The sequence below is a fragment of the Esox lucius genome, chromosome 22, assembly GCF_011004845.1.
Source record: "Esox lucius isolate fEsoLuc1 chromosome 22, fEsoLuc1.pri, whole genome shotgun sequence".
NCBI classification, from domain to species: Eukaryota; Metazoa; Chordata; class Actinopteri; order Esociformes; family Esocidae; genus Esox; species Esox lucius.
In genome coordinates this window covers 14,717,501-14,771,490 of record NC_047590.1, presented here as the reverse complement: position 1 = coordinate 14,771,490, position 53,990 = coordinate 14,717,501, and the positions used below count along the sequence as shown (strand labels likewise).

At 42.4% G+C, this 53,990-nt stretch overlaps 2 protein-coding genes across 6 annotated transcripts; one reads left to right on the top strand and one right to left on the bottom strand.

Moving 5' to 3' along the window:
• Nucleotides 1-16,055: 16,055 nt before the first annotated feature.
• On the top strand, nucleotides 16,056-35,919 carry LOC105023164 (voltage-dependent L-type calcium channel subunit beta-4). Of its 2 annotated transcripts, XM_034289831.1 has the most exons (14): nucleotides 16,056-16,330; nucleotides 17,837-17,920; nucleotides 22,898-23,080; nucleotides 23,415-23,537; nucleotides 23,924-24,051; nucleotides 24,636-24,712; nucleotides 25,660-25,679; nucleotides 26,402-26,482; nucleotides 27,473-27,531; nucleotides 27,702-27,811; nucleotides 30,273-30,424; nucleotides 31,892-31,987; nucleotides 32,180-32,365; nucleotides 32,463-35,919. In XM_034289831.1, exons 1-14 carry the CDS (start codon nucleotides 16,265-16,267, stop codon nucleotides 32,739-32,741), a joined length of 1,644 nt encoding a protein of 547 aa, XP_034145722.1. In that variant the 5' UTR covers nucleotides 16,056-16,264; the 3' UTR covers nucleotides 32,742-35,919. The 2 variants fall into 2 exon arrangements, with proteins under 2 accessions (XP_034145722.1, XP_034145723.1); XM_034289832.1 differs by lacking the exons at nucleotides 16,056-16,330; nucleotides 17,837-17,920 and adding an exon at nucleotides 19,941-20,530.
• A 3,772-nt stretch (nucleotides 35,920-39,691) lies between these two features.
• On the bottom strand, nucleotides 39,692-47,622 carry LOC105023162 (ETS translocation variant 5-like). Of its 4 annotated transcripts, none has more exons than XM_010892126.3 (11): nucleotides 47,473-47,622; nucleotides 46,280-46,425; nucleotides 45,933-46,068; nucleotides 45,617-45,667; nucleotides 43,386-43,512; nucleotides 42,964-43,236; nucleotides 42,524-42,822; nucleotides 41,485-41,613; nucleotides 40,994-41,163; nucleotides 40,766-40,873; nucleotides 39,692-40,494 (listed from the first exon to the last, which is right to left on the bottom strand). In XM_010892126.3, the coding sequence occupies exons 2-11, from the start codon at nucleotides 46,325-46,327 to the stop codon at nucleotides 40,252-40,254; spliced, it is 1,584 nt and encodes a 527-aa protein (XP_010890428.2). In that variant the 5' UTR covers nucleotides 46,328-46,425; nucleotides 47,473-47,622; the 3' UTR covers nucleotides 39,692-40,251. The 4 variants fall into 4 exon arrangements, with proteins under 4 accessions (XP_010890428.2, XP_010890429.2, XP_010890430.2 ...); XM_010892127.3 differs by having other exon boundaries at nucleotides 40,772-40,873; nucleotides 47,473-47,621; XM_010892128.4 differs by having other exon boundaries at nucleotides 42,964-43,221; nucleotides 47,473-47,621.
• Nucleotides 47,623-53,990: the final 6,368 nt, after the last annotated feature.

The window sequence follows — 53,990 nt, the reverse complement described above, 5'->3', positions numbered from 1 at the left end:
CATAGGGTCTCAACCCGGGTGTCATCAATAACCCGTCGGTCAAAGCCAAGCCATTAGAGCTCGCGCTGCACAAGACAAATTCCCTCATTATTACTGTCTTCGCCTAATCACCTCTGTTAAACAGAACGGAGGACCCATTTCTAGTCCCGTTCCCTCGCGTTTCCCGTCCCCGTTCTAGAGTGAATCATCGGACACGGCTTCCTGTGAATACGCCACGTGCGGCAGTTTGCAAATCCCCCTTTCTGCTGACTCGACACAGCAGTGGTAATTGTGTATTCTGCTGGACAGGAAAGGACCCGGGTTGGGCTGTTAGGTGGGAGACCTTACAAGCCCAGCGAGAGCCACAGCTTCAGACTCCTCTGTCAACCCAGGAGACAAAAAACAGACAGGTTGCCAGTTTTGCCACCACTTTGAGAATAAATGAGGATCAGAAAGGGCGGTCTGCCAGATTGTTCTTGTTGCGTTAGCTTACTGCATCTGCTATGTGGGTCTGAGCTGAGGATCACTCTAAGGTACTGCAATCAAGATAGGTTTAATGATAATTGATGTTGGCTTCACCAAAAGCTGGAGAGGCCATTGCAAATGGTAACTAGTAACGTGGTTGCTGTAGCTTAAATGTTCTTAGGTCTGAAATAAAGATGATTGAGTTGGCTACCTTGAGGCTTTTCATCACTGGATATCTCAATTAGGCAAAGCCTAGGGGCCTTGTGCTATATACAGCGCAGAATCTGAGGAAGGAGAAATATTAATATTCTCTCTGTTCATAATGAAGAATATATCAGAGCCATATATTTAGAAAGTTTAGACTCTGAGTTTTCTATGATACATTATTTATATGACTTTATATCAAAAATGTCCTGGTCCTGCTTGATCCTAGAGATCCTAACAGCAGTTACAGGTAAGGTTCCTGATCTTCTTTCATTTTGTTTCATCATCTTGTTGTGCCTCTGTCTTCCTGTCTGTCTTACATCCCATGTTGCAAATAAATTGGTAAATGCAACCGGAGAAACACTTTAGAAACCTACTGTACTTCGCAGAGGAACCTGCTGAAACGCATGTGGACACACAACATACAGACACACCATGTTCAATTCACTGATTGATACTTCTTTTAATCTAACACTCCGGCTTGGCAGCTGAAACGCTGAGATTCGATAACGGGAGACAGTGGTATTGGCGAAACAAAGTAAACGGCTCTATATCAGAGTAAAGAGTAAAACAAATCGATTTGAGCTGATTAGGGTATGGATTAGAAAAACACACAGGCCATCGCTAATAGCCAGAACTCTTTAAGTGCACACTAAACATTATTTACTGTTGGGAGAGATCCCGGGCTCATGAGTCGGCAGAATCACCCGTTTAAGTCATTGGCACAGATTACTCCCGCAGCAGACAGCAAATAATGTAGGCCCAATATATGGGGCTAAGTAGGGGACTGATCAGCCTTAGGACAACATTTAGACACTTATAACAGTGTTATTATCCTGCCTAAAAGACGATAATGCTGTTCCATTTTGGACTGTAATGGATTATTGTTTTCCTCATTAGTTAAATTTTGCCCCAGTATAGAATTCAAATGTGAAAATAATTGCTTAATTTTAGGCACTATCCAATGACAGAAATGCAATTAAAGTTTGTTTGTCATGATCCACGGGTAGATTGCTGACACAAAGCTGTGCCATTGAGCATACTAAATCTGCAGACTGCATGCTACAGGAGCCTCCTAGATGTGTTTGTTCGGTGTGAGCATGGGAACTGCCATATCACCTCCTTGCGAGTGCATGTCTGTGTGTGTGTGTGTTAGGGTTGGGCACGGATAGTCGAATATTCGATTACCCGAACTCTATTTAGTATTCAAATACTTGTGGTTGTATTCAATTAACCCAAAAAAAAAAATGTTTATGCATTTTTTTGGTTGAAATAAATAGACTTGATCTTTTTCTAAATACTTTTAAAATGTCAATCTATGAATTGCGCGTCTCCGTTGTGTGTGTGATCATCTTACGCGCAAATGTGGACGCGCATAACCAGTTTAGTGACGGAGAACAATGATAGGCAATAGGCCTACCTGGTGTTCTATCTTTTTCAAGTTTCAAGGTTTATTTGTCAAATGCACCGAACAACACAGAGTTGCAATGAAGAACATTTACAGGAATTGTTTAATAGATTAGGCAACTATTTGTTAGATAGCTGTAAAATGGCACTGCCTTCAAGATAAAACATTATATGGAATTTACCATGACATTTGAGGAGAAAAGATGTGTTGGGAAGCACTCAGCCAAAGGATGATTATTTGCATTTGACGCGGCCACATCAACTCCGTCCATACAGGTAGGCCATGGGATTCTGCTTGCTTTGCATCTCTAAAAAAATGTGTTCATTGTTTATCATTGGCTGCTGACCTCATTTACTTTAAGCTAAGAGTGCAGGTTTATAATCACAGTTTATTTATTTAATTTGCATTTTGAAAATCCATCACAGGTGGCCATAATAATCGCAGGCTACATTCACATGGGTAAATCTTATTTCTATGCAGTGTTCACGATTGCAAACGTGCATTCGCGTGCTGGGGGTTTCTGCAACATTTTGACAATGTTGGTTGTGGAGCAAATCATCAGACTACTGCAGATTTAGTTTATGTGCAAAAAGATACGGATATCTTAATTTCTATATACAACAATGTCAATACCCTTTTCGAGTAATTGCCATTTATTTTCAACAATGTTTTGAAGCAATTAAAAACATGAATAAAACACAGATAACAGAACAGGCTTAAGCATCATTAGATTTTGGGTTATGTTCAGATAAAAAGTCAGATTCTGGAAGATTGAGGTTTATTGAATTAAATGGAAAGACTGCATATCTGACAGACCTTTAGCGTGTAATGTAGATATGTAGCCCAATAATACTGAAGTAAAAGCAATGGTTTAGAAACCCATTTCCAAAGGCACTGTAGCCTACACAACCCATAAGGTGAAATGCAAATTCCATTTTTGGCCAGCTATGTAAACTTAAACATTGATTGATCCCGCAAAAGGTGTTCAGTTGGTTATATACAGTGGGGAGAAGTATTTGATACACACTGCCGGTTTTGCAGGTTTTCCCACTTACAAAGCATGTAGAAGTCTATAATTTGTATCATAGGTACTCTTCAACTGTGAGTAATGGAATCTAAAACAAAAATCCAGAAAATCACATTGTATGATTTTTAAGTAAGTTCATTTGCATTTTATTGCATGACATAAGTATTTGATACATCAGAAAAGCAGAACTTAATATTTGGTACAGAAACCTTTGTTTGCAATTACAGAGATCATATGTTTCCTGTAGTTCTTGATCACGTTTGCACACACTGCAGCAGGGATTTTGGCCCACTCCTCCATACAGACCATCTCCAGATCCTTCAGGTTTCGGGGCTGTCGCTGGGCAATACAGACTTTCAGCTCCCTCCAAATATTTTCTATTGGGTTCAGGTCTAGAGACTGGCTAGGCCACTCCAGGACCTTAAGATGCTTCTTACGGAGCCACTCCTTAGTTGCCTTGGTTGTGTGTTTTGGGTCGTTGTCATGCTGGAAGACCCAGCCACGATCCATCTTCAATGCTCTTACTGAGGGAAGGAGGTTGTTGGCCAAGATCTCGCGATACATGGCCCCATCCATCCTCAATACGGTGCAGTCGTCCAGTCCCCTTTGCAGAAAAGCATCCCCAAAGAATGATGTTTCCACCTCCATGCTTCACGGTTGGGATGGTTTAAAAGCTCTATTTTTGTCTCATCAGATCACATGACCTTCTCCCATTCCTTCTCTAGATCATCCAGATGGTCATTGGCAAACTTCAGACGGGCCTGGACATGCGCTGGCTTGAGCAGGGGGACCTTGTGTGCGCTGCAGGATTTTAATCCATGACGGCATAGTGTGTTACTAATGGTTTTCTTTGAGACTGTGGTCCCGGCTCTCTTCAGGTCATTGACCAGGTCCTGCCATGTAGTTCTGGGCTGATCCCTCTCCTTCCTCATGATCATTGATGCCCCACAAGGTGAGTTACCGTAGTATAGAGGCTACCCTTGCTCCTAGTACCTGTGATCTCTGGCTCATGAAAATTTGGTAACCTAGCTGACATTACCTCTAGCTAATTACCTCCCGTAACATATGAATGAGGTAGATATTTAGCTTATCAGATTGTTTTTCTAAAACCGGCAACCATGTATGGTGTAGTTAGGCTAATGTTATACAGGTGCTGGTCATAAAATTAGAATATCATAAAAAAGTTGATTTATTTCAGTAATTCCATTCAAAAAGTGAAACTTGTATAATGTATACATTCATTCCACACAGATTGATATATTTCAAGTGTTTTTTTCTTCCGCTCATGTGGTATCGTTAGTTTTTAAAAGCACAGACATCCCAAGTCTCCCGGAAGTTCCGGGAGTCTCCCGCATATTGATAGCGGCTCCCTGATGCCCGCAAATGAGTTAAAATATCCCAGAATTTAGAACGAGTGATCAAGAGCGCGCATGCGAGACAGAGACTGTGCTTCAAACCGTGTAGCGCGCGCACGGCAGAGAGGGAGAGGGAGCGAGAGACCTTGCGTGTGTGTGTGTGTGTGTGTGCTAGTCTGCGTGTGTGCCTCATGAAGCGCATGTAATACAGAGAGCATCCTGATTGGCCTGTTTCGGTAAGTTTCGGTAAGTCAACCAATCAATTGTCAGTGTGGGCGGGCTTTTATCTCTTCTCTCGAGTCCCGAACTGAATACTCAGTCAGTTCAGTATAGAAACAAGAGCGCCATGGCAGAGGGAGAGTGCCCCAAAAAACGCAAATACAAGACACATTTGACGCAAGACTACAAGAAAGTGTACCCCTGTTTTATAAGAGTAAAAAATTATGACAATCTTGCACGCTGTACAGCGACTTCAGCATTGCCTAAGGTGGGTTAAATGATTGTAAAAGCCATATCCTTGTCCTGCTTTTTATTGGGGGGGTGGGGGGTACCTCCCTGAAATGACTTTTTGCAGGGTGGGATTTCTGAAAGCATGTATTTCGGTTTACCGAATATTATTCGAATAACAACACATACTATTCGGATAGTAAAATATGGTCCAATGCACATCCCGTTTGTGTGTGTGTTTGTGTGTGTGTGTATTCGTATGCGTGAAGTACTCTTATGTATTTGGGGTAAATGTGAGATTCATGTGTGTGTGTGTGCCATGCATACGTGTGTACGTTCTCACATGCCTCGGTCCCTCCGTCTCTCCATCCTCATTCACATTTTAACATGTGCCCCAGATTCTGATTGTGGCGCTGATAGTGTTCACTCATCTGAATTGCATTCACAAAGCAATGAGTGGGAGGTCAAAGGTAATCACGCTGCCCTAGTCTGAGTGCGTCACCTCTTTCCTCAGCTTTATGGGTCTTCAATAATTTACACTAAAAGATATGGGGCAGATTCTGAAGTGAGACAAAGACAGATAGCTGAATGAATGGGCACTGGTCCACTGTATTCCACTCTTGAGTTTTTAAAATGTTTGTATTCATATTTTATAAAGATAAGTTATGGATGTTGATTCATGAATTATTTAAATATTTACTCTCAGCACGGGTTTTGTCCACTTACTGTCCACCCAGACGTTTCATTTCATTTGTTAGCATCTTCTGTATTTCAAAAACCACGGGGTCAGATTGTTTCTGCTGTAAGAATGCTTGTTTAGATTCAAGTATCAATGTGTGAACGGAAAGCAGTCTATATGAACCTGAGCTATATAATGATTCATTAATTCTCTGTCCCACAAAATATATTTTGGGTTTTAGATTAATAAAAACAAAACTTCATATATTCTATGCGTTATGTGACATGCATTTTATTGAGATCACAAGTTAAAGAATCCTATTTCCTACATACTTATCTTAGGGGGGGGGGGGGGGGGTAATTAAAGGAAAGCTCCTACGTTAGTAACAACAGATTTACAGTGCCTTGATCACATTCATCCCACTCAGGATGAGAAGTTGCGGAACAGACTTTTCGCTGGCGGCGGGATTAACACCCCCGTGGGATAAAAGGGAACGTCTGGAACGGGTTCATTTCTAAGAACTCAAGCTTTTACTGGATAAAGCCATAATCCACTGTTTGGGTTTCCCATAGACACAGGGCAGGTGGCTTAAAGGTGAAGCCGTGTCAACTGAAATGGTACAGGCTTTCAGTGGGAGACAGGGATAAAGTGGTGTCTCTCACACACTCTCCTTTGGTTGTAAACACTACTACCTGGTTCAACCCGACCCCACACACTCCAGATGAACTAGTATAACCCAACTGGGTACACACACAAACTTGAAAACGTCAACTACAAACACTGTGCAGCACCCAATGCCTTTGAAAAAGTATTAACCAAAAGTATTAACACACCTTCACTAACTTCAATAATCTACATGCAATACCCCATAATAACAAAGCTAAAAAACTAATCTACATAAGTATTCAGACACTTTGCCGTGACACTCCCAACTGACCACAAATGCATCCTGTGAGCTTCAATCATCCTTGAGATGCTTCTAGAACTTGACTGGAGTCCACCTCTGGCAAATTCAATTGATTGAACATGATTAGAAAGGTCAACAGCTGTCTATATACACACACTTCACAGTTTCATAGCAAAAACCAAGCCATGAATGCCAAGCCTGAATGCCAAGCCTGAATGCCAAGCCTGAATGCCAAGCACTGCATCTCACAGAAACAAAGTACTACTCATCACCTGGCCAATAACATCCCCATCCAGGTGTGAAAAGATGGTAGAGGCATACTCAAGAAGACCCAGCGCTGTTGTCATCACCAAAGTCACTTCTACAACATAAGTGATTAAATGTTCCTAAAATGTATATGAGATCTTTGTGTATTTTATATTCATTACATTGTCACACATTTCCCAAACATGTGTTTTCACTTGGTCATTATTGTGTGAACGTGACAAACGAAATGTAATCAATAATAAATTAAGCCCGTAACACACCGTGTAGGTCTATGCACAAAGAGCCGTCTTATAAAGCCAATAAGATAACATTGTTAATATACAGTAAATGACGACAATCACTGAATGGTAACCATTGCCAGTACTCTAAAAACATTTATAGTTCGGCTCTATACTGCTCGTTCACTCATTTGGGCTGCAGAATTTCAAAGTACCGCTACGGGCAGAAGAGTTTTCACGGCACTGGTATGGACTTTCCTTAGCCACAGCACAATCCTCTGTCCACACGAACCGATCGAGTTGATTTTTGGGTTACTGTGGCACTATGCCCAGACCCTACAGACTCCCAGAATATGTCCTAAATAGCCCTTTAATCCCTATTGCACTACTTTTGACCAGAGGCCTATAGGTTGGGAGTGCACTGTGAGGGGACTAGGGTGCCATTCGGAACTCACATCCCTATCTCTGTACTGGGCTTTGATCCTGAAGTATGACATCATCTGACAAGAGGGCCTAAAAAACTGCTCTGAATCATCTATCCGCCATTGTGACAGAGTTCACTGTATTAACTCATTCCAGGCAGACTTCAAATGAACCACCAGCATGAACTCAGGAAGGACCGGGTTTCTTCATTTTCATTGAAATACTTTAGCTACGCTTGACTGAGCTTGCCTGATGCAATTTAACCAACAGACTACTCCTAAAAGTACACACTACAAAACACATCCAGCAGTCCAGTCTTGCACGTTCAAAAAGTCAAACAAACCGAAAGAATTTGAAGTCAAAACTTCAGTTCGAAACTGCAGTTACTGCACTTGAAGGACAGTGAGGTGATACATCTGCAATACATCTAGTGTTTGATGCTAAGTGGGTTTTCTAGTTCCCAGTTCCCATTGTATTGCAGAGGAGATGAAGAGGAAGAGAAAGAACCCGCAGTGTCTGAGTCACGTTAGTGAGGTCCAGGGATGTTGTGAAGGACACAGGTGGAACCCACCCCCAAACACACACCCCCTAAACACACACACCCCCAAACACGCGCACACACACGGTACACAGCAGAAATGAGCGCAGCGTCAACTTAATTAAACCAGCCTCTCTCTGACTAACAATGGACCCACACACACACACACTCACGCACACACAGGATGAACAAATATCCCTCAATTTAAATTTGTCAAATGAAGATAGCTAATTCAGAAAATGAAAATGGATTAAGTGATTGAGATTTAGCTTGGAGAAGTGAAACTACTCTGCCGAAGTAGTGTGCCTATGTGTGTGTGACACCTGGATACCGAACAAACGCAGCTCAGAGTACATCAACATTACAAGGGAGACATTTTCCACCTGTCCATCACCTTGACGACGTCAGCACGCAGGTTCCCGGGCAGAGTGGCCATACTGAGACGAACAGTAGGACACGGTACAACTACAACCATTCACTTCTACCTTTAACCTATTTTTGATCCCCCTGAGCGCTCAGCACCTGAAGTGGAGCATCTCCCCGGACATATTAAAACGGACGGCCGCTGAGTGTTTTCATTCAGCTATTTTTTGTCTTCACTTTCCACCCCTTCCCTCTGAGTAACTTCATTGAGATGGATGGCCCAGCAACACAACGCCCTTGGACGGGACGTGAGTTGTATATCAGTCTTTAAAGCTGAAAGCCTCCAGTGTCAACGCTCTGAATTTTACTGTGTGGTTCAAACGTCCATTTAGCATTTGTCTTCTTTAAAACCCTTGTCAGCACTTCTTTGATGCATACACGCGCCCGCGAACACAAACAGTTAAATGCAGATAGCAGCTTAATAAACCTGTCTAATGTCCCCTGTGGCAAAATATTCCACCACCACAAAGCATCATGTTGATGTAACTTTAATGTCCAAAATGATTAAGGCGGAACTATTAAAAACCTTAGACGTTAACATAATCTTTGATGTACTATGGGTACAACTAGCTTCCTGCAGCCTATGTACCATTGAACGCTATTGTGCCCTTGAGCAAGGCACTTAAACCTGCATAATCGCTTTCCATTCAGGGCACTGCACTGCTACTGATCCCATCTCTCAGTGTGTGTGGGTCTGGGGGGGATGGGAAAAGCAGTAGATACATCTGCTTCTTAACCAATGGGCTACACAGTACCATGCTGTTCTGCATCAGGATTGTCTTTCACTTAACGAAAACATAACCACATCACCCCCATCCTGGCATCTCTGCGCAGGCTTCCTGTCTCATTCCCGTTAGAATTCAAAACCCTCATATTGACCTACCAGTGTATTCACGGTAGTGTCCCTTTATATTGCAAGGAACCGCAGTGCCTCCATAACCCCACCCACCGCCTCAGGTCAGGTGATAGCCTGCCCCTCCACGTCCCCAGGACCAACATCTGCTCCTTGGGGGATTGGGCTAGCCTCTGGAATGCCCATCCGAACCACCTGAAGTCACCACAGACTCTGGGCTCATTTAAAACAGGCCTGAAGACATTTATATATATATATATTTTGTTTATAACTGTGCTTTTCCTGTCCTTACATGCTCATTTTTTAATAAAAATGTTTTTGTTTATTTATTTTGTTTAATGCACTTTGAGATTATTCTAAATAACAAGAAGCGCTCTATAAATGTAATGAATTATTCTTTATTATTTGTATTATTACTTGTCTGCTGTGTATGAAAGCCTCGTGAGCTAAATAATGACTGAGTGAACAACAACGATATCGTTTGAATGGTGTGGCTGAGATTATCACCCTGTGCTCTGACTTTCTAAAGTACAGACTAGTGTAAAAACAGCCGACACTTTGGCTTTTGCATGGGTTAACATCATGACCCAATGACTCCACCCCCCCTTCCAAAAAAGAAAGGAAAAAAAGAGATCTAAACCAACGTAATCCTTCCCTTGAATGTTGGGTAATCCGCAACTCAGCATCCGCTTGTTAGTAGATTTGTGTGATCAAACTTTCTGTTAACATGTGAAGACATAATACTCCTGTACAATAATGTGAATTTTAGAGAATGGGGGCTTTTCCTCTTTGCACAATAATTACGTGCATATTAAACGTATCAGTTGAAGGTTTGTTTTTGAAGGAGATTTCTCAGCAAATCAAATATTCAATGTTATTTTATTACGTGTTTGATTTAAGGTCCTGTTAATGACTTTAAAAGGCATAAATTGGAGGACTAAAATGGTTAACTCTCATTTGTGTTTGCTTCCCAGCAGCTTAGTGATTTGTGGGTTTGATTTAATTAAATGTTCATTTAGATCTGCTACTTTAACCAGTTTTTTCTTGCTTGTTAGTCTCTATCTCCAGAGGGGAATAAGCTATTGATAGGTACCTGGACTGCTGTGTCATGACGCAAAAAAAATCTCACAACAATTACATTTCATAATTTAATAATTTAGCTGACACATGAATGAGAGCTATTTTTAAGGATGTAACATCAGAATTCTGAATTATGCTCATTCTTCCAGTAACTTTTCCCTAGGTCCGTGTGTACATGAGAAGGTTCTGCACTATGTTCATTTTCATAATTATGGTCTGAGGTATTTTGCCTTGTTTTTATTTTGTTCTTAACTGTAATTATTCATTGGGAAACAAATGTAATTGAATGTTCTGAATCCATATCAATTATTAAAATACATCAGAAGAATAAAACAAAAGAACGTACAGGTATGTGTAATTCCCCTTTAACTATGAGGCCTTTAATTGCCATTCTAGCTGAAGAGGAAAGTGCCACTGTTTGATTAATTTAAAGCCTACTACTGTTGCAATTTCATACAAACAACAAATAATAGATACAAACGATATACTTACTCATAATATACTTAAGCCAGGGAAAAACATACAAGCTGTGTTTATCCATACTGGATTAACCATTTCGAAATCACAGCACATTTGTACATACAGCAGTTCCCCAACTGGTTTGCATCGCATACAAACTGCTTTCAGATTGAATCCAGGGTTTATTTTGACTACTCATATTTAAAGGTCACAGTGTAGAATCCTGCCTCAAGTCGGAATTTAAACAATAACACAACTTATTTTCTCCTCTATTTCCTTTCAGCTTCTCCAGGGAGGTTTAGTGTTGGAGGATAGTACTGACTGGTACATTACTAACTAGTCCAGGGAGGTTTATTGTTGGAGATAGTGCTGACTGGTACAGTGGACATTAAAAACTCTACACACACCTGTTAAAATGCCAGGTTTTTGTGATGTAAAAGAATGAGACAAAGATAAATCATGTCAGAACTTTTTCCACTTTTAATGTGACCTATAATGTGAACAATTCAATTGAAAAACAAACTGAAATCTTTGAGGGAGAAGATTTGTTTTTCAATTTAATTGTTCAGGTTATAGGTCACATTAAAGGTGGAAAAAGTTCTGACATGATTTATCTTTGTCTCAATCTTTTACATCACAAGAACCTGGGATTTTAACAGGGGTGTGTAGACTTTTTATATCCATTGTATATTACTAACTAGTTTAGGGAGGTTTATTGTTGGGGGATAGTACTGACTGGTATATTACTAACTTGTCCAGGGAGGTTTAGTGTTGGGGATAGTACTGACTGGTGTATTACTAACTAGTCCAGAGAGGTTTAGTGTTGGGGATAGTACTGACTGGTATATTACTACCTAGTCCAGGGAGGTTTATTGTTGGGGGATAGTACTGACTGGTATATTACTAGCTAGTCCAGGGAGGTTTAGTGTTGGGGATAGTACTGACTGGTATATTACTAGCTAGTCGGGGGAGGTTTAGTGTTGGGGGATAGTACTGACTGGTATATTACTAACTAGTCCAGGGAGGTTTATTGTTGGAGATAGTACTGACTGGTATATTACTAGCTAGTCCAGGGAGGTTTAGTGTTGGGGATAGTACTGACTGGTATATTACTAGCTAGTCCGGGGAGGTTTGTATTGGGGATAGTACTGACTGGTATATTACTAGCTAGTCCGGGGAGGTTTGTATTGGGGATAGTATTGACTGGTATATTACTAGCTAGTCCAGGGAGGTTTAGTGTTGGCGATAGTACTGACTGGTATATTACTAGCTAGCCCGGGGAGGTTTAGTGTTGGGGATAGTACTGACTGGTATATTACTAGCTAGTCCAGGGAGGTTTAGTGTTGGGGATAGTATTGACTGGTATATTACTAACTAGTCCAGGGAGGTTTAGTGTTGGAGATAGTACTGACTGGTATATTACTAGCTAGTCCAGGGAAGTTTAGTGTTAGGGATAGTACTGACTGGTATATTACTAGCTAGTCCAGGGAGGTTTGGTGTTGGTGGATAGTACTGATTGGTATATTACTAGCTAGTCCAGGGAGGTTTAGTGTTGGGGATAGTACTGACTGGTATATTACTAGCTAGTCCAGGGAGGTTTAGTGTTGGGGATAGTATTGACTGGTATATTACTAGCTAGTCCAAGGAGGTTTAGTGTTGGGGATAGTACTGACTGGTATATTACTAGCTAGTCCAGGGAGGTTTAGTGTTGAAGATAGTACTGACTGGTATATTACTAGATGGACCGGCGAGAAATAGGAAATAGGCACTCTAGGAAAAAAACACAACTCAAACATTACCTGTAAATGTCTTCTGGTCATTTATGTTTGTATTTACTGTATGCTAGTAGTTCAATACAAATAGTACATATGGCCCCTTTAAAAGGACGTCATACAACTAAACACACTAAACAGGCCTCTTTCACTTGATAAACTATTACTATTCCAACCTCTTTCCCCTCTGGTTTGTTGATAAACACCATGCACCATCATATAACTAATTAATACAATACAGTCCCAGTGATACCATAGCTAGCTTGGGAAAAAATGTCAGGAAAGGTGTGTATGTTGCAAAATGGTGGGTATGTTGTGTATGTCCATGCTCCTGATAGGTAGAGTGATACAGTCCCCTGAGCAAAGTGGACTACGCGGAGCTTTTGTGTTGCTCCACACAAGCCCTCATTCGAAACCTGTGACTGTGGCAGGGACTGAGGAACTTCTTTCTCTCACTCTGAGATGATCAGACCATTCACACGCAGGCCTTCGGTCACAGGGAAACTCAGATTCCACTGCTGTCCAACTTACCCCTGGAATGCATATCTCGCCACGGCATTGTGGTTCTTATCAGACTACTTGCTCAACCAGAAAGTATTAGCTGCAACCTGTTCTCGGTGGAGAATGCAATCTAAGGCCAACAACCATAATTCAGGTTACATGCAAAGTGTGATTAAATCAGGCAAACCCACCCGACACACATCCACCCTGGACGGTGTGGAGCCAGTTGGCACTGCCTTCTGCCCAACCAACAACACTGCCGGTGTACCGTAACCAGGAACTGATTGGATCTAAAAGCACTATATAAAACGTACGTCTTCTGAGGGAAATTATGATTTTGTTTACCTGGCATTTTATAAAACGCTACACATTCATGGGGTTAAGTAATGGACTGAAGGGAAATGTGGTATTAGAACAGGGGACACTGAAAAACATGTAATATTACATCAGATCTTTGAAGTGAGTGAAAAAGAACAGTTAAAGTAAACATAAAATGGTCTCTGAAGCCCTCAACCACTCAGGTGAGCTCAAAGCCAGCAACCTGGAAGAAATGGGTCCACTATTCACTATAAATCTCTCATGTTAGAGAGAGATGTTTATGGTGAAGATGGAAATCTGAAGTAGTGCAGTATGACTATGTGCGTGACCAACATAATTTTTTCCCCCTAAAAAATAATATTTATTTTCCAAAAATAAGTGGGTGTAGAAAAGAAGGTTGGCAATAAATAGTACACTGTTGCCATGGTCATTTTTACTCTTCTTTTGGAATAGGTGTGCCTTTTCGGAGAGTAAAGATCCCACCCAGGCTACCCAGCTTCTTGCTCCAGTCAAATGCTACGCTCACTGTCAGGGGAATATCTTTTGTCACTTGGTTTGATTAGGAGCAAATTCTGCTTAGGAAAAAGAAATCTACAATATGTCAGGGAAATAAAATAAAGCCAATAATTGACTATTAACAGGGAGAGCAGGGTCAAATACAAATTCTCAGAATTTATTTGAATAATAGTTACAAAACAAAAATGGCGACTCGATGGTATAGACATATAACATGGCTTTTATTGCTAAATACTTTTTATAGTCTGAATCTCTGTGCGGAGTGCGGACATGGCACCCTATGGCCAAGACCATAACAAACCCTTCTCTTCAGTCAGTTAAAGGCCAGATCAAGTTCAGCCTGAGTGCCCCTCTGACAAATACATGACTGTGTGAATATAAATAATACACACTCAATCACCACGCCACTGAATAAGACATGGGGGGGATCTGTCATACCTACTCACCCTGAAACACTCCTTTAAAGGCCCACTCTTTTGGATTCTCCAGCCTGCCTTTCGTCTTACCAAAAATTACAGACAGTAGTTATCTTCACACCTCTGAGAAACGACTTAATTTTATTCTTATTCTGACTCCGGGAGAAAGGAACCTGTCAAATGGGCTACAGTGATAGAGTACCCAATCAAATCCAGATGGAAAGTAGTGTTAGTGCTTCTAGTCTAGCACTTCATAGCTAGTTTTGCTTTGTCAAGAATCCATGCAAGACATTTGAAATTGTGGCCCCAGCTCTCACCTGACACTTCTTCGTTGTTGTCATTCGACACAAACAATAAAAACAGAGAGAGGTACCATCATTTTGGCACTTTTTTATTTTTATATTAGACTACAAAAAAATCTGATAGAGTAAGAGAGACTTTTGCTGACTCTTTATGATGACCTAAGTGATCCCAATGATTTAAAAGTCGCCTGTGGCAGACTCAGCATTAGGCTGGCAGTTCAAGCAGCCAGTCATTTTAGGATGTAATACATTGGCCTATTTTGGGAGTTGTAAAACTGACGAAATTCACTTTATCTTGCCATTTCTCTATAAACTAAAGATAAAACCTTCTACCTAAGGTCTTACTGTTTATAGCAAATAGTGATTTAGTTCATCCCTGGTCTCTTGAGTCATATTAGGTTCCTATACACCAAAACCATATATCGGATACTATACTGCCCTCTACTGAGTCCTGTTCCAATTGACATAGTGGTTAGTCAACGAATCCCTTCTGCAGTATCACAACATGGACGTGCAATTAGCCTTTGTAATACTGCCCTCCGGTGGCTGAAGAGTGCAGATACAGGACACGTTTTGAGTTTCTTGTACCGTAGTCCTTAATGTCCTTAAGCCCCTTATCAAATATTCCAATGAAAACATCCACAGTTAACTGCCAAATTACTAAATAAGAACATTTCTGCCAAGGCTAAAACCAAACAATTTACCTAGGCTATGCCATATTGCATTACAATGGGTCAACATAGGTGGAGAGATAAAACTTATAGAAAACCTTGCAACATTAAACAAAACAATCCAACGTTTGATACTGATGATGAATAAGGTTCATGTTCTAACTGCCCGTATCTAACAAAATCCCCAAATATTCGTCTCTAGGCCTTATGGTTCCCTTGCTTCATTAGTTTTTCGAACAACAACTGTCTTGACCGGGTCTCCATGCTAGGTATATAATGAGTTGCAGCCACATAATTCGCTGTTTGGAATTTTTAAGGCTAGTGAGCAAAGCTTGATTTGTGCCGGAACGGCGTTCCGGTACTTCCAGGTAATTTTAGGTAAACAGCGTTCCGTTTCCTTTTTGAGGCAAGCCTTAACACATGCATTTTCATGCACATAGTCACTTACTTTATCCCAAGTCAAGTGCTGGCGGTGAGTCGTGTGAAAGGTACTGTATTTTATTGTACTTCACAGTTCACCCAACCCTTTAGTAATTTTTTTTGGAATTTAGTAATTAGTAAAACTTTTTAAATGATTTTTTAATCTAACCACAACTTTCAGGCTTAAACAGTCAGTCATTTCGTTGGTTTCATAGTAGGCCTATTTATAGATCATTTCAGCTAGTTGTAAAAATCGACCCAATTATTATTTTTAAAAAATCACTAGAATAAACCAGTTGGCGCACAAAGGGATTAAATCCCCAAAGACGCTGCAAGCCATATTTTGTCGAGTGAAAATTAAAAAAAATACATCTTTACTTCTGTGTGTGGAGCAGCTCGAGTGAGTTGCGGTCTAGCGAAGAGGCGTTTTCAGTGCGCGCGCGCCGTGAGCACCTGTCAGAAGGTGAAGAGCAGAGGAACGGTATTGTTCTAGTGACTAGATTGAGGCTACTTTAGTGGCTTGAAGCTGGAGCAGGTAAACCACACTCCACCACACTTCCACTGGGCTGGGCCAGAGAGGCAGCAACCACCCATTTGGACCGATGTTCTGGCCGAAATGCAGTCTCGACACATCTACATTCGGAATAAGATCGGCGAAGGCATCCAAGCGACCAGCTTTCAGGTAGGTCACTCTAAATTGAGAGGATGCAACTGATCTTATTTTTTCTTTCAAACTAACTTTTTTCTACTACATTCCGAGTCTCATCCTGTTTTAAAATATTTATAGTCTCGAAATATTTGTCTAAGCAACGGAATGTTTTTTTTTAAAAAGTAGGCCTATCAAACATATCCTTTCGTTATTTTTATTTATTATGATAACTAGCCTAGAGAATATGCTGTGTGAGTCAACAACTGGTTGTTATATGTTGAATAGAAGCGTGCCCTGTTTTGGAGGTGTTTTCTAGTATTGTTCTAGTATTTCCGTTTTAGATTGTGTGTTTTCACCAAATTTCATATGGCCACACTATAGCAAGAAGACAAAGGGACACCCAGTGAAATGACCCAGTTAAGATGACCCTATTTGATAAATTCATGGGGGAAAGTAGGTTCTGATATTTTAATACTAAGTGACTTTGTCATTAACTCTGGAGACTTGGCCATAAGTAGAGCAAATCACAGCTAGATAATTAACCTAACCCTTAGAGGTTCAACAAGCTATATTTGGCCATTTTAGACACTTGCTAATGAAAGTGTAAATGAGGAATAGCCTTCACAGTATGGTTAAAATGCAATTGAATTAACCCAAAATCACCTCAACAATATGGAAATATGTAAAACCTAGGATGTTTTGAGTTACCCAAATTTTACAGGGGTCATAGATAATTCCTTTAAATGAAGTGAAATTATCAAATTATTTTAGTCATCAATTGAACACAAGGTCCAATTGACATTCGAAACTGGCTTTTGACGCAACCCCTCCGAATGGCACAGGCGTGCCGGGCTGCCACATTGGGTGCCAAAGGAGCACCTCATCTTTACTGTCTTGCTCAAAGACAAAACATAACATTTTTAAACTTGGGATAACGTAAGGTCCACCTCTCCTATGTTCTGGCTGGTCAGAGATAGTGTGGCCTGAACGTAACACATCACTAGTGGAGGGTCCATGTCACTGTGCTGGTTTGACAGTTGACATTGAAACCCCCCTCACGGACGTGCACACACACACACAATCAAAAGAACAATGCACCCCTGCACAAACACATTTTTCTGAAAAGACTGTTGGTACAAACTCTAATCTTAATTGGAACTTTGACCTAAAAAAAATGCCTTTCCCCAAAAAGTTATTTCCATGATTTTTGGTCCGGACCAGGATAAAAAAAATGCACAGACACACTCACACAGCCTGCTAGAATTACAGGGAACACCACCACAATGACCAAAGCATTGTTAGGTTCTTCTGGCCTTAAATACTGTATTTATTATGTTCATTTTTTCTTTTTTTTGGAATGTAATATAAGATGTAACATAACAATACATTTCATGAGCAATTTTTGAGTTCCAATGTGCACCAATATTTTTTTGTTCACAGTTTTCATTGCATTTAGAATGTACATTTACAGTAGTGATTGTACTGACAGGCTTGAGAATGAGTGGAGGGACTTGGTTGTGCTGATCTAATCCCTCACAGGTAAACCGAGGCACTTATTCCAGACGGAGCCGACTGAAAAGGTCTGATGGCAGCACCACCTCCACTAGCTTTATCCTCAGACAGGTAAGTGCCACCAACTGGCCTATGCCATTTCAGCAAAAGAAAAATCCACTTTGTGCTTTTCAATGAGCGTGAAAAACTGCTTGGATAAACAAAAATCATCAAATTAGGGGATTAACAAAAAGTAATCAATGTAGGGGATTAGCAAAAAGTAATCAGTGTAGGAGATTAGCAAAAAGTCATCAATGTAGGGGATTAGCAAAAAGTCATCGATGTAGGGGATTAGCAAAAAGTCATCAATGTAGGGGATTAGCAAAAAGTCATCAATGTAGGGGATTAGCAAAAAGTCAGCAATGTAGGGGATTAGCAAAAAGTCATCAATGTAGGGGATTAGCAAAAAGTCATCAAGGGGGCAGTTCCTTTTTTTCCTCACCCAACTTCTACCAAAAATCTGATACCATTGTGACATTTTTATTTTATTTCACACTTTGCTTGACAACTCAACCAAATGTAAAGCAAAATATGATGTTGAACTGACATCTTTAAACCAGTAAGCAAGGCTTGGGCTTCAATCCAGAAAAGCCTTTCCCTCATCACCTCTTCTAGCTTCATCCTCAGATAGGACGCCTGGGCTTCAATCCAGAAAAGCTTTTCCCTCATCAACTCCACAAGTTTCATCCTCAGACAGGATCCCTGGGCATCAATCCAGAAAAGATGTTTCCTCTCCTTCTTTGCTCCCTCTCCAGAGATCTGCAATAGCCGAATAGGTGAAAGCAATATGCAGCACAAACTTGGAGTTATTGCTTGCTTACAATGAGCCATGTTTTTTTCTAATTTCTGTGATGGGGACAGAATAAGGTCTGGTGGCAGTGGACCACATACCAGGATGAAACGCAAACTGTCAGGCTCGAAATTCCACAATGACGGAGAGACAGATCCAATCCAATCCATGCACACAAACACAATCAAAGGACCATGCATCTTGAGCTGACAAAGCAGCTGCGTGGTGTAATAATGATCGTATCTTTTATACAGTTCCCAGTCGGTTCTGTTTGCATTTAACCATGAATTTAGCTCGTAAGCATTCTACAGCAGACTGTCAGGGCCGGTTTTGCTGACACAGATTAAGCCAAATTCTGGACTAAATTACCCTAATCCTGGACTAAATAACCCTAATCCTGGACTAAATAACCCTAATCCTGGACTAAATAACCCTAATCCTGGACTAAATAGCGAAGCTCAATGAGCTTGGACTTTTAGCCCAGGACTATGATTCATCTTTGTCCCCTGTTCCGGCCCTGAAGGTCTAATCACGATGATGGGGCAGCTGGAGAACGGTCACTGGAGAACCAGTCAGCCCTCCAGTCACCCATTAGCTCCTGACCTGAGGAAGTAAGTCATGTTCACTGGCCAGCCCCTTCTCCTAAAGGCCGGGAGAGGGGACCGGATGTGCATGTTCCTCCTGCCAGACCCACTCTAACGCAGCCGATTCGGACAACGGAGGTCCTGATGTGCTTGGTAGTAGATCACAAGCATACACTTTACCTACATTGGAACGACCAGGGTTAGCCATCTCTGGGAATCTTTTTTTTTTGTTCACTGTTATTATGCGACACTTTAGATATGTTTACCCATTTTGAAAATGTACAAAATCTCTTTCTCCAGGCCAGTGTGATTTTTTGTGTGTTATTTTTATAATTGTTTTGTTCCATGAGAAGGTCCAGTAGATTTTATAGCCTTGCTCTATGTTAGAAACAGCCAATTGATTAAGCATAAAACATATGATGATCAGAATGACAGCGTTAGTCTTCTGTTATAACCTTGGACAGCTTGTGGTGGTGCACAGTTTGACTGAATACATGAGGTTGTGGATGTATACATGATAAACCTTTTATTTTAATGGAAGAGATGATGGATAGTGGAGGATAGAGAGAAGAAGAGAGAAAGTGGAGGAGAGCGATAACGAGAGAATATGGGAAAGAGATGGAGAGCGATAATATGAGGAGAGAGAGAGAGAGAGAGAGAGGAGGGGGTAGAGAGAGAATGATGCTGCTACCAACACAGTCATCCCCCTCTTCCTCTACTCCCCCCAGTCAAGGAAAGAGTGCGTGTGCATCAGAGCTGAGTGGAGGGCTAGCCAGCCAATCGGCTTGCTTCACACTGGCTCTGTCATCGGGTGCTGATATTGAGGAAGGATTCTAAAAGCTGCTCCGTTTTGGTGTGTTTGGAAGGGCTGATGAAATGCCAGGATTGGGTTGCCTCTAGGGAGAGCCTCTCTGCCTTATAATGTGAGCCGGTAGCATCCAGGCTCGGGGCTCGCTCACCGCCATCGACCCAGCAGGCCTAGGGGGAGACCAAGCACTGGCCTGCTCCGCTACCCCTTCTTTTCTCTTCCTCCGTCGGAAGGGGGGGATTTTTTTTTGCTACCGTGAAGAGAGAGAGAGAGAGAGAGAGAGAGAGAGAGAGAGGGGATCGTCATCCCCCCATCAATCCCTTGTTCTGTGGTGGCTCCCTCCTCCCCCTCTTGCTCCCCCTCCTCCACCACAGTCACCTCCTCCGCTCTCTCTCGCTTTTTTCCCCCTCTTCCTTTTATTCTTCTAGAGGTGCTTTTGGAAATAGCAGACCTCCATGTATGACAATTTGTACCTGCATGGATTTGAAGACTCGGAGGCGGTAAGTGGTCGGAGGCGGTATAGCTCGGGATCGTGCGCGTGTGTGTGTGTGCATATGTATGTCCGTGTGTTTGAGCGGGTGTGTTTGTGTGTTTTGTCGATGGAGGTGGCTCAGCTGGGCTACACACAGACACACACAGACACACACAGGGCCTGCTGTAGGTGAGCTGACAGTCTCACGCCACAGATGGAATGATCACTCGCGGGCTCCGCTGGAACTACTGGGGGTCGGGTGGCGGGGGGGGGGGGGGGAGCCGGCGCCAGAGGTGTGTGTGTGTGTGTGTTTGTGCATGCACATTTGTGTGAGCGCAATGATGTGGCGATGATGTGTGCGCGCGTGCGGCAGAGTGTATCTGTAAGCACAAGCTCTATACATCTGAATAGCTGCAGCCAATAGACGGCTGTTGGTTGCCGTAAAATGTGAGCTGTAGCCAGTACACACAGGAAGGGGAGTCTGGGAAGGCTATGCCTCAGAGGGCCGCGTTCTGTTGCCGTGTGTAAGGTTTCCATCGCATAGCGTGTCCTCACCTCACAGTTTCCACAACGCACGTTATAGCCCGGCTTCATCTAATGCCTTTGTTTAAAGGCGTGACGCTCCTGTTATCGCCAAGTGTTGTATTTCTGCCGCTGAGGCTGACAGACAGACAGACAGAGAGACAGGCAGGCAGGCAGACAGAGAGGAGCGTGCATCGTGATGTCATATACTGGAATCCGACGGAGATGAGTCACATGTCGGAGGTGCTCTGCTGGACGCTAGACCTTCGTGCAATATGGCCACGAAAAGATGCTCCGTCCCAAAATGCATCTGCCCATGTAGCCAGTGATCCGTGTTTAAAATACAGGCTGATGAGCAGCCAGCTTGAATAATTAATGAAGATGTACTATTCATATAATTTTGAGGAATACAGAATTCTTTGGAAAAGGTGCAAGAATAAAAGGCTTAGTGAAGCACTAAAACAGAACAGCTGGGTCATAACGTTTGTGTGTGTGTGTTCACAATGAGGATTTTTCCAATGGGAAACCTACAATGCACAGTAAATCAACTGATTGGTTATGTGTGCTTAAAAAATCACAAATCATTATGTCACTGTGGAGGACTAGTTAGAAAGAAGGCGATTCACTAAATAACTAGCAGCTTTGACACAAACACTATTGTTTCTGTTTGGCATTTATTTTAACAACAGACTCGACACCATCTTGTAAAAACATTCAAAATGGTATACTTGTGATCTTAAACCAGCAGTTTGATTCCTGAATGCTGATTGGCTGAAAGCCGTGGTATATGAGACTGTATGCCACATTTATGACATCACAACACTTTTTACTGCTTTAATTGGGTCTGTGTTCAATTTATAAGAGTTTGTGGCCGCGATGCGGTGTGCCTTGGAACAGCTCTTAGCCGTGGTACATTCCACCCCCCCTTGTGCCTTATTGCATATTTAAACCACAGGTATGACAAAAATGCATTTATTTATTGCTCTGGGAACTGGTTTATAATCACAATAAGGCATCTCAGAGGTTTGTGTTATATTGCTAATATACCATGGCTAATTACTTTATCCAGGCACTCTGCATTGTATTGTGCCTAAGAACAACTCTTATCGGTGGTGTATTAACCATATACAACACCCCTTTGTGCTTTATTGCTTATTTCATAATTAGGCTCCTACTACTTTTATCATAGGTTTATGTAATGTAGGGATTTGGGTCAAAATCGGCTTCTAAAAAGCTTTGACTCAGATTATGTTGTTTTTGAAACCCATTAGATGCAGAAACAAAATGTACAGAGCAATCACTTATTTTTCAAAATAAGCAAACCTCCACATTTTTATTTCCCAAACCTGGCATTTTGTGATTGGCCCCACACAATTCATTTAAGCCCGGTGCTGAAGTAAGCCCAAGAGATAGCTTGTCTGTTGTAAAAAGTGCTGCGCTATGACTAATGTGTGGGGATTTAAGCAGACTGCAAGACTTTCTCTGTTCCTAATGCGATATTGACACAAACACATACACACACACACAGTTTTTTTTCCTTGACTTGAGCTAATGTTGTTCCCCAATTACATTATCATTAGCAGATTTACTCTCTCCGTCTGAGGCCAAGGCTCAACACTTCCACTCACGCTCCAGAAATGGCTCAGCAAATCCTCCTGGTCAGTGAGGCTGCCTGCAGGCCACTGTTTTCACGTCACGAGCACGCGTTACCGCTAGTAACCAAACACTCCGTCTAAGTGTCATCGCAAAACAGGGATTTGACAATCACCTCCTCCGCTCGGTGACAGCCTGGCACCGGTGATGGTCACTCTGGCTGTGAGATAATAGTAACAGCTGCTTTTCTCCCTGTCCATGTGTGCTGTGCACGCTGCAGGGCTCAGCTGATTCCTACACAAGCAGACCATCGGACTCGGATGTCTCTCTGGAGGAGGAGCGCGAGGTGCCAGGCCAGGTCCAGGGCCAGAGCCCGAGCCAAGGGGGCCAGGGGACCCAGGCCCCACCCCAGAGCCGGGAGCAGAAGGAACAGCAGGCCGCAGTGCAGCTGGAGAGAGCCAAGGTGAGACCCAGAGACTGTCTTCAGCAGGGATGGAAGGTTTTCCAATGGACGGATATAAATATATATATAACACTTAGGTAGAGGGCACTTAGGTTTATATATATATAAAAGGACCTACCTGTGATAGAAACATTTGCCACTTTATGCACCAGATGTGAGCACTCTACCTAAGTGATATAAGGCGTTTGCTTAAAGGGTTTATGAGGGCTTTATTAGGTCTCATAAGTCTTAGTTCATTAGTGTGTTAGATTATGGAATACTGTGTGACTTACTATTTTCTTACTCTCTCTCTTTCTCTCTCTGGCTCTCTTTCTCTGGCTCTCTCTCTACACAGGCTAAAGCTGTGGCCTTTGCTGTGAAGACCAACGTAAGCTACTGTGGGGCGTTGGACGAGGACGTTCCTGTGCCGGCAACTGCCATCTCGTTTGACGCTAAGGACTTCCTTCACATAAAAGAGGTAACGTGTTCATCAGGCAAGGTGAAACTATGGCATATAATCGGCCAGGCTGATGTCGAATACATTTGTTCAGCTCCAAAAATAAGGAAGACAAGCAAGGCGAAGGTACACAATAGAGTTATAGAGGTTTGTCAGGTACCTCTACTCAGACACTTTTCAGACTGCACGATTGTACCAGAAAAACACGATTCAGGCTGTTTGAAAGCATTTCATTTTTCTGACTGTTAACACAGTTCCCGACAACAGAAATGCGTTTTAGTTTTACCCGCCCGTGTCCTTTAGCCCTCACTAGAAATAAACCTCTTATTTCCTTGTGTTCAAGTCATTTCCTGTATGTACTCACACACCAAAACTAATTTTTCCCACACACTTCCAAAAACATTTAGAAGTTCAACAACGACTGGTGGATTGGCCGGCTGGTCAAGGAGGGCTGTGAAATCGGCTTTATCCCCAGCCCCCTGAAGCTGGAAAACATCCGAATCCAGCAGGAACAGAAGAGAGGCAGAGTTCAAGGGTAAGACAGCCTCTCAACAAAGCCTCAGTCTGGGACTTCTAGGGTTCCGACCAGTACTTAACAAGGGGGCAGTATTGTAATTTCGGTTCAACTGAATTGGTTGTTTAGTCAAATGAGTGCCACAAATTTGGTTGCAAATACATTTATTTCATGCATTTTCAAGACGGTCTTAGTAGGAAGTGTTACTTATTTATATTTTAAACATGTTACATTTCTCTCTGTCCGTATCCAGAATAGAACAATCTGAATATTTCTAAGGTACCTGGCCTTAATTACTAGTGCTTTGGTCCTCCTTGTGACCTAGTTGCTCTGTCTGTCTAATCTCTATTGAAGCTCCTGTCACCATCGGTTTGTCCTATATGTGTCCTATGTGTTGGATCCGTGCTCGGCCCTAGACCTGCTGAGTTTTAACGTTAATTCAACGTAATGAGACAACTAGACTTGGGATGAGTTTAGAGGCTCACTCCGAATCCTTAATTCGACCTAAAAGGCCTGGATTCTGCATTTGTAACCCGGACGCCGTTTGCCACATTAATTCTGTGATTCTGTTCTGTTCTTTTGTATCCCCCTCTTGTCTTTTTCAGTAAGTCTGGAGGGAACTCATCCTCAAGTGTAGAGGATGAGGTGTCCGCTTCGATCAGACCCCTCATCTCCTCTGCAGGTGAGACCCTCTTAGAGGGGAGGGGGGATGTCATCTGCCCCTACTGGCCCATCAGTTTAGAGAGAAAAAAAATCTTGTCAAGGCAATGTGAGATGTAGAGCAGGGAGTGCCTGGTGCATTGGCCTTCCCGTGTCTCTCCATAGAACCTAAGATAATTGATTCCCAGCAGGCATAACTGGTTACGACAAAGTCGCTGTGACGTGTTTTTGTGACGTCAGGCTGTATACTGGTTATGAGAGGAAGTCTTCTGGATGTCTTTTTAGCAACCAGAGAAAGGTGTCTTTATGTATGCTCTCTTTCCCTGCCACGTCGAGGATGTTAAAAAAACACATTGACATTGTTGTAATCTAGTATTCTGACATTGCCTAAACCAGGAAACCAGTTTACAACCAGAATATGATAGTAATGTAACGTTTCCAACTAGAATATAACGACAGTATAGCCTTGGTTGTAATGTAGTTTCACCCGTCTCAACAACCAGGAAACCAGGTTACAACCAGAATATGGCACCATTACTGTCCCATAACCACTTTTGCCTGCTGGGTGGTCAGTCCATAGAGTGTATACAGTATATACTGTATAGTGTATATATTCTCCCATCCTCCTCCTCCTCCAGTTGAGGACTGCAGGCGCACTGAGACTTGGCTTACCACAGGGTGAAACCAGCGACAAGACTTTGACCCCCTCTGAACTTCAGTCATGTGACTTTGTGAATATGCCGCATAGGATATTAGGATTGTGTGTATTTCTAAGGATGACTATATGTTTTTTTTGCGTGTGTCAGTTTAATCTTTGGCTGGAAAACGATTCACTGTGAAGTGCATTACGATCAACACAATACCAGCGTCAAGTTACGGCATCCTGAGGTTTCTGTTCTGAAACACTCTGTCGACATGTGACCTAATGCAAGACATTGACAGTTCCATTTTGTTTGTTCCAATTTACAGGAAAGCAGAAACAGAAAGTGGTAAGTTTGGGTGATGGTAACTCTGAATTTTCTCCATCGACTGGATCATTAGGGGCTGTCTACATAACACTATTGCAGTATCCATCCTACATCCCATCCCACATCCCATTTCACTGTGGCAATAACACAGATTGACCCGGCCAGATTGAGCTAGCTGCAATCCATTACAATCCTCTCAAGGTTGACTTGGGGTTGTAGTCTTTATCACAATATTATTAATTTGGAATATTCTGAAGTATGGCTGTAGATTGTAGTCAGATTGCGCTGTAAGAGTAATTCAGTACATCCTGTGCATGCTATAAAGAGGTCAATGAAACAAAGTGAGTGGGAGAACAATGGCATTGTTGTTGGCGCCCATTCAGGAAGGATGTACTAACTACACTGACCTGACTCACTTGTTCAAATCTAATTGGCTAAAATGGGGAAAAAAATGGAAAATGGAAATAATTGTCTGTGATAATTCAAGACTCGTTAACAAGAGCTCAAACGTACGCGTATGTTCACGGCTTTCGATTTGGCGAATCAGTATTTTTGTTGAATTCCATTGAGCTTTTTGCTGCGTCTGTGCTGTGTTGTATATCCATCCTCTTTATGAATCTGAGAAAAGGCAATGCGATTCCTTGATTTCTTGCGTCCCTTCGAGGTCGCATGGCACCGAGGAGACACATTGACAATCTCCCAGTGATGCTCGCCGCTCACCTGAACCTCTCATTCATCTACAGACGGAACATGTCCCCCCGTACGACGTGGTACCGTCCATGAGGCCCGTGGTGCTAGTGGGACCCTCCCTCAAGGGCTACGAGGTAATTGTCAGCAGCAGCCATCTTGGAGTCATGTGATCGTCCTCTGACTCCGTGGCCCCTCCTCCTGGGGGGGGCGTCCTAGAGCTACGATTGGTGGAATGACAGAAACAGATGGCAAATGATTACTGTTGCAGGGGTCACGATCACCTCTCGTTGAGGGTAGCTCTGCTCACGACCGGGTTGCGTTCCTGTTGTTCTCGTTCATTCACCTTTACGCAGGCTATTTTTACCAACGTTGCTTTGACACAGAATAGGCCGATTAGAGCCCTTTCAGAGTCTATTTAGGTTGTGAGGGAAGGGCCGTGATTTAGTTGTCCGAGACATGTCAGACCACCTTAGTCACCTGCACTGTTTTAGCCCGTCCAGCACGGGTCCGTCGCAGAGATATTCCTCCTCCCATTTCCTCTCTTTTTCCCCTTCTCCCCTCTCACTCTCGTTCTCCCGCTTCCTCTTTCACTCCTCGCACGGAGGGAACACAATCACTCGCCTCGTCCCCCAGTGTGCTCTGTTGCCGCGGTAACAACCTTCTGGGTGCAAACGCGTCAGCATCAGAAGTAGAGCAAGGTTTGAAATTAGAGAGGAGAGTCCCTGGAAGCAGCATCGCTGTCTCGTCTAGACCAGGCTGCTGTAAAACCAGCCCCTGACTGATATTTGTGTATGCCAGTGTCCTTCTTGGTCATTTTCTGGAGATCAAATTCAAAATGAAACATTGACTTTGATGATTTTTCATCTTATTTCAGTAACCGAATGTTAATTGTCTGAAATTATGGAATGGAACTTTAAACGCTAAACGTTTGCACTTGTTCAGTACATTTATAGTTTGGATGTTGGAAGATGTCATTTTTACTGATGAAATCATTTTTAGTATTGTAACCCAGTATGAACACTAGCTATCTAAACGAGCAGAAGGACGAGGGGTTGGCCCTGACGGTGATCGTCATCTCTCCCCATTCACTGTGACTTTTTCGGCTTCCTTCTTTCTCTGCACAGGTGACAGACATGATGCAGAAAGCTCTCTTTGATTTCCTCAAGCACAGATTCGATGGCAGGTGAGATTTAAAGCGTGCTCTTTTACACTAGAAAAACACTGAATTAAGAAGGCTTATGAAAGGTGTTCAGACATTCAAACAGTGTAGCACTTCAATAAACCAGTCTGTCTGCAAAATATGACATTTATCTGCTCAATGCCTGAATTGGTGCCTCTGTTTCACCATTTCAGGATATCGATCACGCGCGTCACAGCAGACATATCATTAGCCAAGAGGTCTGTTCTGAACAACCCCAGCAAGCGGGCCATCATCGAGAGATCCAACACCAGATCCAGTTTAGGTAGAAACCTGTTGGTCTAGATCCAGTTTAGGAGTGGGGGGCATAGTATTTTGCTTCCATGTTCATTGCAGATCTGGGTTAAAATGTAAAATATATATATACAGGTCCTGGTCATATAATTAGAATATCATCAAAAAGTTGATTCATGTCAGTAATTCCATTCAAAAAGTGAAACTTGTATATTATATTCATTCATTACACACAGATTGATATATTTCATATGTTTATTTCTTTTAATTGTGATGATTATAACTGACAACTAATGAAAATCCCAAATTCAGTATCTCCGAAAATTTGAATATTACTTAAGACCAATACAAAAAAATTATATTGACATGTTGGCCAACTGAAAAGTGTGAACATGAAAAGCATGAGCATGTACAGCACTCAATACTTAGTTGGGGCTCCTTTTGCCTGAATTACTGCAGCAATGCGGCGTGGCATGGAGTTGATCAGTCTGTGGCACTGCTCAGGTATTATGAGAGCCCAGGTTGCTCTGTTAGTGGCCTTCAGCTCTTCTGCTTCGTTGGGTCTGGCATATCGCATTTTCCTCTTAACAATACCCCATAGATTTTCTATAGGGTTAAGGTCAGGCGAGTTTGCTGGCCAATTAAGAACAGGGATACCATGGTCCTTAAACCAGGTACTGGTAGCTTTGGCACTGTGTGCAGGTGCCAAGTCCTGTTGGAAAATGAAATCTGCATCTCCATAAAGTTGGTCAGCAGCAGGAAGCATGAAGTGCTCTAAAACTTCCTGGTAGATGGCTGCGTTGACCTTGGACCTCAGAAAACACAGTGGAACCAACACCAGCAGATGACATGGCACCCCAAACCATCACTGACTGTGGAAACTTTACACTGGACTTCAAGCAACGTGGATTCTATGCCTCTCCTCTCTTCCACCAGACTCTGGGACCTTGATTTCCAAAGGAAATGCTAAATTTACTTTCATCAGATAACATAACTTTGGACCACTCAGCAGCAGTCCAGACCTTTTTGTCTTTAGCCCAGGCAAGACGCTTCTGACGCTGTGTCTTGTTCAAGAGTGCCTTGACACAAGGAATGCGACAGCTGAAACCTATGTCTTGCATATGTCTGTGCGTGGTGGTTCTTGAAGCACTGACTCTAGCTGCAGTCCACTCTTTGTGAATCTCCCCCACTTTTTTGAATGGGTTTTGTTTCACAATCCTCTCCAGGGTGCGGTTATCCCTATTGCTTGTACACTATTTTCTACCACATCTTTTCCTTCCCTTCGCCTCTCTATTAATGTGCTTGGACACAGAGCTCTGTGAACAGCCAGCCTTTTAGCAATGACCTTTGTGTCTTGCCCTCCTTGTGCAAGGTGTCAATGGTCGTCTTTTTGAACTGTCAAGTCAGCAGTCTTCCCCATGATTGTGTTGCCTACAGAACTAGACTGAGAGACCATTTAAAGGCCTTTGCAGGTGTTTTGAGTTAATTAGCTGATTAGAGTGTGGCACCAGGTGTCTTAAATATTGAACCTTTTCACAATATTCTAATTTTCTGAGATACTGAATTTGGGGTTTTCATTAGTTGTCAGTTATAATCATCAAAATTAAAAGAAAGAAACACTCGAAATATATCAGTCTGTGTGGAATGATTGTATACATTATACAAGTTTCACATTTTGAATGGAATTACTGAAATAAATTAACTTTTTGATGATATTCTAATTATATGACCAGCACCTGTATGTATATATATTGTTTCAGCATGACTGAGCTTTCATGGCTGGAACCAAAGGAGGAGTCCCAAAAGTGGAAATTACACCCATCTGGCAATCCTGTGAGGCTTGATCAAACTGTACAGCATTCATACAAAACCAAATGGACTTAGAATTTAAATTTGGTTTTCTGGTTACATTTCGACTGTTAAACCTGTTCATAACTGAGGCGCATGTCATTTAGGGTACAGATCGTGGCTATATGTTCTCTTCCAGTTGATGTTTGGAGCTACACACAGTCATTGCGAAACTGAACCAAGAGAAATTTCACACAAATGGCTGTAGTAACCCTGGATTATGCACGACACCTATTAAAAAAACAAGCATTATGCAGTATATTGGAAATATTATATGATAGTTTCAATGTATAAAACAAATGTGTTTTAAGAGAGGCACAGGCCCGAGGCACATGGAAAAACATTCATAAGCGCTGGTCGTTTCATCATTAAAGCGGCCTGGATCGGGGGAGGGTCCGTAGGAAAAACCTGTCTTAAACCTTTTTCTGTCCGGTCTTGTTGGGGTGGCGTCCATTAGGCTGAAAACATTACGGTTCGATAGGCTTCATTTCAGTGTGTGCTCATCATACAGCTTGATCAACTGAAAGGAAACCTTACTTTCTACAGATCCATCACTGAGTTGTTTGATTTAGCCTTAGAATGTATTGGGAACGCGGTGAATGAATGTGTGTGAAGTCCCGTGTTGTTTGTCTCCACCTCCCCAGCTGAGGTGCAGAGTGAGATAGAGAGGATCTTTGAGCTGGCCAGGTCCCTACAGCTTGTGATCCTGGATGCTGACACCATCAATCACCCAGCCCAGCTACTCAAGACCTCCTTGGCTCCCATCATCGTTCATGTCAAGGTCTCCTCTCCAAAGGTAGGGACCGGCTGGGGGAGTCGTAATGAGGTCAGGTGAATTGAAACGCGCCCTTTTACTGCATATAGGAGATGCTTCATAATCTAAACTGTAACTCAGAACTGCCAACGTTTTTCAATTATACAGCTATAACCTACTGAGCCACTGGGAGCCCAGTTTTAATTCATTTCGATATGCTACAGCATTTAGGGCTCTATTTTAACAATCCAAACTAAATGGGAAGTCTTCGAGGGTTCAAGAGTGTGTCCGAAATATTTCAGTCATTTTCACAACCAAGAGCGATGGGCCCAGGTGCCGGGTTTGGATGAATGATTAAGCTGTGGATGGATTGAAGACTGCCTCCTCATTGACCAGTCAGAACGTACTCAGTGGCAAAATAGAAGTGGCTTCTATGTTCTACAGTATATTCACAATGTTTATGTAATACCTTGTAATCAACTTTAATTCCAATGTTAAAGTTGATTACAAGGTATTCTGTAGATTATAACATTTTGAAATAACCTATAGAAAGAAAAGAACAAAATGAAATATTTTAACTTGAATCTGTTTTCTGTTAACATTGTTTTAAAATGTTGCTTGGCTTCAATATAACTAAATGTTAAAACTGATATCGGGCATACTAGGCTTATTACGTTAGGCAGGGACATGCCAGACCTCGTCCACAAACCGTATTACATAAAATATTATTTAAATACACTTACAAACACCATAGGTCAAACACCATAGGTCAAACACCAGAGTTCACATGGTTGTAACGAGGACGCAGGACATGAATGCAGGACATGGATGCAGGGAGAACATTGCTATAAATAACTAAAAGCTGACAAAAAATTTAAGTGCAAACAGAATAAGTGGCAGCTAATTCCAAATACAATGACCAACAACACACATAAAGAAGGAACTTAAATAGGGGCAGCTAGCAGAAACACAGGTGGGGACGGTAATGAAAAAGAACAGATGTCCTTGCTCCAGGTCAGGGATGGAGGCTGTTGGGTCTCACTGGCCCGGCAGGCCTGCGGGCCAGGATCAGTACTGTCCCCCATTAGGCTGATACAGGCTGTCGAACTTGATTCTATAAGAACTAGCATTTCTGCTAAAACCAACTTTTAGACACAACACTTACAAGTGGTATATTGCTAATATATCACAAAACCCATAGAAGCTATGTTGCGCTTATAAACCAGTTACCAACGCAGTTCAAGCAGTAAATAGTGATGTGATGTCATCCCTATGGTATACAGTCTGGTACAGCAAGACTATCAGCATTCAGGATTCAAACCACACGATTTATAAATAGCGTTATACAATGTACAGTATATTACTTGCAGTCTTCTAAAAGTAGTATATGTTGTTTTTAAATTCCCTTTCTGTGGTTAGCAGTGTTAGCTTCACAAATGAAAAATATCAGAGATTTACCTTTTTGAAGAGAGCACTTTGTATCGCCATTCAATTTCCCCCCATGTGCAGGTTCTGCAAAGGCTGGTGAAGTCCAGAGGGAAGTCCCAGAGCAAGCATCTGAACGTACAGCTGGTGGCAGCTGACAAACTGGCCCAGTGTCCTCCAGTAAGTGGCCGTCTAACAACGTAGGGCCCAGCGTACTCCGTTTAATCCGCGCCACCCAGCAAATCTCTTTAATCTACACCACCCAGAAAATCTCTTCAATCTAAAGCACCCAACACATCTCCTTCATCTATACCACCCAGCATACTGTCTTTTTATGAACTGAAATCTAACTCTGCTGCCCCCCCCTTACAGGAGATGTTTGACATAATTCTGGATGAGAACCAGTTGGAGGACGCATGTGAACACCTGGCTGAGTACCTGGAAGCCTACTGGAAAGCCACCCACACCTCCATGGCCACGCCCCTCAACCCCCTGCTGGGTCGCAACCTGGGCCCCACCGCCCTCACCCCGTACCCCACCACCATATCTGGACTACAGGTTCGTTTTAATGTCCAAAATCGGCCTATGTCAGATCAGTTGTAGCTTACTTACAATATGTCTAACAAAAAACGCCATGGTTTGTTTGTGTGTGTATGAGGTGAACCAGCAGACCCAAAGAATGAGACAACACAGCAACCACACGGGAGACCACTCCACGCCCAACGAGCGTCGCAACTTGATGACCGCAGATGAGAACTACCACAACGAGCGGGCGCACAAAGGACGCAACCGCATGTCGTCGGGCTCACAGCACAGCCGAGACCAAGACCCGTACCACCAGGATTACCAGGACCCCTACCAGGACTCCTACAAGCCCCACCGCAACCGCTCCTCCCCGGGCAGCTACAGCCATGACTCCCGGCACAGGCTTTGAGCCCCAAAGACGTCCCAGCTTCATAACCCCAGTGGGCCTCAAGTCAACCCTCCGGGGCCACAGAGCCAAAATGGTTTCCGCCCAAAATATTATATCAAATATTGTGTTGTTTTTTTTCGATATGTTGTTCTTCAGATGTTAATTCTGGAGTAGTCTCGACCCCCTAAAAGAAATCACCTCGTATTCCGATTCAGTCTCTCCATGGTGCCTGAGCAGGCACTCCTGTCATTCAACACTTGATCTCAGCATGTGAAAGAAGGACATAACGCTAAAACGTATTGCAACATGAATGATGGTTGGGATCTTTTTAGTTCACATGTACCCCATACAGAGAGCAGGGTCGAAGGTAATAACAGCTGTGTGAGATATTGAGATTTGGTACTTTGCTAAGCTAAACCAAGCTAAGCTTTATCTTGCATTGTTAGATGCTAGTGACGTGTGCAGTTCTAGGCTCGAAAAGGACAAGCATTTGCCAGAGCATGCAGTGGTATTTTGACCAGAAGTCCCCAAAACATTCTATTGTTTGCATGCAGACTGAGAGACTGCCAACAGAATCGTCAGCAACTAGGCACTCATAGCACCTATCTGTTGTCATTAGGGGGTGTATAATTAGCAACGGTCTGTAATGAGCGGAAGTGGTCTGTTTTCCCAGCTCTAATGATTCTCTGAAAAGATGCAAATGGAGTATTTGGTTTGGTTCGTTAATCGGTGGATTGACACGTCAGATACAGTGTGCCTGTCTAGCTGGGCCTTTCTTCCTGTAGCTTAGTTAGAGTAATATGATTTGGAGTGTATGGGAGCGCTGAAGCTGGCCACACCCAGCGCTACCATGGTTTTCTCTCAGCAACAGTCGATACTTTTGTGTATCAATATTTCTCGCTTCTGCTACTTAAAAGATATTATAACAAGGAGCAGACGTGTCAACCAATCAGTGTTTGCCTCATCTCTAAGCCTCATGATTGGTTGACTATTCATGCTGCCTCCTGTGTTTTCAGAAATGCTTGTCTAACCTTGGATTATGTCTTCCCAGGGTCCTTTGCATCATGTTCATTGACTCTCTGTGTAGCTGGCATGTTATTCCTGACTGACAAAAGCATGCTTCCTTTGGTAGTGATACCCCAGTGTAAAATAGAGGAGTAGGTTTCAGAAGGAAGGGCACACATTGGTGCAAAATAGATGCAGTCCAATTACTTGAACTTTATGGTGGGTAATTGAATACCTGAACAACAAAATGGGTTTCAATTAATTCGGTCAGTTTCTAGCAACAATTTTTCTTCAGCAATTCATAAATGGGTTTGGAAAAAATATTTTCCCAGACTTGGTTCTTTTAATACTATTACAGTTTCAGTGTGTGACATGTTTTTACATTGGGTTAAGTTCTATCTACCAACCCCAGAAACCAATGTCGGTCAAGTACCAAACCATCTTATTTAACAGACAGTTTCACTGTCTGGCTCATTACAGAGTACAGTATTTTAACCATGCAGTCTGGCCTGGGATACTGCAGACCCATGTGGCTGTAGCCAAAGTGATCTAGTGACTAGAGTTGCATTGGCTCCCTGCGCCAGAACACAGGCTTTAGATTAGTGGTCCAACGCACTCTTTTGGTGAGCAGGAGGCACTGGCTGTTTTGTACAACATTGAAACCAATATTAAATTGTGACAAACTGATTAATCTTCAAATAGCATTGAGAAGTTATTAATGAGGCAGGGCAGTGCATTTCCCTCCAATAGAGTTGACACACTGTAGTAACTTTTGTTGCACTCGCGGAAGGTGGTGCCTTAATATTCTAAAACGTGAAAGAACCTCTAAAACGATGCAGGATCTATTTTATGATAGAGCGCCAAATGTAAGCCTGGTTGGGTCGCAGGTTTTGATTTCCTCGCTTGTATCTGTCTGTTTTTTCTTATATGCTAGTTTGTTCATTGACTGAAAACGAGATGGCGAACAAAGAAAAAAAGAATCCCAGTAGGAATATGCTGTCGTGTATGAGCTTGCTACTCTGTAATATTGTGATTCAGGCCAAATGAAATGTTGGTTGATTTAGTGGGGAGTCACTCACAGTCCAGATTAAAAACCAGAACCAAGATTCAGCTCTGTTGCTTGAGACAATCAGAGGGATTTTCTAGACCAACATTCACCTCTCTCCCACCAGTGTCCTACACCAGTTAGTGAATGGGTGGTACAACATTGGGGCACTGGTACTAGCTGTAGCATGTCAGAAACTCCTTTTCTATTCTATTAGGACCTGTGCAGTTGAATTCATATCATGAACTGAATTCCAATAGATTTTTTTAATTGACTGGAACTGAAAGGAAATTGAACACAGCTCTTTTCCTTGTGAATGCCTTGGAAAGAAAACATTACAAAGAATCAAAGATATTGTTCTTTGAACGGTGTAGATATAATTTCAAAAGGTCGCTGTTAGTGATCTAAAAAATAAGCGCCTGTCCTGTGTTCTTTTGTCTTCTTATAGAAAATGATGAGGCTCCATTTTTGCCTCTAAATTAAGTTACAATTCACATGATTTGATTCAGTAATATTGGTTTAAATATCAGCCAGAGCATTAAAACAGTTAAAGGGTTTTTCTTTGGTAAAAATGTTTTAAAAAATGAAAAAAAACAAGAACAAAATGACAAACATTTATCATAATATAAGAAAAAGTAATAGATAAATCTTTGCTGGTGATTATTTTTATAATAAATACACAATTGTACATAATGTCTTTGAGAAATGCTATTTGCTGTATACTTGTGCTCTCATTAAAAAGGTCGACCCTCAACGGGACGACTTGAAACCCAACAAAAGTTTCAGTATACAAGAAGTTTCCGTATACAGAGTTTGAGTCATGTGCAATACAAAAAGGCATGCTGTTTTAAATGAGGAAATTTCATGTACTATGCAACCGCAACCGTGTACATTGTTTCATGCTGTGGCTACTTCTCCAACTGCCCTTTTCCAAGCAGCTTCATCAGAACTCTAAGGACATTTTGTGTTGATATTTTTTGTGGAAGAAAAACTAAACGGCTAATGCGGTATTGCATGCATAATGTACCATTTGAATTTATAAAAAACGAATTAAAATAAAATAATGTGAAATGGGATATGATTGTGTCAAAGGCAAAGCTGAAGTAACTTTAAAAGTTTTCTTTTACAAATAAAAGAGTCGTTCTACAACTGTCTCAGGCTACTTTATTTATACATGTGTAGGCAAACATTTTTTTGTGTGTGATTTATGAAACAACAGAAATCATATAGAGGTTTCCCTTGAACAGCTTAAGCCTAGTCCAGGACCCAAATGTAATTCCCATAAACTAGATTTTTAGTTCAGGATTAGGCTTGATCTGTGACTGGGAAGCTATAGGATAGAGTTTCTGTGGCCAACAAGGCCCATGTAGTTAATAATCACAATTGTGTGCAGTACATAAATGAACCACACAACGGCGCTGTCTACTTAGAGAGGATCTCTAGTACGACTGGAGTATGAGCTGTCCTTATAGCCTGTTGGAACCATTCAGATAAAATTAATGCACTAACTATTCTTATTTGCGTCATGTCGCATCACTAATTGAAATATTATTGAAGTGAAATAGTGAACGTTGTGATCAGAGTGGTTCCACCAGGCTAGCCCTGGCATAAGTTAGCCAACAGTAAATCAGGCCCTTACAACTGGTCCTAGAGGGCCGTAACATTAAAATATTTTTTTCTTCTTTACTTGGTAGTCACCTGAACTAACTTGGTGTTTCGGGTCTGAATCAATCCCTAAATGAAAGGATAGGATAAAAAAAAAAGCCCCATATAAATCCATGTCTTTACAGATGTAAGGGTTAGATCCAGAGCTGATTCAATTCAAACTCACATATTACATGACAGGTCAAAATAAATCAGATATTAATCCGATTTATTTTGAACAGAGATTTCAGTAATAACATATGTCACGAGGTCCAGAAATATGTTGTGCTTGTGGTTTCGTCAAATGAAGAGGTGGTTGTTTCTTTGGCGCAGAAAAATGCATCATAATTATAAGGACCTTCACTTTCTTACCGGAGACCAGTTTACCCACATATTTGTATTTTACTCTACACTGGATGCGTCCATTCATTGCCCACTGAGTGTCAACCTACATGTTTTTGCAAGTGTTTGTGAAACCTGGTACAGTTATCTATAAAAGTCACTCACATTACGCAGAGCTCCTTTGTTGCTTGAGGCAGGTTGATTACGTAACTGGAGATTGAGGACAGAGTTGTCTCAAGGAGATAGCACTGTCACGATGGTTTAGCCGTGTAACTTTAGGTGTACATCCCGAGTTATTCCTGTAGGGTACACGTACCCTTCAGCATTGCATCTTATTGTTTTAAGAGCAGGTAACATGACGTACGAACTTGACGACTTATAGAAAAACTCGAAAGCATTCGTAAGCACTTTCAAAACTATCGGCTGAAGTGTCCTAGAAGCTCTGGAAAATCACGCTAAGTGGGACAACAATGTGTGTGGATGGGCTTGGACTGGAAGAAGATCTAAGATTATCTTTCCATGATGACGTTGGTGCTGCCAGGTGAAGACGAGATCAGTAGTTATCGTGCCACTACTATGTTCTGGATAAGTGGATCAGGGTCATCGAGAGGATTACTGCTAAATCCTACTTTAGGGAGAGACTGGACTAACATTAGTCTAGTTGATAATATCAAAGGAGTAGCTCCCTCGTGTTGGTGCGTTTGTATTGGAAATATAAACTACATAGAAGCGCGAGCCAGGCACGTGTGGCTGACAAAGGCTACAACAAATCTGAAAGCGTTCAAACGCCATCTACGCTAAAATAATACTCTCGCCAAATGCAATTCGGGGGCGGAGTCAATAGTTTACCCCATTTGTCCCTAGCTCATGCAATGGGAGTAAACTCTGAACTATACTCCTTACTCTTCAGGGTTTGTTGTCTGGTGATTGTCAAATGGGTGGAGCTATTACCTGTCTGGTTGGCTCTGACCTGGGCATACTTTTGAAATCGAGGAATCCTCTGATTTTTATGGTGTCCTGTTGCGTATTACCTGGCCTGACGAATCCTAGCTGTCCCTGCCTGAAGTCCCCCTGTTTTGTTGCAGATCTAGTTTCTGGCTGATGATTCCTTTTGTCACTTTCCACATGTGACAACAGCATGTGGATTTTTACTAAATGCTCTGGACACAGCCAACCTGCCTATGTTAACATGGAAAAACAGTAAAGGTGATTTACTCTTATCTTCTCCCGGCACAGCTAGAAGAGGACTTGCCACCCCTCAGAGTCTGCCTACCCACTTTGTATCAATTTCTCATTGTTGCATGCTCTTTGTCTGGGGTTATATACAACCCCGTTTCCAAAACAGTTGGGACGCTGCCTAAAATGCAAAGAAAACCAGAATACATTGATGTGCAAATGATCTATCCCTCTATATTTGATTGAAAATAGTACAACGATAGAACAAAGATCTCAGATTCAAAATGTTGAATCTGAGAAATGTTGTTTTTGGAAAAATACATGCAATACATAAATTATTTTGGAGACAGCGTTGTATAAGCAACCGGCTGATGTTAACAGGGCTTTATAAAATAGATTTGGTAGACCGACAGAATAGCCTCAGCTGCACTGCTCAAGTTCACTGCAAACACGGTTTGCATTTTAGGAATATTGTTTCACTGTCTGCTGAAATCAGGAGTGTGTGAATGATTTTGTTACAAGTGGAATTCAGTCAATATAATAATATTCCTGAGACCTATAGTAATACTGCCCCGAAAGTTAGATCAGTTGGTCATATTGAAAAAGTCATTGTACATGGAAGCAGAAAGTATAGTTTATTGTATCCAGTAAAATATAATCAAAGCAGTGGAAGGCACACATTGTATTTGGAGGGGTTGTCACATCGATAAGTGCCAGTAAACCTCAACATTGTGGACAAGACACCCCCCCCCACCCACTGACTTAAAGACAGATGGACTATATGAAAATACACCAGTACACACATTTGGCACCAACACCAAGCACCACTCAAACTGTATTTCTAGGCTCCATTCCACAGCTTCAGTCTTTGCATGACATGACCATTTCTGCGGAGTCCTACTATGGATACCGGACACTCATGGCAGGTGCTATTGGATGAAATACAGTCACCAGGCATACTTTTCAGCTATTACAATTTCAACACAAAATGCAGCCTTTGCAAAAATATATTCATATACATTAGAGATTTATTTCATATACTTCCCTTAACTATACAAAAAACTTAAAAACCCTTTAATGGTACAGCGATTGGTTAGACCAGCTTTCTGTGAGAAAACATGCAGTGTCCCCCTCACCTATTCAATATTAATATTGGCAGAGTTAGTGTTTTTTTTTTAAAAGGGACTGTATGACCGCTGCAGTACCTTTATCAAGATGCATTGTAAAATAAATTCAGGAGCAGTGGCTAGAAATATTTGCTATTCAAACACAAAAATAGCACTTTAATACACATTTATTATATAAAGATCAAAGCTTAAGAAAAAAAATAGTTTTATTTTTGTATCCCTTTTATGTGGTAGGACAAAATTATGAAAAGGTAACAAAACATCTTGGAAAGAAATCTAGTAGTACACTTACAAATTAGGAGTAAAAGAGCATTGTGACTGTTTTTTTGGGTTTGGTGAGAAAATTACAATTCCCAGAGTTAGAAAATGAAAAGCAGTTCAGCAAGTACAGTCCTGAGTCGACCACTCCAAAGTCAGACTGGATTTCAGCGGGTTTGAGTGTTTATGAGTGGGAACGGCAAAAACGTGCTCAGGGCACTCTTGTCCCAGCTTTACAGTCGTATGATGTGTTATGGAATTATAAACAGACAATCTTAACCGTCAGCTGCCTGTGGATTTGTTCATTGCATAAAAGGTTACGCTAATTCGCCTGTGGCGTTACAAGTTTCATCGTTTCCCTCCAAGGTGTCTAGTTTCTTATTCTGTTTGATGATTTGGATTCGAGCCATAAAACCGTTGGCATCTCAAAGGGCAGTGTTTTATGTCCTTGTCATATTGTCATTGGCATGGTTGTACCTACCGGAGACAGAACCAGATAGAGGATATTTCACGTGTACTGGCTGCAGTCCGGGCACGCTCGCACCCATAACTTAGTGTCCTTACTCAACTCCTGTGGTGTTAAACTACAGTCCATGTTGGGCTGGGCTACTGGACGTTCACTGATTCCGTCGATATCGGTAAGGACACAGTCTTCTGCCGCAAGTCCATCTGTTGACACAGGGCAAACGAGGAGGAAGGTGGACATCTTCGGTATGTGTCTGCTTTTTTCCCCCTCGGGACATGGGAAGGTAAATCTCAAGACTGGCAAAGAGCTCAGAAGGACTGAGTTTTGGGATAGTAGGGGCTGGGGGGTCCAAATCCGCTCAGCAGTTTGGGCTTATGGGGGTGTGGTTAGGATATGAGGGGTTGGAATAGGGGAGTGGTCCGACAGGGTGTCCGATGAGAGCCTTCTTGGTATAGTTGGTCAGAGCACTCAGAATAAATAGTTATCTGGATAACCCAGACCAGTGGAGCACTGCTCTGCACCGTCGCCCTGGTAGGGGCCGCAGCCGTCCTCGTAGTGGGCCAGGGGCATGGCGGTGTCCTCCTCCCCCACCGCCAGGGCCAGGCTGTCGGGATCCTGCTTCAGGCTGGGCCTCTGGTTGTCAGGGAAGGCCATGGAGAACAGGGCCTCGGGGTCACACACAAACTTGTACACGTATCTTTCTCCAGCGACCTGAGGACCACACCCAAACGGACCAGGTTAGTCATTCAGAGCAGAAACTGGCAGAACGTTTGAAAAAGAAACTCCCAACCTTCTGAAATGTTAGGAAAGGGTGCAAATTCCTCAATGTCTTCACTCCCAAACTTCTAACTCAATTCAGTCCTTGTAGGCAAATAATATTTTAAATGTTGTCCTCAATTCTCTATGATGTTGCCTGAACTGCGGTAAATCCTATACAGTCATCATTGATCTGAATAAAAAAAAAAAAAAAACATAAAATTACCTTTACCTTCTGCATGATGCCCTTCTCGTAGTAGTAACGCAGGGATCGGCTCAGCTTGTCGTAATTCATGGCCGGCCGGTTCTTCTGTAGGCCCCAGCGCCGAGCAACCTGCGACAGGGAGTTAGCACGGGCAGGTTAAAACCCTGGACTCGTCTGATCAGCCTATGGGTACGTACTATGCAAAAGGTCTTTAAACCCGAGCCACCCCGACCGCAGCTGTCAACTAACCTCTTCGGGCTCGATGAGTTTGAACTCCATGCCGCGGCCGGTCCAGGTGATGAAGTGGCCATTGGCCGGGTCGTCCAGCAGAGTGACCAGGAACTGCCAGAGCTGGAGGGAGCCTCGGCGCTGGTAGGGCGGGCCGTCACGGAACCCCCCGGCCTCCTGCTTGATCTTGCCTGGACGGACAAATGTGAAGTGATATTGAATGAATTGAACGATACATGTTAATGAAAGAGACTGATAAGTGAAAGGTTCCAGTGATGGGGAGTCAGGGCATTGAGTTTGGCCTAAGAGGCTCTGTTTATGGTACACAGTCTTGGCTTTTATTTTCTCACAAGGGCCTATGAAAGTCTACTCTTTCCAACCACGCTCCTTTGGCGTAACTAGAAGATGCCGGGAAAACGGGATTCTTAAAATGCTGTTATTTTGTCCTAAAGTGTTAAACTTGTCAAAGGTTCAAATACAGTATGGATTTCCTTACTCAGTGGATGTCTTACCGTCTAGTCTCTCTGGTACAACACATGTGTCGTCGTGGTGTAGACGAGGCTCACCCTCAAACACGAACCCCTCGCTGTTTTGGTAGAAGCTGCTGGACTTCCCGAAAGAAGACTGGCAGTTTTGCACTTCTGTAAAGGTAAGGGATAATTGAAAATATTAATATATTGAAATATAAGTTCTTGAGCGTCTCAAACCAGGAAGTGAGACAAATGGAAAGATTGGGTTCTGATATGCTCATTCATACCCTCTTACCAGCATAAACAAAACATATAAATAGTAATGTTTCAAAAATACTAAATGCATGTTATCAGTTGTTGTGGATGAGAGCATCAGCCAAATGACAAATATTTGAGCTTGTTGTTCAAGAAAAATAAATGATTTGTGTTGCCATGAATAGCGTTGATGCTAATTTTAGTTCCCCTTAACCTAATGACATAATGCAGAGCCTAAGACAAACTGTCTCACACACATAGCCCAGTCTCCTCATGGTCCCCTGAGGCAAGTTAAGAGGATCTCACTGTGACGTCATTAACCTCACAGGCAGAAAGTGGGCTGGAGACTGAAAGTGAAATTAGGAGATCACATCTTTGAAGATGAGATTTTTGACTCTCTTGGTGTTGTATATTAAACCCAGAAAGACTGCAAGTGATGCAGCGAAGTACACAACTGCATGGCAGGACAAACATCTTGATGAACTCCCATGTTTACGGTATTGAACAAATTCCGGTAACTGTGAAAGGAGCTTCTAATTTAGACTGCTTGGTTAACTTCCAAACCCGTAGGGCCTCAGTAACGGAGCTTAGTCTACACCTCAATTCAGAAGGCGCTGTCTGTTTGCATTGAAGTCATTAGGCAGACACTTACCTGGAGAGACCCACAGTGAATGCATTTCATTACATGCTTTTTCCTAGTTACTGATTTGAACCCACAACTCTGGCTAAACAAGCGCCATGCGCTTTATAGAACTACAGTACGCAGGACTCTCTAGGTATGCATAACCCAGTCTGAAAGAGTGCTGCTCTCCAGCCATTGGCTCACCTTGGTCGAAGCGGAAATCCTGAGGCTCCTGCTTGATGGAGAGACCCTGGAAGGAGGTGCGGGGAGGGCACATGGTTGGAACTCCCTGCTCTATGTAGCGGGGGTCCACCAGCTCCTGCTTGAAGTCCTGGGCAGGGAGAGGGACTATGGGCTCAGACAGGTGTCGCTGGTAAGGGGGGCGGCCATCGCGGCACAGGGGGTTGCGGTGGGAGTGGTGGGGCTGAGGCGGGTAGGGGGCACGGGCGCAGCCGTCAGACGGAGGTAAAGAGGGACATGGCTCAGACAGCTGCCGATGAAACCTGGAGGGAGAGGAAAATAAACCTGTCACATACTGTCTCAGACCTGGTCAGGTACAGTCCTGTTCAGAGAATTCTTCAACAGCTTGATGTTGGAACCAGGACAAAAGTGATTGGCTCCAACAGCGCGCAGACCCAACCCACCTGTGCTCTGAACTGTAAGGGGCATCGGAGTGATTGGCGGGGAGGAGGGGCATGGCGAAGGGGTGGGGCCGGTGCTGGGAAGGGCCCGGGGAGGCGGCGTGCCCGTGCGGAAGACGACTGTGGCCAGGGTGCGACGTCTGGATAGTGGGCGTGATCTGCCTCTGCAGGGGGTGTGTCCCCAGGGTGGAGTTGCAGGGCAAAGCAGGGGTGGAGGGCGGGGTTAGAGTGTGGATGCCGAGGGTTTTCCTGTTGTAGGCACTGTGCGGGAGGAGACTGTTAAATTTGGGCAAAAGCAGAGAGATTACCTCTGTATTTCCCACAACATATAGACTGTATGATCTGACATTGAGTAGCCCCAGTAGCCCTTTTTGTGCTCAAACAAATAATGAAATTACAAGTCTGGGGTGTCAAGAAGAGCCTACCTGCAGGTGTAATGGCACTTGTCTGTGTAGGGAGTCAGTCTCTGTGGTTCCTGACTGCAGGGGGACAGCTCCCTGGAAGGGATAGGCTCCTGCTTCACCTTATTGGCCGAAGGTCCATGAAACATTACTGCAACAATGGGAGAAAGTCCAAAAAACATTACTTAACCATTTACATTACAATTTATAAGTCAGCATACAAAAATGCCATAAAACAATACACCATAAAACATACAATACAGATGAATGGATTGTTTTCCGTCATTGGTTGGTTTTCTGTGCTTCACTGCTAGAAACCAGGTGCTAAATTGTTTGCTCGAAGCGTAGGGATTAAATGGGTCCCTTTCAAGATGGGAATGGTCTCTATAATTGACGACTTTAATTGTTTAGGTTTTTCCTCTTCCATTTGTTTAATCCAATGCTGGCAAACTTTCCTTCCGTTTTGGACGGATGACTATTGTGCACATAAACACTGAATACCAGTGTCCTTTCACAGGGCTTATTGCTGTTGTTACCAAAGCAACAATAAGACCTGTTACAAAGTAACGTTGTATTCAATTGCACAGAACAGAGCACCTACATTTCCCAACCCTAGTGACTAGTTACTTTTGTGCGTTTCTCTAGTTGTGTACAGTAAAGGACTTTAACTGGCTGCTCATTTGGCTGGGTCTGTGCCTACATCAGCTCCCTGTTTCCTGTTGGGCCACATAGGCTAACGGCCATCACTCAACCACACCATTCAGCTACTGCAGTCTCGCAAATCACCCGGCACAGCCAAGGCCCAGCAGGAAGTCAACATACTACACTTTCAAGCGTCAAGCCCATCAATGCCAATAGCAAGGAGGTCTCATACTGACGAAGGGACCTTTGTGTTACAGAACCACAATGGGAGTCTCAATCATAGCCAGAGTACTTTTCTATCTCAGTAGAATTGTTTGAAATTGCAATGCAAATCTTTCAACGTTCCTCAAAATTGGTTAGTAGTCATGGCTGGACTTTAACAATACTCGGCTCTCATTCCTCGGACAAAGTTCATGTTTAAATAAAGGAGTCTGGAGTTGACAGCCGTATGCCACGTGACCGCTCATGCGCACAAACGGAGGAGGACTGCTGAATGAAGGGTCTGTCAGACCAGCTGGCAGCACACCAAGCGGGCGCGCGCCAAGCCAACCCCATTGCCGTCAAACGCATGGCAGTGCCTCCAAGGACACAAACTGCATTAAAAACATCAGCGGATCTGCCTGAGACAGTGAATTACAATGTTCCAGTGAAAGAAGGCGAGAACTTGTCCCCTGATCAGACTTTGTTTCTCCTTTGGGCCAAAGCGCGGTCGTTCCATTCACATTTGGAAAACCGGGTCGGCAAAACCGGCCCATCTGGAGCAAAATCAAAGGCGCCCATTCAAGCCACATGCATGTTATTCTAGGCAGTGAAAACGAGTGGCGCGAAGAACAAAGGAAACAGCGCAAGAGTTGTGTAGGCTTGAGTTGGAACTCAGCCGGCGCTCACAGCCAGAGTGGGGTTGGTGTCGGAACTTCATAGGAAGGCCATGACAGGCGTTAGTGACACTCCTGGTTCGTGGTCAGTAGGACCTTCTGTTCCCAAATCTTTTACATCAAAATATAGGTTCTTAATTGGACACTAAGGTACTGCCTACTCATAAAAAAAAAAATCTCAAAGGCTTAATGAATCTGGGCAGAGAACAGAGCACAGTAATTCTCATTCAGGTTGTCTATCCAAGAGGAAAGCTGCAGGATGTTTAGTATAAACCCAGATATTACATGTAGTACCATATTAAGTTTAGGCCTTTTTCTGTTTTCTTTTCACCAAAATCCTATAATCTTTACGAGCCAATAAGCCAAGGTGTGCTTCGAGGGCATTAATTGGCTACAGGTTAGAAGTAAGACCACTGATTGGCTTAAAGGCCAAGTGAGTAAAGTGAAGGGTTGATTTAAATCAGGGCTCAACAACATCCAATTGGATTTGAGCTTTCGACGACACAGGACTGTGGTTAAAATCACCCTTGAAGGAGGCAACCCAAGAGCCCTAACGTAGCGCAACACCCCACTCTCACCGTTCAGTGGCACACTGTTGTACCAGTAGAACTAAAACCTTCTCAAAGATCGTGTTTTGGAATGAAAACACTCGTTAGGAAATGTGCAACTACGCAAATGCTGTCGTGGCCGTTAATCCTTTATAACACATCCATAAATATTTAATCAGTTGGCACTTACGGTTATCTGACTGGAAATCTGGAACAAACTGCTCGTCATCGGGCACCTGAGCTGAAAAAAGGGGAATAGGCAGAGTTGAATTACTAGAACTCATTGATGACATGCTCGAATGCTGACCGTTCTTTAGATCCCGTAAATTGGTGAAATATAAATATTGATCATATACTTTTTTCAATAAAAAAAAAAAGGTTCAAATAGCATCCTATTTCCAAATGTTTCCTAGGTTCAATTGCCTTGAGCCAACCGTTGATTTTCCTACAAACAATGAGCATGATGCAAGAGTGAAAACCTACTAAATGACAAGAGCAGGGTATACCTTCGGCAATCCATGTCTCTTGAAGTTGCAGAAGGTCTTGAAAGAGATCTTCTGTGTCCTGGGCCAGCTCCGTTTCCACAAACTTTCTCTTGCGGTCGTTATAAAGCCTGCTTGTTTGCTCTTCCATGTGAGAATTCTGCTTGAATGAGTGTATAGAACTCAACATTATTGATTGCCCTGATGTGGAATATGGATTTGCCTAAATGTGATTGGGATTAGTTATCCCCAAATACCCTCAAAGTAATTTGGGGTCATTTTACTTCAATCTAGGAAAGATGAGTGATTTCTTTAAAATCCTATTTGGGAATGAGCCCAGAGGAAACATCCAGGGTAGTCTGAATACTCACACTAGGGGGGCCCATGAAAGGGACTTGCTGGTCGTAAAATCTGTCCATGATTGCCCGTCTTCACTCCCTTTGAGCTGAAGTTGCAGGGGAGGAGGGGGAGGCAGGGGTGACACAAGCAGCAGGAGATCCCGGGCCCTCTGTTACTTCTGTGAAGAGCAGAGAAAGTGGGCCCCCGGTTAGGAAGCTATACCCAAATCACCTGTCATTTGACATCAACACAAACATAGGGTGGGTCTTAAATTGTCCAAATCCTTTTCCCTGTAGAGTGCACTATATACTATAGACCCTGGTCAAATGGAGTGCTCTACCAAGGGAAGAGGGTGCCTTTGGGGTTTAAACCCTCAGCCTGGCTTTTGGGTAAGATGGCGGTTCCCCTTCATCTATGTTATGTTTGTTTTGTTGACCCTTCCTGTGGGTAGTGCTGGTTATCCTGAACCTGGTCAATCTGCTCAGGATAACGGTCCTAACCCGCAATACACAACAAACTGAGACTGGTGACAGTACAACAAGTAGAAGGACTGTACAGGAGTCGTTCTCAATAGTGTTCAAGTAAGTGTTACTGAAAAGTCTTAAAAGTAGAATTTTTTTTTATTGAGTTTATGCACATGCAAAACTGCGATAGTCTGATTAAATCTAAAATATAAGTGACATTTAGGGGGGGGGGAAATATGCAACGCATTGGATAAAGTTATGTATTTAGGAAAGCAGGGTAGGAGCAGGTTAATCCCAACGAAGAAAAATAAAACGAGTTCAAGTAAACTTCCCACCATGGTGCCCCGCAACCCCTCCTCCCAACCACCCTTTTACATTACCCCTCCCATGGCCCCAGCTTGTTTTTCTCAATGAAGTGAAATTTGATCCCTGGTTCGCGAGCGAAAAGAGGGGGAGAAGGACTCAACCCTTCCATTCATAAATTGACAAAGATTCTACCTGCGCAGTACCAAGCCAAAGTCCTGTAACGTAAACATTACACGACAAAGTAGAGTAATAGCATTGACTACAAATAAGAAAATGGTTGCCAAATAAAGAAACGTAAAATGGCGTTCGTAATGCCTGCGCCCCCCCCCCCTCCAATTATACAGATGCAAGTCGGTAAAAGTAAATGCGTTATTATAAGAACTAGCTGGAAATAAACTAACGCAAAAACCTATCCAAACATTTTGTTACGTTGAAAAATTGTTGTAAAACGTCACCTTTGTGGAAATTTTATTCCTTGGCAATGTGGAAAAGAAGTGCTGATTCGCTCCGCGCTCGTGCAAATGCTGTCCGCTCAGGATGGATTGTCGACTACACTCTCCTCACAAAAATCTGACTGTGGTTTTCTCAATGGAATCGTCTGGTTTTCCCTGAGTCGAAAATAAAAGACTCCGTAATACATGCTCATTGGTTGTTACACAATGCCATTCAAGTGACTGTCCAATCGACATACAGAAAGCGCGGTGAACTTTCGTTCCCAATGATGGGCGAGCTTGTTTGGTTTTATGAATGACTGCTTTTCATTCATGTCTCTGAAATTGTTTCTTAAAGGACCAGACACTGGGAGAAATAAGAGTAAAAACTAAAGTATTTTGGAAGATATTTTTTATCTCAGTTATATTCAAGTTAAGATAAAACAGTATAAAATAGCCCTAATAATCACATATAAACTGAATTATCTTGCTGCATAGTTGATACATAGTTATACTATTATTTTACTCCACTGTTTAATAATTTAATAATTATTATATGAAAATAATAATTTTCATTTTATTGATTTAGCAGATACAGTTTCTTTCAGGCACATGGTACCTTGCTCAAGGGCACAATGACCGATTTGCTATACCTTGTCAGGGGATTAATGCAATATCTCGCCAAATATTTGCCCATTTGAGGTTACAAAAGCATTCAGGTCTAGTAAAATTCCAGGACATTAATCATTTACAGTTTAACTTTTTCTTTACAGACATTGATTAAATGCTTTGAGTGGGATAAACAAGTTGTTCTGATGAAAGTGTTGGCTGACTATGGAGTCTGGACCCAAGCTAACTCACACCTTAACCTATGTACACGCATGCACGCAGGCACAAGGCGCACACACACACACTCAGGCACAAGGCGCGCACACACACACACACACACACACACACACACACTCCCTCTCTCGCTCTCTCACTTTTCTGTGGCTCTCTCATTCTTACTAGGCTGGAGGCCACACTGTAAGAAAAGGGAGAAATGGTTACAGTAAATTAAATGCCATACATGATCTGACTTGCGGTCTAATAATAGCACCCATAACTTCCTCATACTGTCTGTCTGGTTATGGTGAGAAAAGGGGACGCTCCGTTGTCTTCAAGCAATTAATCTGCTGTGGTATTACAGAGATATAACCACATTGGTACAGGCAGTATTCAACACTGAAATAGATGTCAGTAATCCTTTTGGAGGAGAGTACTGTTGATTTTTGGGTTCCCAAACTCAGCAATACTTTTGAGTGTAAATTCTATAAGAAGTGCAGGATGAAGGGCTTTCAAGTGGTAGAATATTTGATACTTCAGTCCTGGGCTCCTGCCCATATCAAGCACAGATTACAGGGATAGATAAATAGATACACACTGCAGCTTGAGAGTTGTAATCCTTGGTTCCATTGTATGGTGGCTATACAGTGCCCTCCACAGTTATTGACATCCTCGGCAAACATGTAAAAATGTCTTATTTATCTTTCATCAACTATGATCTGGCCTAGTCTGTCTGTTTTATGTGTTGATGCTGTGCACACATTTACTCTCCTGAGACGCAGAGTGGATTGTTGGGATCAACTCACAGATCTTGTTCTGCCACGTAGGTAGACGGAACCTTTATTGATCAAAAGTCCTTTTACAGAAGCCTGTTCTTCATAAGGTTTAAAGTTTACGTTCATAAAATCGGAGTCAGTGAACATCCACAGCCATTTTGAACACTTAGTATTCCTATATTTACAATCTCATGAAATGGTCCTTATGCATGAAATACAATTCTTCATTTTGTTCCATGGGTATAGCAAAATTAAAATGTTTTGGTTCTACATAGTTCCTGTACTCTAGAGTATCTCATAATCACTCCCTGTTTCAATCAGTTTTCTTTCTCCTATTGACACGGAAAGAACACAACCCAACTATTTTCACCCCCCTGTGCAGTGTAGCTTTTGTGTTTTCATAACCCAAAAAAAAAACAGCGTGCACATTCACGAGACCCATGAAATTCACACAGTCCTGTGACCGAATACTGCTCCCTTTGTCCTCATTGGCTTGGTCCCAGATCACCTTTCAGACCTCTCTCCCCTCAGAGCCTGCACCCTGAATAGCCCCCTAGTCCCTATCTAGTGGACTACCCTTTTTTAAGGCAGTGTGCTATTCTGTCCAACACTTTGGGAGGCATACACAGTTTTCGTAACAGTTCACGTGGCTCTTTGATAGTATTTACCATGCAGTATCATGACTTTACACTTCAAAGGCCAGACAGCCTCCCCCCATCTACAATATCACAAGCAGCGTGTATGTCCAACTTGAAGTGGCCCACTCTGCTATAATTCCCCTTTGAACTTATTCCAGCTCATTGCCTTTCTCATTGTTCAAAAGCACGATGCACAGCTCTCTTCCCAACCGTAATAGTTCAACGCTCCCTCACATGAAGAACTAGGCTATGTGGGATTATGCTGTCACTTCCTAAACTGCAGAATCTTAATGTCATTGGTTTGGGAAGCATTGATATAGTTCTTATTAATGAATGCTCTGTAAAGCCTTTATAAGTATTAATGAAGTTAAACGTGCCCCCATTCACATGTGATATCTACTCTCATATACTTTTATGTAAAAATCCAGAAATAGCTGAGAAACTTATTTCTGGTTACAATGCACTCATGGATATCACAAAACAAACACATGGGTTCTTTATTACCCATCGTACACGTTGCATCTTGTCCAACTAACAGGCAAGGCAGACATTTTAAAAGGGTCGGACCATCCCTGTGCCGAACAATACTAATGATCGACATGATTTTATCTGCCCAGTAGCATGTGAATTGCTCAGAGAGGTCTTTCCAGTCTCTGCTTCACACTGTTTCTCAGGGAGACTACATTAAAAATAGCCTCCAAACAACCTCAAACACAAAGACAGCCACTCTTCTTCTCTCTCATTCAAGACACACTGCATCTCCCTCTTTCTGCCCCTTGCTCCTCCCACCCCCTGTGTCCCTCCATCCATTTCTCTACCATTTATCTTTCTATTGGTTTAACTGTGGGCGGCTTGCAGACGAACAGCCAATAGACCATGTCCAGGCTTGTTCCCCTTTAAATATTCTGAATCAGGTAGGATACAAAAAATACATTTGTTGGTTCAACATACATTTCTGTGGCAGCAAGTTGCAATATGAAACATTCTTAGCCAAACGCTTCAGTTTGAAAATGTTTTTGAGCTAAACTCACAATCCCTTTGCAGCTGGCTGCTTTATAATTGTACTTTGAGTCAACTTCTTTTTTCAAGAGTAGAATGGCTGGGGAAAAAGGAGAAAATTACAAGAGCAATGACTAACTAAGTAAAGAGGGAGAAATGTGAATTAGCTGAGCGGTTAAAGTAATCAAAAACCAAACAGTAATACATCAAAGAGGAGGAGCACTGGGTGAAATTTTTCCAGGGAATCTGTACACTGCCCCGAGTTTCTTTGTAGTGGGTTGAACGTAGACATCAGTTCATGCGTCATCCTCTTGCCAGCCACTCTTTGTTAAATATCCCTTAGGGCATGTATTCCCTTGGTTCTAAATATACTTCAGTGCTACCCTTTTCATACAAAGGCACTCACTGCAGTGCAGTTTCCTGAGGTTGTACTGTATAACGGATAGCACAAGTGTGTGAATATCTGCTTGTTGCACCGGTTTGTTGTGGGCTGAGGTTTGGTTTAATGGTTTTATTTTTTGGTTTTATTCACTTCACTGTACCTCCTGCCTGTTTGACCAATATGGGGTTTAGAGCCTTCAGCCGCTCTGCCCCTCGCCTCTAGAATTCTCTTCCAGCAGACATCTGTAACATCATCTGCTTATAGCAATGTTCATCATCACGATTCATCTGCTTTTAGAATTGTTTGTTTTTATCTTTATTGTGATTTGTGTCTTGTATGGTGACCTTGAATGCTTAGAAAGGCGCCTAAAAATAAAATGTATTATTATTATTTATTTTATTAAAACTAACAGTAATACCAGTGTTAACAGCATCCTAGTTATGTAGATATTAATGTGTATCTAACACGGTAACATAAGGTAGTACTGCATAGTTGCATAGTAATCAGGGCAACATGTAAAGTGTTAATAAGAGTCACTGCCTCACAGTTAGCTGTGTTTTTACAAAACCAGGGTTTAGTTGGCCAGCTGTTGGGCAGGTCAGTCATCAATTATTGTTGCCTTTTTGCACACTAGCAACTCCTTGTGGAGGCTTGTGAGCTCAATCAAGGCTATTGGCCAGAGAATGCTTTCCTTAGGCCTATGGGATTGTGGGGTATTGTTCCTTGTTTGAACCAATAAAATGATATGAAGCAGAAGAGGCCAAACATTTGCTTTTATGTAAAAAAGGGCATCATCTTTTTCACAATTCCAGAGTGTGGAACCTTTAAGAAAACATGCGCTGGGCCTCTTAAATAATACCAATACAGGAACAAACCAAATCCAGTAATTCCCTCATAAACAGAGGATATCCTACCAAAATCCAGGGGACCTTGACACAACTTCCTGCTGTGCTGGGGACATCCAAATTCATGTTTGTTTGCAGGGACCACAAATGCTCAAAAGACATAGACCCTTACCTTTTTAACAATCATTGGCCTTTAAATCAAACTGTCATTTGGGCTGTTTACATTGCAGAGTTGATATGATGTGTAAATTGCAGGAGCACATCAGCGTACAGTCAGCTCCCCTGTAGATTTTCCATATGCACATCACCATGGCTGTAAAACACAAAGCCACAGGAATGGAGCCAAAAGCACATGTTGCAGCCTCATGCATATAGACCAGTGTCTTGTTAGTTCTATAGACCAGTGTCTTGTTAGTTCTATAGACCAGTGTCTTGTTAGTTCTATAGACCAGTGTCTTGTTAGTTCTCTGGGCCAGTGTCTTGTTAGTTCTCTGGGCCAGTGTCTTGTTAGTTCTCTGGGCCAGTGTCTTGTTAGTTCTCTGGGCCAGTGTCTTGTTAGTTCTCTGGGCCAGTGTCTTGTTAGTTCTCTGGGCCAGTGTCTTGTTAGTGCTCTGCGCCAGTGTCTTGTTAGTTCTATGGGCCAGTGTCTTGTTAGTTCTCTGGGCCAGTGTCTTGTTAGTTCTCTGGGCCAGTGTCTTGTTAGTTCTACGGGCCAGTGTCTTGTCAGTTCTCTGGGCCAGTGTCTTGTTAGTTCTATGGGCCAGTGTCTTGTTAGTTCTCTGGGCCAGTGTCTTGTTAGTTTTATGTGCCAGTGTCTTGTTAGTTCTATGGGCCAGTGTCTTGTTAGTTTTATGGGCCAGTGTCTTGTTAGTTTTATGGGCCAGTGTTTTGTTAGTTTTATGGGCCAGTGTTTTGTTAGTTTTATGGGCCAGTGTCTTGTTAGTTCTCATATTTTTCTCATATTTTTGGTGCCACCATCCAAAGATAAATACACTTAAGTGTTAGTAAAATATCTTAAATCACGTTAAAACAGTTGAAAGGACACACTGGCCTGAATTGTTAGGGTTTTTTGTCACTATGCTACTAAATGGGCAATATTTCTTATGAAGAAAATATTGAAATATTGAAAATCCAATTTTGGATTAATTCACATGATAATTACTGTGAGCCAGGATATGACATCATGGAAACACATATGAGAAACCCTCTAGTTAAGAAGAAAGGTTAAGAAGTCTCTTAGAAATGTTTGATATGTTCACAACCTTTCAGATTTCACCCAAAAATGTTATCACTTGGTGCATATGTAAAATCACCATAAAATCGAAGTCGATTTTTCAGATGGGTGCACAAACAGCTGTCGTAAAACACGTTTCTGTGAGAAAAGTCATACAACAAATCAAAGTAATAAGAACGTCCAGTAACTTCATATGGCTAAACGGTTATACTGAACAATTTTAGTCTAATTCTCTTCCTAAAGTTATTTATTCATTTTATTGCACACACAATTCCATAGTGTTTTATATCTGTTTTGTGCAGTTTAGGCTTCATTTGGGTCATATTTGCTAATGCTTTCTTCGAGTAAATGCCTTTATCGCCACGCCAAAAATGTGCACCACAGTGCAAAGAATAGTTCTCACAGAGATAATGTTACTCAGTCAAGATCAAGTACTTGCAAAACCTGTGCTTGCATTGACTATGAGTCATACTAACACAGAGAGGAACCCTGCAGATACAAAGCTTTTCTTTGCCACTGTCTTTGACCCCAAATGCAAGCAATGTATGTATTGTGTACCAGTTTCCCAAATCTCTCCTCAGGCCCCTGAGACCTTTCACGTTTTTTTTGTTTCAAAACCTTAAATGGCACATGATCAATGAGTCAACATTGATTAGTTGACTAATTGAATCAGGTGTGCGAGTTTAGGATTAGAACGAAAACGTGAAACCTCTGGGTTGACCGAGAAAACGTCCCACCTCTGGGAGGATCCCTAACAAACAGACAAAATGGTGTAGCAAAAGAGGGATGAGAAGATGTTGTATACTGAAGAGAGGAGTGATGGACACACATGGACATGCTGGC

Coding starts and splice junctions, on each gene's coding strand:
- LOC105023164 (XM_034289831.1), top strand. CDS start 16,265: ATGCAGTCTCGACACATCTACATTCGGAATAAGATCGGCGAAGGCATC. Junction 27,812..30,272: donor CAACACCAGATCCAGTTTAG/GTAGAAACCTGT, acceptor CCACCTCCCCAG/CTGAGGTGCAGAGTGAGATA. Junction 32,366..32,462: donor CCACCATATCTGGACTACAG/GTTCGTTTTAAT, acceptor TTGTGTGTGTAT/GAGGTGAACCAGCAGACCCA.
- LOC105023162 (XM_010892126.3), bottom strand. CDS start 46,327: ATGGACAGATTTTACGACCAGCAAGTCCCTTTCATGGGCCCCCCTAGT. Junction 43,513..45,616: donor AGATTTCCAGTCAGATAACC/GTAAGTGCCAAC, acceptor CCATTGTTGCAG/TAATGTTTCATGGACCTTCG. Junction 42,823..42,963: donor CCTTACAGTTCAGAGCACAG/GTGGGTTGGGTC, acceptor CTCTCCCTCCAG/GTTTCATCGGCAGCTGTCTG.